The sequence below is a fragment of the Malus domestica genome, chromosome 02 (genome assembly GCF_042453785.1).
Source record: "Malus domestica chromosome 02, GDT2T_hap1".
NCBI classification, from domain to species: Eukaryota; Viridiplantae; Streptophyta; class Magnoliopsida; order Rosales; family Rosaceae; genus Malus; species Malus domestica.
Window position 1 is genome coordinate 24,006,208 of NC_091662.1, and position 72,089 is coordinate 24,078,296.

A 72,089-nucleotide genomic window follows, 5' to 3' on the forward strand; every position below is an offset into this window, starting at 1 on the left:
CCTAAAGGACATGCTAACTTCGGCCCCTATCATAGTTCCACCGGATTGGAGCCTTCCTTTTGAGCTTATGTGCGACGCTTCCGATTATGCATTAGGAGCTGTTTTGGGGCAAAGGAAGGACAAGAGGCCGCATGCTATCTATTATGCCTCTCGGACTTTAAATGATGCACAATTGAATTATTCCACCACTGAAAAAGAACTTCTAGCTGTTGTATTTGCTTTAGATAAATTCCGTTCTTATTTGCTTGGTACTAAAGTTATTATTTATACTGACCATGCAGCATTGAAGTATTTGTTCACCAAGAAGGAGGCCAAACCACGACTCATTCGTTGGATGCTTCTTCTCCAAGAGTTCGATATCGAAATCCGGGACAAGAAGGGAAGTGAAAACGTGGTGGCTGACCACTTGAGTCGTATGGTACATGAGGAGGATGCCGTACCTATCATGGAGACATTCCCAGATGAGCAACTGATGTCCGTCAAGGTAAGTTAACCGTGGTATGCTGATTTGGTGAATTATTTGGTGTCTAAACATGTTCCTAGTGAATTACTTAAACACCAAGGTGATAAATTGAAGAAAGAGGCACGGTTTTATGTGTGGGATGACCCGTATTTATGGAAATATTGCCCTGACCAAGTTATACGTAGGTGTGTGCACGATTCTGAGTTTAGTTCTATTCTAACATTTTGTCACACTTATGCTTGTGGGGGACACTTTGGCACTAATAGAACAGCACTTAAGGTATTAGAATGTGGTTTCTATTGGCCTACCATCTTTAGGGATGCTAGAACATTTTGCATGTCTTGTGATAGATGCCAAAGAACGGGCAATATAGGTCCTAAACAACAAATGCCGCAAACCCCCATTTTTAGTGTTGAAATATTTGATGTTTGGGGTATTGATTTTATGGGTCCCTTTCCTTCGTCACATGGATTTCTTTATATATTACTTGCTGTGGATTATGTGTCGAAGTGGGTGGAAGCAAAAGCCACCCGAACTAATGATTCTCGAGTGGTTGCAGATTTTGTGAAAACTAACATTTTTGCAAGGTTCGGAATGCCACGCGTGCTCATCAGTGATGGAGGTTCCCATTTTTGTAATCGAACCATCGAGGCGTTGCTCAAGAAATACAATGTCACGCATAAGGTGGCCACACCTTATCATCCTCAAACGAGCGGGCAAGCCGAGGTTTCGAATAGGGAAATCAAGCAAATTCTTGAGAAGACCGTGGGGCCTACGAGGAAGGATTGGAGTTTGCATTTAAACGATGCATTGTCGGCGTATCGCACTGCCTACAAAACCCCCATTGGGATGTCACCTTTTCGGCTCATCTATGGGAAGCCATGCCATCTTCCCGTCGAGTTAGAGCATCGTGCACATTGGGCCGTCAAAAGGTTTAATATGGACCTTGATGCCGCAGGTTTACATAGGAAGCTCCAATTGTGTGAGCTTGAGGAAATCCGACATGAAGCTTATGAGAATGCCCGGATTTACAAGGAGAAGACGAAGGCATTCCATGACAAGATGATTCGTGCCAAGACGTTCTATATTGGGCAGAAAGTGTTGTTGTTCAATTCTCGCCTTCGGTTGTTTCCGGGTAAGTTGCGTTCCAAATGGGTTGGTCCTTTTATTGTCACTAATGTTTTCCCTCATGGTGCAGTGCAAATCAAGAGTGCAAGGATGCAACAAGAATTCAAAGTGAATGGGCATCGATTGAAGCCTTATTACGAGATGTTTGAGGAACATGTCGTGGAGGAGGTACCCCTCCATGCCGTGGCACCTAGTCCAGCTTAAACGGAGGTACCGTCCGGCTGGAAGACGTTAACGCAAGCGCTTCGTGGGAGGCAACCCATGCATTCGACAAAGGAAGACCTAGAGAGCATTCCAATTCCAGATTTGCGTTCCTAAACCCTTCTCTTTGTTGCTTATTTAGTTTCTGCCATGTTTAGTTTGTTAGTGTTTGTTTGTTTGTTTATGTGTTTTTGTGTTAGTTTATGCTTTGAAACATTGAGGACAATGTTTGATTTAAGTGTGGGGGGGTAACCAAAGTGTTTTGATGCAAATTCGTAGGGTTTTCTCACTCATACTTCCCAATGTTGTTTCTTGCTGTTTTTAGGTGTTTTTAAGCTGTTTTGGTGTGTTTTAATGTGTTTTGATTCAAAAATCCGAAAATACCATAAAAATTTGAAAACTTGTTTTACAAAACCCAAAAAGAGTCGTTTTTAAGTTGTTTTTGTGTGTTTGTTTGTGTCTTAGGGTACCTTCCAACACAATGATGAGGATTCGGTTTTTAATTGCATGACTGTTAAAGAGAGTTATAAACATGGATGAAAGTTTGATTTACTCTTGGTTTATGCTTGGTTGTGGTTATAACTTATGAATTCACATGTAATCATAAAGAAAAAAAATTAGTTTTTGTAACATGTTTGAAGGAAGGAACTCAAACTAACGCTACAACCTTGTGAGACTTGAGCCTAAACATTATTTGGAGAGTTAAAATCTGTGCATTCTTGTTTTCAAAAGTCGTTGCATGATCTCACTATTCTTTGCTTGGTTATTACTTAGAAGGCGTTTCATCACTTTAGTTCCAAATGCTAGAACTCATGCCAATTTAATTCAAAACATTTCATTGAATTGCATAACACGTATTCAAGATGAAGTTGTTTAGTAGTACCACCATAGCCAAAAAGCCTTCATTCCATACATTTGTTTTGTAGGTTTTAGCCCCGTTGAGCCTTGTTTAGCCTATATTGTTTGTTAACCCACGTTATCCTTACCTAGCCTAGATTAGGACCATCCATACCCTTGTTCTTAAAGCATAGTAAGCATGACTTAAAATGAATTCCTTTTGATCAAGGGTGTGCAGAAAACAAGTGTGGGGGAAAGTGAGCCTTGTGTATTGTGTGCCAAAGTCTTAAATGAGGCATGGGGTAGAAAAGAAAAGAAAAGAAAAAAAAAATTGTGAAAAGTGTGAAAAAGAGTTGAAAGAGCATGAAAATGAGCTCTAAGGTGTTGGTTGTTGAAGAATGGGTCCAAAACAGTGAATTTGACCCTAAGTGTTGCATGAATTTCCCCTTTGAGTTTAAAAGTTGATTTTTGCATTCAAAAGTGAATTCTAAGTGTCAATTTCATTGCTTTGCTTACTATTGTTTTAAGAACGTTTGTTTACCCTTCACCTTTCTTTGTTAGCCAATACCCCAAGCCCGGTTACAACCCTTAACTTCTATCTTGAGTGTTGTGTATTTCAATTTGTGGAGTTTGGGATTGGTATGAGCATATGGTGTCACTGGTTCTCGCGTCTAAGTAGTAGCATTCCTTTCATGAGATCATATACATGCTTATTAAATTCAGAAAAAGCTTTCCTTGTTATAACATATGTGAGCATTCGTTTTCATATTTACATCAATCTTCTCACATATAACTAGTATAGGGTGTGTAGTCAGAAAATCTGTGTGAAAATTGAGTGCATATCTAGTGAGGATTTGAGCAAATTCTCTAAGGCATGTTACTACATTCAAAATCATGTTTTACTTGGTTAAATGCGAACTAGTACGTGGTAACTATAATTAAGTATGTGCTTAAGTGTAAAGATGGCTAAAATCTGTGGGAATGATGATTTTTAATATGTCATGTGCATTGGAAATCCCTGAGGCAAACGTTGGAAGGTTTAGGTTGTTTTTGTTTGTTTTGTTTCGTTTTGTTTTTCTTTTGTTTCTTTGTTTTGCTCGAGGACTAGCAAAAGCTAAGTGTGGGGGAATTTGATAGGAGCATATTTATGCGCCTTAGTTAGCTAGTTCTTATGCATTTTCGTTATGTTTTCTTAGTTAAAGTAGTCTTTTGAGCTACTTTCATGTGTTTTCAGGTTCAAAGGGCATATGACATAAAAGATGGCAAAATGGAGCATTTTAGAGCAAAAGTGAGCTTGGATTGAAAAGTACATGCTTGGAACAAGGAATGGACGAGTTTGAAGGTCGAGGGAGCTTAAGAAATGAAGAAATGAAAGTAAAGAACAAAGAAGTCGGAATTGGCAACTAAAGTTTCTAAAGTTGGAAGTTTCTATTCTTGGAGGTTTCCATTTTCGAAAGTTTCTATTCTTGGCTTTGGGCTTTTGGATGACCCATCTTTGCCTCTTGGACCTATGCCGCACCTAACCCTAACCCTATGATGCGAAATATATTAAGCACACAAATTAAACCCTCTTTTTGTCAAATTGTAGCAAAGATGTAAGTAGGGATCGTTCTAGACCGGGGATTAGGAGGGATTGCTAAACGCTTGGAAACTGACTTAAACACTAAAAAACAAAGTTAAAAACACTAAACTAGACTCAAAGAATGCAAAACTAAAAGTTAAAACACTTAAACAAACCTAAAAACCAAAACAGCAACTAGAAGACTCAAAACTGCCTAAAAACCACTTTCTGGGCAGTTTTGAGCACTTACACTAATCTGGACGAAATTGGTTGAAAACTTGAATCAAAACACTTAGAAACACAAATCAAAACACTTTCTAACTAATCTAAGACTTCAAATTAAAGGGGGATTTGTTTTGGACAGAAATTGAAAACAAAACAGAAACTTTGATTAACACAGATTGTAAAAACGATTTTGGTGAAAAGGATGGATAAAAGGCTAGTTAGGAGGTTCTTCTCCACACATGTCACACTTGCAAACAAAACGATTTTCAGTTGTTCTTCCAATAAACTATGAATACTCAACGCCCCAAGTTAACCGTGAATTGCACTAATTAACCCTCAGTTTTTCCACAAGTTATTAAGTTGGATGATTGCATACGACAACCCAAAACATTCCCTACAAGTTCCCTACATGAATTGCATAATAGAGAAACAAGCAAGAATCATTACGTTCTATGAAAAACATATGCATTGACGAAGCATTTGTTACTATGAATTGCATGAAACTTATGCTAAGAATTCATTCAACGCGATCGTTTTCAAGCGATCTTCACTACTTGTGATTATAAGATTATAACTATTAGGTGAAACTCCCTCATAATCTAGCATCATATTCATGCATGAAAACTAAGCGTGCACTCTCAATCAACATACACAAATAAGTTATCAATCAAATAGATGAACGAATTGAATCCATAACTCATGAAATAACAACTGAATGTAATCGAATCAAATTGCAAGCATGTACATGGTTTCGAATCACCCCCCAACTAAGGGGGTTTAGTTCCTCATACTCACAACACAAAGTTTATTAAATTGAGACATCGAAGACATAAGAAAGATTACACCTAAAATGCCAAAGAAGTCCACTTTGAATTCTGCACAGAAAGCTCCTCTTTCTTCTTCTCCTTGTTGCGGCAGAGTTGGTTTAGGGGGTTTTTGGATGGTTTTGGATGACTTTGGATGAGGGAGAATGGTGGAAAACTATCTAGGATAGGTGTAGGGCACGGCTAGGAAGGTTTGGGGTCAGAGAATATGGATTTGGGTGTAGGTTGGGCTCGGCAAAGGTGAGGGACAGGTTCTGGCGTGAATGGAGTTTGCTGGATGTGTTTTTGGTTTTTAGAAGGGAGTTAGGATGGTAGGGTGGTGCGGCAAGGTGTGGGAAAGAGTTATGGAGGTGTGGAATGGTGTCTAAAGGTGGAGGATGGTGGCTGGAATGAATCAAAGGCTGCGGCAAGATGTGGTTTTGGTGATGGTGGCTGCGGCAAGATGTGGAAAGGGGGAGATGATTTTCTGATTTTATGGAGAGGGCAGAAGATTCTCGGCAAGGTGGTAAAACACAAATATATAAGCACCTAAAACCCTAATGAAATCAGATTAGACAACAATGGGCTAGGGTTAGGTGCAGCACTTAAGTGAACATGGGCTAGGGTTTGTAAAATAGGCTTCTAGGATGGAAAGGTGCGGCTTGGGTTTAGGAGGAATGGACTAGGGTTTAACATGGCAGATTTTAGATGATTAGGCCCTAGGGTTCGGCATGGGTTGAAGGTCCACAAGGAAATTTGGGTTTAGGTCATCTAAAAGCCCAACGCCAAGAATAGAAACTCTCGAAAATGGAAACCTCCAAGAATAGAAACTTCCAACTTTTAGAAACTTTGGTTGCCAATTCCGATTTAGGAAAGATCGACCCAAAATGGAAACTTTTAGGCTTAGCTTTCCTACTTCAAGTAGGAAACCTCAAATCTTCAACTCTTCAATTCCATCCCAACCTTGCGTTCCAAGCATGTCCTTTTCAATTCAAGCTCACTTTTTGCTCCAAAAGCTCCAAATTGCATCATTTCAATTCCATCCCAACCTTGAGTGTTTATTTGCTGTTTTGGTTCCTTTGCCTTGTTTTGGTGTTTTAACTTTTAATTTTACATTCTTTGAGTCTAGTTTAGTGTTTTAACTTTGTTTTTACATTATTGAGTCAGTTTTCAAGTGTTTAGCAATCCCTCCTAATCCCCGGTTTAGAACGATCCCTACTTACATCTTTGCTACAATTTGACAAAAAGAGGGTTTAATTTGTGTGCTTATCTATTTCGCATCACATTCTTCATCTCCACACCTTCCACACAACACCCATACACTACCCCCAAGCCTTGCCGTGCCCCTACACCATCCATAATCCATTCTACATCACACAAACCCCCCAGAAATCATCCTCACCCAATCTGCCGCAAGGAGAAGAGAAGGAGACAGTTCATGAAAATTGTTTGCCTCTTCAATCTGAGTTGTTGAACAATTTTAGGTGTATTCTATCTTATATTTCAATGTCTACTTCTTGTAATCTTTGTTTTTCATTGAGTATGATTGGCTAAATTCGTTTTGGCTAAGGGTGTATTCGAAACCATGTTTATTTATGTGAAATAAGTTGATTACTTCCAGTTATCGTTGCATAAGTCGTGAATACAATTTGCTTAACCGTTTAATTCAAAACTTATTCTTGTATGTTGATAGAGAGTGCACGCTTGATTTGCATGCTGGAATTTGGTGCTAGAATATAAGTTTGTTAGACCTAATCGTTATGAATTTATATTCGCAAGTAGTGAAGATCGCTAGTCACGATCGTGTTAAGTAGATTCATGGCAGGAGTATCATGCTTTTCATAGTTACAATTGCCTTGTCGATGCTTATGATTTCCAAAGAACTTAATGATTCTAACTTGTATCTTTATCATGCTGTTCATATAGAGAACTTGTTAGGAATAATTTGTTTGCGATGCATATTCATCCAATTCAATGATTCTAGGGAAATCTGAAAGTTAATTTAAGCGGACCTAATTAACTTGGAGTGTCGAGGTTCATAACTTATTGAATTGATAACTGGAAATCGATTACGTTGCATAAATTTCATGTGTGGAGAAGAACCCCTTAGCCATTCCATCACCCATTGATTCATCACATTTAGTTTACAATCTGTGCATTTAGTTCAAATTCGTCCAAACACAATTCCCCCATATTTTGTTAAGTTTGAGTCTTCATAATCTGTCCTCTTTGGTGTTTTTAAGTATTTTGAGTCATAAGTTTTGTCAAATTCGTCCAAATCTTGTCTTAGTTGCTGTTTGAGTCAATTAACTTGTTTTAATCAGTTTTGGGCAGATTTGAGTGTTTCAAATCTGTTTTGAATCTTAGTAGTCTAATTAGAGTCTTTAAGTTTAGTTTTTGTGTTTCTAAGTAGATTTGTATTAGATTAGCACCCCTAGTTAATCCCCGGTTAGAACGATCCCTACTTACATCATTACTACAATTGTCACAAATAGGGTTTAATTTGTGTGTCAAGTTAATTTTCACATCATATACCTTGCAAGTCTTAAGGACAAGCCACAAGGTATGGTTTATGTTCTTATCTTCAATTCTAAATGTTAGATCTTCTAAATATTTATATTTGATATAAAGAGCTAATCACTTGTATAATTGTATATAGGTGGAGAAGCCAAGTAGAAGATGAACAAGCAAGGAAAATGTGGTGAAGGGTTCGGCCACTATGTTTTTGCTTACTACTTAGGAAGTTTGTTAGGCATTAAAGATTGTCTTTAAACTTTCTTATTTTGTTAAGAACTTATTATGTGGCTTCATATGATGGAAGACCACTATTAGTGCCTAAATGTATAAAGGTATTTATATTAGTCTCTAAATGTATAGAGCTAATATTTTTGTATTAAACATTATGAATGTTTGAAATATCATATTAATGTTATGTGAAGAATGCCTTTTTAATATACTATTTCCTTAAAGTAGTGTTATGAATTGAAAATTGTCTTGTTGTATCCTAGATGAGATACAAGAGTTATATCATTTATTGTAATGTGATAACCAAACTTTAGATTTATCAATTATGGATAGATCTCACATGTAGGACATAAAAGGATACAATGAATCTATAGATTTGGTTCCATTTGTCTACTTATGAGTTCTATATGAATTGACAAAAATCTAGAGTATCCTTTCTTGAGGAAAAGGAAGATCACATTATAATGATATAAGTAATAAGAAAAACGTTCCTTATATGGTTATCACTTGAAACACAATGATCAAAATCACTCTTGATTCAATTAGTAGTTTTGAACAACTAATTGGGCATTCTTTAAAAGGTTTTAAAATGTCAATTGTGTTAATGATTAAACCAAGAAAGAAGTGTCTAAATCTATAAAATGTTTAAAGACTTTAGTCACTTAATAACAAGACATTAACTTAGTGAAGATTGAAACAAATAAGCTTGAAATGTTTTAAAGCTACTACACAATGTCTTCTTCCAATATACTCCACTTTTATACATTTTGAATGTATGAAATGATTTCTCATTAAAGTCATGAGAAATAGTGGGAGGTGTGAAAATGGATATAAACTTGAATGTGATTGGTTTATAGTTGTCTAAAGAATAATAGTACTTGACTATTATTAAAAGTTTGTAATTTTAATTGTTAAAAGGACTCAAGCTCTTCAAACGTTAAAATTCTATGTTGTGTGACATTCTAAAGAATAGTCTTTGAATGTTGGTTTCGTCAACCTAGCATAAAATGGTTATATGTTGGGAGTTGTCCATCATTCTCTTTTATGAGAACAAGCTAAATAACTAAGCATATGGACATGTTGATAAAACAAAAGGGAAATAGTTTCAAAATGAGTCACAACATATGGTTTAACAACAAGACAATCCAAATTCAACATCTCATGTAACTATAACGCTCTATGTAGTTTTGATAAAGAATTATATCAACCACCTAGAAGGAATGGTTGAGTTTCTATATCCTTAGTAGGAGCCATGCTTCCACTAAAGACTTGGATAATTCTTATATGACTACATTAAAGGTCTTAGTATGACTAAAACTTGAAGTATGGTGTATGACAACATATAATTTAAATGAATAGACTTAATGAAACAAGTCACACATTTCAAATGGAATTACTCGAGAAGGAATTCTTTTGTGTGTGATTCATTTAAGTTAGTGGGAGCAATATGCATTCAAATCAAGAAAATATAATTGTTATTTTTGAATGAATGCTAAGTTACAACAAGGCCAGTGGGAGTGATGTCATAATTTGAGCAACAAGATGTGAATAAAGTCTATTCGATAGACTTGATAAAACATAGATGTTACTCGAAAAATGACAAAACATGACACGGTCAATTTTGAAGTATAGACTTGAAATTGGACTTATTGATATAGCAAGGCTATCTCAATAATGTTATATGGGAATTAAATCTCAAATGTTGTAGATTTAAGAAAGCATTTTCCTATGTGATAGGAAATCACTTTCATAACCCTTATAATGAATGTGTCATAAAATCACAAAAGGGACACATGTATTGACTTGTGAAGTAGATATCCAAAGGTGAAGAACCACAGGGGTTGTCACTTTAAGATATTACTATATCCCAGGATCAGAACCAAAGCAACTGAAAGAGTATTATTGCCTTTAAGAAAGAAACATCAGAGTGGGACTCTGGAAGCGTGCATTCACTTAGGTTGTTAACCAAAGTGAAAATAAGCCATTTTAACAAATGGAACTTCATAATGGATGAAGTACTAATCATATGAATGAATTGTTAGTATTGTACTACAATGGTCTCAAGGTTGGAGCAAAGTTTGTATAAAGTATACAAATGAAATATATGTCGATATATAGTTTTAGAAACTGCTTCAAAAGGTGTTTTGAATGGAAGGGGTTCTTTTAGAACCAATGATTGAATCCAAACCATAAGGTCGTTAGTAGGATACTACGACGTAATGGGGCGATAGCTCAAGCCATGGAATCAAGGTCTCATCAAAGTATTCGAACACAATAAAGAGACATCATCAAATATTTTGGAAACATTTGATAAGAAAATCCCTTTTAAATAATAAAAGGGATTAATACATAACCAAGTTAACCTACGAGCATAAGCTCTCTCAACAAGATGTATAAGATACACTAGTGATTGACTTTAGTGCAAGTGGGAGATTGTTGGAAATATGCCCTGAAAGTCAATCTTTGGAAGAAACCTTTCAGGACAAATGAATGGATGTATAGATGAGTCTTATACATCAAATGGCAAAGACACGAATTAGGACTGTCTCAATAAACGATATATGTCCTAAATAGTGTATCCATGGACAATGGATCGATTGAAGAAGTAATCTAATAATGTTAGACTACAGAGACCTTCTTCACATAACCATTATGTCCAAAAGGTTCCTAGTCATTGGATTGTCGGAGGGAAACTGACAATGCTTAGACCGGTACATACTGTGTCCGCTTCAAATGGAATGATGGAAAGTCTCATCCCATTCGTGTTGTGACACTAAGACAAGTATGTAGGTGCTCATTAAGGGAATGAGTTCACTGAACACAATCGAACGAGAGTACTTGCATGGAGGTCTACTCATATGTCAAGCAAGTAACTCTAATGGTTGGAATAATGTAAGTAGTCCTTTGACCTGAGGCATCGTCGTTGTCTTGTGGCTAAGTACTTAATCTTTGATTATGTCAAAGTCACCCCATTCGCGGATGTCCACGGCATAATTGGGGTTAAGCCACTTAGTCATGAAGGCAAGTGAATGCGCAACAAGGAATCTCTAATCCTCGATTAGAGAGGAAGAATACTCTAAGATATGATTCAGGAATCTTCGGCCGAAGTATCGAGCGTAATAAAGGAAAGCGTTCCTATACGACTCAATTGAATCATATAAGAAGGAATAATCACATTAGGGGTTTGACATAATATATCCATACCCTAGTAATGTGGTTGAGAGTATTGTTTTAGAGAATGATCGAATTACATTGTAATTCCAACTGAATAGGTTCTCCGAACAACTTCTACATTAGCTTGGGTAGCTATGACATATGGTTAGATGTCACTCATAGCTTGTGAGTTCTTCTAGATGATTAAATGTAGTCATCAAAGAAGAAGGTGAATTAAAAGGAAGTTTTAATTCACTAAGTGATTGAATTAAATATAATCAATTGGATTGATGCCAATCACCTCATTGCCTTGCTAATTAGAACCTAAAATGATTGTACACCGATACACTCTTGTAGTGAGTAATTAATGGATGAAGAAAATAATTAATTGGATTAATTAAGTGTTGTGGTTAATTTAGAAAGTCTAAAGAAATCATAAAAGCGATAAAAGATCGTTTTGGGCTTAAAGAAACGTTCTGGTTTAATTGGGCCCATTGGGCCTAGACCCATTGGGCTTTTATTCAAGCACAGGATGACTTGAAATAATAAAAGCCCAAAGCCCAAACCAACACCAATAGGCCGGCCAAAGAGAGGGAGAGAAAGGTCAAATGTTGACTTGTTTCTTTTGTCTATAAAAGGAACTTTATAGCACAAAGTTCATTGGGGTTTTTTGAAGTGTTAAAACAACAAAGAGGCAAAAGAAAAATATCTCTCTAACACTCAAAGGGCCGGCCACCTTAAGGGTGATTTAGCTAATCCTTTTTCACTCTTTTGGTTATTCCTCCATCCATCTCACTACACTAGTGGGTGTGGATCTTTAGAGGTCTTCTCCTTTGGAGACTAAAGGAGAACCTTGGAGCACTCTTACTAACAAAGTGGAGGAGGCAAGGAGGGAGGCTAGGCTCAAGGACTTCAAGGAGCAAAGGACTTGGAGGTGGTCCATCCTTCGCCTAAAATCAAGATCAAGAGGTATAGATCTATACCTTCACTTAGTTCTTAACTTGAATGTTATAGATGCATTATATATAAACCTATGAACCTTGAAGGGGATTTGTATGACTATAGCTTTGATATTATTTGATAAATTGCTTCCGTTGCTCTTGTATATAAATTTTGAATTGTATATGCATGTTAGTCATTTAGAAATCCCATGTGTTAAACTCATATTTTTCCCTTCAATCTAAACATGCTTAATATCTCCAGAAAATGGCTTCCTTTGTTTTACACATATGTGAGTACTAGTTTTCATGTTTACATCAATCTTCTCACATATAACTAGTGTAGGGTGTGTAGTCAGAAAATGTGAATGAAAATAGAGAGTATCTTGTAAGGAATTGAGCAAATTCTCTAAGGCATGTTGCTACATTCAAAACATCATTTTAATTGGTTAAATGTGAACTAGTAAGTGGTGACTGTGATTAAGTATGTGCTTAAGTGTGAAGATGACTAAAATCTGTGGGAAATGATGATCTTCAACATGTCATGTGCAATGGAAATCCCTGAGGTAAATGTTGGAAGGATTAGAGTGTCTTTTGTTTATTTATTTTATTTTTTTTTGTTGTGTTTGTTTCGTTTTGCTCGAGGACTAGCAAAAGCTAAGTGTGGGGGAATTTGATAAGAGCATATTTATGCGACTTAGCTAGCTTGTTCTTGTGCATTTACGTTGTTAGTTCTTAGTTATTTTAGTCTTTTAAGCCATTTTAGTGTGTTTTCAGGTTCTAAGGACAAAGTACGCAAAAAGGTGCATTTTGGAGCCTTTGGAGCAGTTTTGCGCATAAAATGGATATCACATGCTTGGAGCCAAATGGATAGATGAAATTGAAGATCAAAGGAGGCAAGAAATGAAGAAATGAACATGAAGAACAAAGAGTTCAGAATTGGAAGCCAAAGTTTCTAAAGTTGGAGGTTTCCATTCTTGAAAGTTTCTATTCTTGGATTGGAAGTTTCCCAATCCTTTTTCACCTTGGTTCCAACCCTTGTCGCACCTTTCAAGCCTCTTCCCTCTTGGATTTTGATTTGTTAGGCCCTTTCCCTTGTGGATTTGGGTTCTACACATCCTTTTCAGAAACTAAGTGGGCCAAAACCCTTTTCTTTGTTGATTTAAACCCTAAACTGAATCTTTAGGCCCTAAGCCTTAAAATCTGCTAAGTTTAAACCCTAATCTGATTTCCCTAGGGTTGTGCCGCACCTAATGTTCTAGAAGCCTAAAAATCTGCATAAAACCTGAGTTCTTTTCTCCCTTAGATGGGCCAAGCCTTTTATCTCGTAAACCCTAACCTCTTTCCATCAGATTTGTGAAAACCCTAGCTTTGCCATGCCTATATATATGTGTTTTAAAGCCTAAATTTGTCACCATCTCCCTTCCATTCAAAAATACATCCAGCCGCATCCTCTCCACCATTATACACCATTCTACATCCCTTCCCACCACCATACATCCTTGCCACAACCCCCTTTCAACCTAAACCTATTTCTGACTCTTTCATACGTCCATAACCATCCATAGACTCTTGTGCCGCAGCAAGGTGGGGAAGAAGAAGGCCCTTGGCGTTTCATGCTTGTAGATTGGGGCGTTTTAGGTGTACTTCGTTCTTGTTTTCAATGTTTATTTTGTTATTACTTTCTAATTTTGCTGTAATCATGAGTGGCTAAGCCCCTAATTACTTAGGGGGAAGTTTGAAGCCATGAACATGCTTGAGATATGAATTGATTTCTTCCAATTGTGATTCGTTAAGTTGTGATTGCAATTGAATTATCTATTTTATTCATAACTGATTCTTGTATGTTTATTGAGGATGCATACTTAGTTTTCATACATGAATTAGATGCTAGAATATAAATGAGTTTCACCTAATCGTTACAAGTTTATATTCAATAGTAGTGAAGGTTGCTTATCACAATCGCGTTAATTGAATTCTTGGTAAGTGTATCATGCATTCATAGTTACAATTGCCTCGTCAACACTTTTGATTTTCATGAAACGTAATGATCTCTTATTGTATTTCTATTATGCATTCATGTAGGGGACTTTTCGAGAATGATTTGGGTTGTTGCATGCATTCATCCAATCCAATGAGTAAAGGAAAATCTGAGGGTTAATTTGTGCATCACGGTTAATCTGGGGTGTTGAGCATCGTAATCTATTGAAAAGCAATTGGAAATCAATTCATGTCCAAGTGTTTCATGTGTGAATGACTGACCTCTAACTAATCCATCCATCATCTTATTTATCAATTTCGTTTTATAATCTGCTTAATTTTATAACTTGTTTGTTTGTTTCAAATTCGTCCAATTCAAAACCCCCCTTTTACTTTCTTGTTTCAAAGTGTTCAATTTAGGTTTTGTTTGTGTTTTGAGTTTTTGGTTCAAGCCAAAACACTAAATTCGTCCAAAATTGTGTTAAGGTCAGAATCTGCCCAGATTGTGTTTTTAGGCAGTTTTGAGTGTTTTTAAGCAGTTTTGAGTCTTTTGAATCTGTTTTGAGTCCCTTGAATCTATTCAAACGTTTTTAACTTTGTTTTTATGTTTTTGAGTCAGTTTAGAGGTTTTAGCAAGCCCTCATAATCCTTGGTTTAGAACGATCCCTACTTGCATTTATACTACGATTTGACAACAAGAGGGTCTAATTTGTGTGCTTAACTTTTATCACATCAAAAGGTTGCGGCTGAATGTGTTTCTGATGGTTAGGGGATGGTGACGAATTTATGGCTGAAAATATGTATATATAGGCACGGCAAGGCTAGGGTTAATCAGATTAGGGTTATGAATCAGCACATTAAAAGTATTAAGGCCCTAGGGTGTGGCATTGAGTTTAAATCCACCAAGAAAAGGGTTTGGCCCAATTAATCTCTGAAAATGATTTATATAACCCAAATCCACAAGGAATAAGGCTAATAAAATCAGAATCCAAGGGGAATTGGATGAGGAAAGGTGCGGCAGGTATTGGAGGGAAGGGAGAGTGGATTGCAAGGCAAGGCAAGGCATTCTAGAAGGGAATAGGCGCCACCTTTGTAAGGTTTCTAGAAACAATGTTTTTGTGGCTAATTTGGGACATCTAGAAGGGAATGCTTCTAGAAATAGATATTTAGGTCCCCTTGCAACTAGGTTTAAGGCATGATAGGATTAGGATAGGATAATGATAGGATAAGGTTGGATAAGGTTGTGGATAATGTTTCCTCTTTTGAGCTTATTCCTTATTTTCTTTGTCTTGAATATAATTTCTTCATCTCCTTATCAGATTCCTAGCCTTTTGAACTCCAAATTTGTCCATGCACCTTGGCCCATACATGTGCTATCCATTTAGTGCCCAAAACTGCTCTGAAATACTCCAAAATGAACTTTCTTGATACTTTAGCCCTTTGGTCCTACAAACACACGAAAATGACTTGAAATACTAATTTAACTAAGAAATAACCACATAAATGCACAAGAACAAGCTAACTAAGTCGCATAAATATTCCTATCAGCATGTTGTAGGCATGTGCTTGTCACATGTAGGAAACGTGTTTTGAAGTCCTACAATGTGAATGTCCTAACTCAAGGGTAGACGAGACTTGATCTTGAATTAGTTTGCTTCTTCAAGGGTCGTTAAGGCATATTTCTTGGACGAAACATTTCTTCAAGGGCCGTTGAGGCTTGGTCTTGAATGAAATGAAAATTTTCTTCAAAGGCCGTAAATGCTTAATCTTGAATGAAATGAAAATTTTCTTCAAGGTCTGTAAAGGCGTGATCTTGAATAAAAATTATGAAAATGGATAAATTGGCACATACTTATTGTGCATATTGATTTTCCATTATTTTTTTGACAAATTACATTTGGTGTAATTTGAGACTTGGATTTTTTTTCCTTCCTTAGGTAGAAATCTCCTTCAATTTTGGTAATGAAGGTGATTTCCTTCAAAGTGTTTGAAAGCTTTGGTGATTTCCTTCAAGGTTTTGGAAAGATTTAATGCTTGTCCTTAGATAAGTAGGATTTGCATTTTTTTTTTCCCTTTCCTTTCCATTTTTTCAGCCAAGGGAGTGTTTCCCTTTTGGTTTGGGAAACTAGAAGGCTTGTCCTTGCTTTGGAGGGATTGCCTTTTGTATTTTGGCAAGGAAAGGTACTTTCCTTTGATGTTTTGGAAATTTTGAAGCCCCTTCCTTATTTTTTGTTTCCTTTTCTTTTCTTTGCTGATTTTGTTGCAAAAACAGCATGCTTTTTTCCTTTGTGGCTGAAATCACCTTGCCATTTTTTGCTTGGAATTTCCTCCCTTCTTTTGCTAGAAATGTACTTCCTTCTTTTGATTTTCCTTTTACTATTTGGTATGTATTCTCCCTATAGCAATAGGGAGCAATTGATCCTTATTTATAGGACAAATAGGTGTGTGTTTTGGCACAACGAACCTTCCCGTGCTTATTGACTTTGCTTGTGCAAGAAACTGCTTGCGCAATCGTTGTGGGGTTGCTTAGTGTGATTGCGTAGCATTTTGGTTTTCTTTGCTACTATAGCGTGCTTTGAATGACTGTCTTGTAGCTGCCTTCTTTGTTGTGTTGCTCAAGCTTTGCGGCTGATTTCTTTTAATCATTGTGACTTTGTTTGAGCTTCTTGGCGATCACATCCATTGTGGAGCTATGACTTGGAATAGCACCATGTCGACTACTAGAGAAGCCATCTTTGTTGAGTTTTATTGGGAGTGGCTTGAAGATGTCTTGAGCTGATCCAAAGATATGCTTACTAACGTGGGCCTTTATCATGCCGTATTGATGTGAAATATATAAGCACACAAATTAAACCTTCTTATTGACAATTGTAGTAAAGATCTAAGTAGGGATCATTCTAGACCGGTGATAGGAGCATATTTATGTGACTTAGTTAACATGTTTTCTTGCACTTACTTAGTTAGTTATTGCTTATAAGAGTGTTTTAAATCATTTTCGTATGTTTGTAGGTCCTAATAACAAAGTTGGCAAGAAAAGTGCATTTTAGTGCATTTTGGAGCAATTTTGGGCTGAAATGGATTGCATGCACTTGGAGACATGAGGATGGACGTTTTGGGAAGATTAGAATTCAGCATATGTGTGTGCAAATGGGCAAAGGAAACACACACACACATGGACAGCTTGGCATGGACAGCTTGGAGGGTAGAAAATGTGTTTGTTTTGTGGTTGAAATAATGAGGAACATGTGTGTGAAAATGGGCAAAGGAAACACACACACATGGGCAAAGGAAAGGCATGGCATGGGCAGAAAATACACCACTACATTCACTCATCACCACAACACTCACCCTTGTCCCCTTCATTATTTCTGTTTTCATGCACCATTACATTTAATCATTGCACTCAAGTGGTGCACATCCCTGATGCGATGAAAGTTAAGCACTAAAATTAAATCCTCTTATTGTCAAATTGTAGTATAAATGCAAGTAGGGATCATTCTAAACCGGGGATTATGAGGGCTTGCTAAAACCTCTAAACTTACTCAAAAACATAAAAACAAAGTTAAAAACGTTTGAATAGACTCAAGGGACTCAAAACTGCCTAAAAAAAACACAAACTGGGCAGATTTGACTTTAACACAATTTTGGACGAATTTAGTGTTTTGGTTTGAATCAAAACACTCAAAAACACAAACAAAACTGAAATTTAACACTTTGAAACAAGAAAGTAAAATGGGGATTTTGGTTTTGATGAATTTGAAACAAACAAACAAGTTATAAAACTAGGCAGATTGTAAGACAAATTTGAGGAATACGATGATGGATGGATTAGTTAGAGGTCCATTCTTCACACATGACACACTTGTACATGTATCGATTTCCAATTGCTTTTCAATAAACTATTATGCTCAACACCCCAGATTAACCGTGATGCACAAATTAACCCTCAGATTTTCCTTTACTCATTGAATTGGATGAATGCATGCGACAACCCAAATCATTCTCTAAAAGTCCCCTATATGAATGCATAATAGAGATACAATCAGAGATCATTACGTTCAATGAAAATCATAAGTGTTGACAAGGCAATTATAACTATGAATGCATGATACAATTGCCAAGAATTCAATTAACGGGATTGTGATAAACAACCTTCACTACTCATGAATATAAACTTGTAACGATTAGGTGAAACTCATTTATATTCTAGCATCTAATTCATGCATGAAAATTAAGTATGCATCCTTAATAAAGATACAAGAATCAGTTATGAATAAAATAGATAATTGAATTGCAATCACAACTTATCAAATCACGATTGGAAGAAATCAATTCATATCTTGATACGGGCATATTTATGCACCTTAGTTAGCTTGTTCTTGTGCATTTACATTGTTTTTCCTCAGTTAAAGTAGTCTTTTAAGCTAGTTTTATGTGTTTTCAGGCTATAAAGGCAAAGTATGCAAAAGGATGCATTTTGGAGCCTTTTGGAGCAAATTAGAGCTTGGAATGGACATCATATGCTTGGAGCCAAGAGGATGGAAGAAATTGAAGATTTGAAGATGATGTTTCCTACTTGAACAAGGTTTCCTTGTTGAAGTAGGAAAGTCCCTAATTGAAGATGGAATCCTAGTTGAATTAGGATTCCTAGTTGAAATAGGTTTCCTAGTGGAATTGGGATTCCTAGACGATGAAGATTCCTACTCAAATAAGGTTTCCTACTTGAAGTAGGAAAGTTAAATCCAAATGGCATCAAGTTTCAGCAACAAAGAAGTTTTCCAAGTCCAAGAAGGAAAAGGAATCCAAGATGATGAAGGATTGACAAAGACAAACTTTCCTAATCCTAATGTACAAAGATTTCAGCTCCAAAGAGGAGTCCTAAACACTTTAGGACACCTTATCCCTTCACAATCAGCCTTATCCCTTAGTGCCGCACCTATTCCCTTCTAGAAATCTGATTTCCTTGCCTTGCAAGGCTTTTTAGAAGCCTTATCCACCCTATCCCTTACCTGCCGCACCTACGAGGCCTTTTCCCATTCCAAATCTGATTGTTTTAAGCCTTTTCCTGATGGGTTTTAATTATACAAGTCCATATCTGATTCCCCTAGGGTTTTAAGTGCCTATATATACTCATATTAACCCTTTGGCTAAATTACCACCTCTCATACACATCAATTCACGCCAGAAATCATCCCTTGCTCTCTGCCGCACCCTTCCACCACCATATTCCATAATTTCTGCCCAAAATCATCCCTAGCCGCACCACCCATCAACCCTAGACACCACCACACATCCCCCATCCATTCTACACCATTCATAACCCCAAAACCTGTCCAACCTTTGTGCCGCAGCAAGGAGAAAGGAAGGAACTTCGTGGATGCACTTGCTGTCCAAGTTGGAGTATCTAGGTGTTTTCTATCTTTGGATTTCAATGTTTAAACTTATTTATCTTTGCTTTGTGCATATCAGGAACTAAACCCCCCCCTTGGCTAGGGGGGGATTCAAAACCATGTTTATGCTTGCTATATGATTTGATTACTTCTAATTGCGTTTCATAAGTTGTGAATTCAATTTACTTATCTATGAATTAAAACTGGTTTGTGTATGTTGGTTAAGAGGGCCCACTTAGTTTGCATGCATGAATTGAAGGAATATTTTGTGAAAACAAGTTCATTTAAGCAACATCAATAAGCATGCAATTAACAATTAAAGGCGGAATCATGCTTGCATGCACTTAAAAACAAAACTTTAACCATGAAATTCAAAGCCTAGTAGATTGGTGAACCAAAACTCAACTCAAAACAAAGTGAGTTGAAATTGTACCTTTGTAGATTCCTCTTTGCATAAGCAAAGGCTAATCACCCAAAGAGAGGGCCTTCATTCCTTGCATAATAAATCTATGGATTTGGATGGAAGAATAGGTTTCTCCAAGTTCCCAAAATTGAGAACCTCTAAGTCTCTTCACCAAGGAGAGATTGGAGAAGAAATGAGTGACCTTGGAGTAGTGGGATTGCAAGATGCACCCCCCAAGGTGGCTAGCCTATTTAGAGAGAAATGGAGAGACAAGTTCTCACCAATTTTCTCCAAAACAAACCCTTAATGAATTTTGGCTATAAAGTCATATTTATACCTTTATTCATTTGAGTGACAAACTTGTAAATAAGTCCAAGTTCACTACCCTAAACAATATGGCCGGCCATTAGGATATTTTGGACTAATTGGGCCTTTGTGAATCATTATTCATTAAGTTGTCATACAACTCAAGTTAATGGGCTTGACGTTCGAAGCCCATTGGGCCTTAAGGTCCAAAACTATCCCGAGGGCTTTAACGAACTTATTCGTTTGATTAATTAACATATTAATTCATCATTGCCATAAATAAATGATTAAACCATTTAATCATTCTTACTCATCTCCATTGTTTCTTCAATCTCCTCCTTACACGGTGTGCGATCCATTAGGTTCCTTTTAGCGAGGCAGTGGGCGATTTAAAACCATTTTACATCGATTGTGAATTGAAACTTACTTTCAATTCTCCCTTTAGTGATTACACACGTTTAGGGCTTCCACAAACCATGAGTGACACCTTGCAGCATATCATGGTTACCCAAGCTAATCAGAAGAGGTAGAGAAAACCTATTCAGTTTGGGATTACAAATGCAATACGGTCTTTCTCTAATCTAATACTCCTGACCACATTGTTTGGTTTGATAGTTTATTTATTCATGTCTACTATCCAATGTGATTCGTGTGCTTATATGATTTCTTTGAATGTGATTTAGAACTACTTTTCTAAATCTCATTCATACTCTGGCCAGAGATTCTAAATCATATCATAGAGTATTCTCCCTCAAACGGTTTGAAGGTTAGAGATCCCTTGTTGCGCATTCACTTGCCTCCATGACTAAGTGGCTTAACCCCAACGATGCCGTGGACACCCCGATGGGGTGACTTTGACATAATCAAAGATCAAGGACTTAACCACAAGACAACTGTGATGCCTCAGGTCAAATGACTAATTTGCATTATCCCAAACATGAGTTCTCATGTGACATGAGTATGAGAACTCTTCGTTGATCGCGTTCAGTGAACTCATTCTCTACTGAGCACCTACGTACTTGTCTTGATGTCACACACACCAATGACTCGAGACTAGTCACTCTCCCTGAGAGAAGACATAGCACGTACCGATCTTGACGGACTGTCAATGCCCAATTGACAATCCTATGATCAGGAACATTTAGGATGTGTCTACGAAAGAATGGTCTCATGAATCTAACTTCATTAGATTACATTATTCCAATCACATATTCCTTGGACTTTATCGTTTAAGTATATAACATTTATATGAGACGGCTCAAACAATAATCTTTGCCCTTTATAGTTAAACTAGATTAGTTTAACATGTAAAATGTCCGTAAAGTATCATCATATGATTGGCTTTAGGGCACATTTCCAACAATCTCCCACTTGCACTAGAGCCAATCAGCTTAGTCATCAGTGATGATACCTCTTTTGTAGTCATTTCATAAATGGCTAAATAGTAGGCCTAGGCAATGGATATCTATATGTTATCCATAGAAGCAACCTTGAGAATAACGACGTCACCATTATACATGATTCTCAATCATGTGGTTCAGTCTCTCATATGAGTTCGGACCTTGATGAGACCTTGATTCCCTGGCTTGAGCTATCGCCCCATTAGTGTCATAGTGTCGATACACTAGATACACTTTCTGGTTGGAACCGAATAGAGAGTTCATAAATGAACTTTCCCATCCAAACAACATTGTTGTAAGCTTCTATATGGCAATATATTTTGCATTCATAATGGAACACACTAAAGTCATTACTTTAATGTTTCCATCCAAATATCTCTTTAGTCATAATAAAGAGTTATCCGTTTATCTCTTCATTCATAATGAAGAAACATCCAATGATGGATTAGATTCATAATCTAATACATTTACGCTTCCTTTACGTTACTCTAATTCTTCCTCATTCTTTGAGGAATCTATCCTTTAGTATTTCTTAAATACTTAAGGACTCACTTGACAGTTGCCATGGTTCTGATCCTAGGCTTGCACTTATATCGTCTTGTACCGTTCTAGGTACAACTCATATTAATGTTTTTCATACAATATGAAATACATAAATCACCTTTGTGCGTATGCATAAAGGATTCTATTTACGCATTATTTCTTTGGGAGTCAAAGAGTACGTTCTCTTTGAGAAGAGCAACTTCTTAGTCTCACTAGAGTTGTCCTTCTAATTGAAGTTTATCATCATATGAGAAACTTCCTAGCATCCATTGTCTATTATTAGGGATTGGTATAATCTAATTATATCATGAAATATATCATTATAGATTTCCATCCCATGTATATAGACTATATCTCCCATATACATTCTATCTTCATATAATGTTTAAAGTCATAACTTTAACGAAGAAATATTCTTTTTTCATTTCCAAAATTAATATATCATATATACATTCATATATATCACAAATATATTTATATATATTTACATATATATATACAAATTTAGGAATATGATTAACTCCCACTAATCTTTTGTAAACCTAGTAAACAAAAGATTCATTTACATCTTTATGAGAAATCAAATGATTTTACCTTTCTCTCATAAGACGCTTATAGCTCCCACTAGCTTGCTAAGATTCATGATGGATGGATCTCTACAACTTACATGTCTTGTGATTCATAGTTTTAGACATATATTATCAAGACTATCTTAATAATGGTTTCGGAAACCTATATTATGTCCAAACATTGAATCACCATTTAGTTGTAGCTAGCAATCTTCGAATTAATTGAAACTAAGACTACGTCAAAAATGGTTCCTTCAAAGTCAACCATTCTCTTTGATTGTAGTCACCTTAAGCTACCAATTAGCTATGAAGGTTTCATTATTTCGAGTCAAATGGTACTTTACCATTTCCTTGAGTATATATCATATATATACACTCATTGTAGTCATAAGGATTTTCATTCTTAGTTCTTTCGAATTAAGAGGTGCAACTCTATGACTTAGTCATAAAGTTCAAAAAACCATTCAACTGAGACGGTTTATAAATCCTTATCGACTACCTTGGAGCTTGAGGTATAGGAACTAGGTTGTTATATTTGTTGATTACTTTCTTGTCTCTCAAAGAACCATTCTTTGAGTTCTATCCCTCGTTCATTTGCTCTTAGGCAAATCACATTGTAAGATTACAATGAACTACCCAACAAAACAACATTTGTTAGTTGGTTTATAAAAGCGATATCCAAAAGTTAATTTAAGGATATCCTACAAGATTGTTATAAAAAAAATATTGTTTATTAACACACAACCCCAAATCTTAACATGTTTTAAGATTTGTTTTTCTTTCCAACTACATCTTATGGAGTCATGAAAATATTGGAAGATCTTCTCATTGACAATCATATTGTTTTAGAAGTATATATCCTATATATGGGTAATAGATAACATCTAATGAACTAAATCTTATTCGAGTTCGTTCTTCTCCTAATGGAGAAATACATTATCTTATGATGCTATTTTCCTTGATATCTTTCAAGGAAACTCGTCTAAAGTGTTACCTTTCCTTGGATCAAATCTAAGGAGGTAAATACTTTAGATGTCTTACTCATCAACTTACATTTCTTGAATTCTTTGAAACATTTTGCAAAGTATTCGGACTTGTGTTTATTCAAAATAAACTATAGTCCAACCGAGAGTGATCTTCGGTGAATGTTATCCAACATGAGTAGTATTATGTTTGTGGACAAGTGCCACTAACATCTAAGTGAATTAACCTCAACAACTTTGTGATTCTTTCTTCTTTCCAAAAGAATAAAGTTTCGAACATTTCGCCTCTATATAATTTTAACAAGAAGGTATTGGATCCGGATCTAACGATCCAAAGCGTCCATCTATGACCAACTCGTAATTTATGTTTTAGAGGTATCACAACTTTAGTGGGGATTAGTCACTACCTTGCAACCTTTTGGGTTTTAAGCATCATTATTTTCTAAACAGTTAACACTACCATATTATCTCTACTATAGAGATAATTAATTAGATTACCATAATCCAATCATTGATTAATAAAGAACATTATTTTGTCAAACAAAACATTTTTCCATTTCACATAGTGACGGAATTTAGTTCCTTAAAATTGGAATATAAAGACAATCTATGTTTTTCCAATTTCTTTGGTAGTTCATATGAGGAATGGTGTGATAATTATGTTGACACTCAAATTAACCCTCTTTTTATCAATTGTAGCAAAGTATGTAAGTAGGGATCGTTCTAAACCGGGGATTAGGAGGGATTGCAAAATCACTTGAAAACGGACTCAAATACATAAAAACAAGTTTAAAACACTAAACTAAACTCAAAGAATACAAAACTAAACTTTAAAACACCAAAACAAACCAAAAGACTCAAAACAGCCCAAAAACACTCAAAACTGCCTTAAAACCACAATCTGGGCAGTTCTGAACACTAGACTCAATCTTGGACGAAAATTGGTTTTATCTTGACCTAAGACACTTAAAAACATAAACTAAAGTGATTTCTAACTACTATGACTCAACTAAGTAAATGGGGATTGATTTTGGACGAATTTAACTTTTAAAACAAAAACTTTAAAAACAAACTTTAATGAAAACGATTTTGATGAAATAGAATGGGGAAAGGCTAGTTAGAAGGTTCCTTCTCCACACATGAAACATATGCATACGACTCGATCTCCAATTACTCTTTCAACAAACCATGAATGACAATGCCCCAAATTAACTAGATTGACCAATTAACTCTCAGATTTCCCTAGATTCATTGAATTGAATGGGATACGCATTACAACCAAATTATTCTTATCAAGGACCCTAACTATGGAATACGCATGATAGAGACACATATCAAAGATCATTAAGTTCAATGGAAATCATAAGCATTGACGAGGCATTCATAACTATGGGATACGCATGTTACTCTTGCCTAGGATTTACTTAACACAATCGTGACTAGCGACTTTTACCACTTATGAATATAAGTTAATAACGATTAGGTGAAATTCCCTTATACTCTAGCATCAAATTCATGCATGCAAACTAAGTGTCGACCCTCAATCAACATACATAAACATGTTATCAATCAAATAGATAAGTAAACCACATTCGCGATTCATGAAATCATAATTGGAAGAAATCAAGTCATATAAAACATATGATCATGGCTTTGAATTCCCCTCTAACTATAAAGAAATTAGTTCCTCATGTTCGCAAATACACAAAGACAAATAAATTTAAACATTGACATAAAGATAGAAAACACCTAGAAACGCTCCACAATCCAAGCTCCTTGAATGGCATGCACGGCTCCAAGTTGTCTTCCTTCTTCTCCTTGCAAACTCACGGCACAAGAGGTATGAATGGTGAATGGTGTAGTGAAAATCTGGTAGAGGGTGGTGAATGAATAGGTGCGGCAAGGCCTTGTATTTATAGGCTGAAAATTCACATTCCTAGGTAGCAAAGGACAAGGTTTTAAAGGCCTAAATTGCATAGGATAATAACATCCAATCCTATAAGTGATGTGAAAATTAACTTGACACACAAATTAAACCCTATGGATGACAATTGTAGTATATGAGCAAATAGGGATCGTTCTAACCGGGGATTAACTAGGGATGCTAATCAATGTAAAACTGACTCAAGAACATAAAAATATAATGTAGAACACTAAACTAGACTCAATTAATGCAAAACTAGGGTTTAAAACACCTAAACAAACTAAAAACTCAAAACAGCAACTAGAAGGCTCAAAACTGCCTAAAAACCACTTTCTGGGCAGTTTTGAGCACCTACACTACTTTGGACGAATTTGGACTATGACTTGACTCAAAACACTTAGAAACACAACTAAATGGATTTCTAACTAATCTAACACTTTAAAATAGATGGGGGAATGATTTTGACGAAATTAAAACTTTAAAACTCAAACTTTAAAAACAAATGTAAAGCAAAACAGATTGTGATTAAATAGAATGGTGAGAAGCTAGTTAGAGGATTCCTTATCCACACATGAACATATGCATACAACTCGATCTCCAATTACTCTTTCAACAAACCATGAATGACAATGCCCCAAATTAACTAGATTGCACCAATTAATTCTCAGATTTCCCTAGGTTCATTGAATTGAATGGAATACGCATTACAACCAAATTATTCTTATCAAGGACCCTAACTATGGAATACGCATGATAGAGACACATATCAAAGATCATTAAGTTCAATGGACATCATAAGCATTGACGAGGCATTCATAACTATGGGATACGCATGTTACTCTTGCCTAGGATTTACTTAACGCAATCGTGACTAGCGACTTTCACTACTTATGAATATAAGTTAATAACGATTAGGTGAAATTCCCTTATATCCTAGCATCAAGTTTAGGCATGCAAATTAAGTGTCGACCCTCAACCCACATACATAAACAAGTTATCAATCAAATAGGTAAGTAAATCACATTCACAATTTCTGAAATCATAATTGGAAGAAATCAAATCATATAACACATATGTCCATGGCTTCAAATTCACCTCTAACTAAAAAGAAATTAGTTCCACATGTCTAACATAATTGAAAGGCAAGTTAAATTAAACATGAAAACAGAAACAAAGAAAGAAAGAACTCCAAACACTCCACTAATGGCAGATTGCATGTGCAAGGCTTCTCCTTCCTTTGGACTGCACGGCACTCCTTCTTTCTCCTCCTTTAGTGGCTGCACAAGGTGGATGAATGGTTATGGAAGGATGTAGGAATGGTTTGGGGAAGAGGATGGTGCGGCAAGGTTGAATTTGGGCAGAAAGTTGGGAGTTTGGGGATGGAAGGCTGCGGCAAGGTGGGAAATAGGGTTTTGGACGAATTTCTGAATATGGAGAGGGTGGTCTCCGGCCAAGGGAGGTAAAACACATATATATAGGCAGCCAAACCCTAAAGAAATCAGGTTAGACAAATGGGCTAGGGTTTAGGTGCGGCTAGGGTTAAGAAATCCACCAAAAACTAGGGTTTCTAGAACATTAGGTGCGGCATGGGCTTAGGGTAAGTAATCAGATTTTTTTCATGTGAACAAGGCCTAGGTGCGGCTGATTAAGTGGGCTAGGGTTAGGGTTAGGTGCGGCATAGGTCCAAGAGGCAAAGATGGGTCATCCAAAAGCCCAAAGCCAAGAATAGAAACTCTCGAAAATGGAAACCTCCAAGAATAGAAACTTCCAACTTTAGAAACTTTAGTTGCCAATTCCGACTTCTTTGTTCTTTACTTTCATTTCTTCATTTCTTAAGCTCCCTAGACCTTCAAACTCGTCCATTCCTTGTTCCAAGCATGTACTTTTCAATCCAAGCTCACTTTTGCTCTAAAATGCTCCATTTTGCCATCTTTTATGTCATATGCCCTTTGAACCTGAAAACACATGAAAGTAGCTCAAAAGACTACTTTAACTAAGAAAACATAACGAAAATGCATAAGAACTAGCTAACTAAGGCGCAAAATTATGCTCCTATCAATAAGGAAAACAAGTCAAAAACCCAAAGGGATTGGGAGATAATGTGCAGCAGAAAGAGTGTGAAAAGATAAGGCTTCTAGACACCAAAAATCCCAAGGGAAATAGGAATTAGGTGCGGCAAGGATCTAGGGTTCTAGAAGGATAATGCAAGGCAGATTTTTAGGCTTCTAGAAAGGTTCTTAGGTGTCATCTTGATAGGATAAGATAAGGTCATCTAGAAATCCCATTTTAAGCATCCTAATCTAATTAGAAACCCTCCTAAGTGGCTGGAATGTGGATAGTTTAGGATAAGGATAAGATAGGATAAGATAAGGTTTGATTGGATAAGATAAGCTAAGATAAAGTTATGGATGAGGTTTTGGATAATACTCCTTATCTTGAGCTGATTCTTTGGCTTTAATTCTTCTTCTTCATGTAGGAAACCTTGCTTGAGTAGGAAACTTCATATATCTAGGAATCCATCTTCAATTAGGACTCCTTTAGTGATTAGGAATCCCAATTCATTTAGGAATCCTTCATTCAAGTCATTTCCTTCTTCAACTAGGAAACTTTGTATCTTCAATTCTTCAACTTTGAAACGCCTTCCTAGCTTCACCAATTCCTCAAATTCGTCCATCCCTTGTGCTTCATGTGCATGAACTCCATTTTAGCCCAATTTTGCTCCAAAATGCTCCAAATTGCATCCTTTTGCTCACTTTGTCTCTAAAACCTGAAAACACATGAAAATAGCTTAAAAGACTAACTTAACTAAGAAAACACAACATAAATGCATAAGAACTAACTAATTAAGGCGCATAAATATGCTCCTATCAAATTCCCCCACACTTAGCTTTTGCTAGTCCTCGAGCAAAACAACGAAACAAAACATAACCTAAACCTTCCAACAATCGTCTCAGGGATTTCCAATGGTACATGACACAACAAAGATTACTACTCACATAGATTTTAGCCATCTTTACACTTAAGCACATACTTAATCATAGTCATCACTTACTAGCTCACATTTAATCAATTACAACAATGTTTTGAATGTAGTAACATGCCTTAGAGAATCCCTCAATTTCTTACTAGATATGCACTCATTTTTCACTTAGATTTTCTGACTACACACCCTACACTAGTTATATGTGAGAAGATTGATGTAAATATGAAAACTAATGCTCACATATGTTATGACAATAAAAGCATTTTCTGGAATTATGAATGTATGTATACGATCTCATGAATGGAATGCTACTACTTAGATGCGAGATCCAGGGATATCATATGCTCATACCAACTCCAAACTCCACATATTGAAACACATAACAATCAAGATAGAAGCAAAGGGTTGTAACGGGGCTAAGGTATTGGCTAACAAAGAAAGGTAAGGATAAACAAATATTCTTAAAGAATAATAAGCAAAGTAATGAAATTGATACTTAGAATTCACTTTTGCATGCGAAAATCAATGTTTAAACTCAAGGGGAAGATTCATGCAACGCTTAGGGTCTAATTCAACTTTTTGGACCCTTGCTTCAACAACCAACAACTTAGAGCTCATTTTATGCTCTTTCAACTCCTTTTCATACTCTTCACACTTTTTTTCTTTTTTTCTTTCTTTTTCTACGAATTTTCTTTCTTTTTTTTCTTTTCTTTTGTTTTTCTTTGTCTAACCCGTGCCCTCCTTACTTCTTTTGGCACACAAACTTTCCCTTCCCCCACACTTAGTTTTCTGCACACATTGATCAAAAGGAATTCCCTCTAAGTCATGCTTTATTATCCTTTAAGAACAAGGGTATGGATAGTCCTACTCTAGGCTAGGTACGGATAATGTGGCTAACAACAAAAATAGGCTAAATAAGGCTCAAAGGGGTTAATCCTACAAAAACAAATGCATGGGTTGAAGGCTTTTTGGCTCTGGTGATAACTACTAAACACTTCATCTTGTTATATGTTATGCACTCAATTTTAAGTTTTGAATGAAATGGGTATGAGTTCTAATATTTGGATCTATAATGATAACACGCCTTCTAAGTAGCAACCAAGCAAAGAATGATGAGATCATGCAACGACTTTAGAAAACAACAAATTCAAAGATTATTAACTCTTCAAATAAACGTTTAGGCTCAAGTCTCACAAGGTTGTAGCGTTAGTTTGAGTTACTTCCTTCAAGCATGTTACAAAAACTGATTTTTTCTTTCTTTGTGATTATATGTGAATTCGTAAACAACAACGATGACCAAGCATAAACAAAAGAGCATATCAAACTTCCATCCATGTTTGTAACTTTCTTTAACGGTCATGCAATTAAAAACCAAATCCTCATCATTGTGTTGGAAGGTACTCTACGACACAAACAAACAAAAACAACTGTAAAACGACTCTTTTTTGGGTTTTTTCAAAACTTTTTTCAATTTTTTCTTGAATTTTCGTATTTTCTGGTAAAGCCACATAAAAACACATCAAAACTTTCTAAAAACACTTAAAAACAATGAAAAACAACCTTTGAAATGTTAGGTGATAAAATCCTACGAATTTGACAAAAAAAACACTTTGTTTACCCCCCCACACTTAAACCAAACATTGTCCTCAATGTTTCAAACATAGACACACACAAAAGCACGCAAATAACACAACTAGCAAACATGACAAATATGGCAAAGTAAAAGCAATAAAGAGTAGGGTTTAGGACCGCAAATCTGGTTGTGATGTCGGAGCTTTCTAGGTCCTCTTTATTTGCATGGGTTGCCTCCCAAGAAGCGCTTGCTTTAACGTCTTCCAGCCGGACGATGCTTCCAATCAAGCTTGAATAGGGCCCACGGGTTGGAGGTTGACTTCCTCCACGGTCTCCTTCTCAAAAGGTGTGAAATATGGCTTCAAACGATGTCCATTGACTTTGAACTCTTGTTGCGTCTTCAAACTTTGAATTTGAACTTCACCATGCGAAAAAACATTAGTAACAATAAAAGGTCCAATCCATTTAGAACGCAACTTACCTGGAAATAACCGAAGGCGAGAATTGAAAAGTAGCACTTTCTGCCCGATAGAGAACGTCTTGCTCCGAATCATCCTGTCATGGAAGGCCTTCGTTTTCTCCTTGTAAATACGAGAGTTCTCGTAAGCTTCATTCCTAACTTCTTCAAGCTCGTTCAATTGAAGTTTCCTATGAAGACCTGCGGCATCAATGTCCATATTAAAGGTTTTGATGGCCCAATGTGCTTTATGCTCCAATTCAACCGGAAGATGGCATGGTTTCCCATAAATGAGCCGAAATGGGGACATTCCAATTGGTGTTTTGTAGGCCGTGCGATACGCCCATAATGCATCATTCAAGCGCAAGCTCTAATCTTTCCGGTTTGGCCCTACGGTCTTCTCCAAAATCTGCTTGATTTCTCTATTTGACACCTCCGCTTGCCCACTTGTTTGAGGATGATAAGGTGTTGCCACCTTATGCGTGACACCATATTTCTTGAGTAGCGCTTCAATGGTGCGATTGCAGAAATGAGAGCCCCCATCACTTATAAGTACCCGCGGCATTCCAAACCTTGCAAAAACGTTAGTCTTAACAAAATCTGCAACCACTTTAGAATCATTAGTACGGGTGGCTCTTGCTTCCACCCATTTCGAAACATAATCAACCGCAAGTAGAATATAAACAAAACCATGAGATGAAGGAAAGGGACCCATGAAATCTATGCCCCACACATCAAAAATTTCAACATTAAAGATGGGACTTTGCGGCATTTGGTCTTTTGGTCCTATATTTCCAGTTCGTTGACAACGATCACATGCAATGCAAAAAGTTCTAGCATCCTTAAAAATAGTAGGCCAATAAAAACCACATTCAAGTACTTTACGTGCAGTCCTTTGAGTGCCAAAGTGACCTCCACATGCATAAGTGTGACAAAAGTTTAAAATAGACTGAATTTCAGAATCATGCACACACCTACGAATGATTTGATCAGAGCAATATTTCCATAAATAAGGATCATCCCACACATAATTTCGTGCATCATACTTAAGTTTATCACGTTGGTTTTTATTGAACTCACTTGGAATGACTTTAGATGCTAAATAATTAACTAAACCCGCATACCATGGCATACTAACCTCAATGGACATCAATTGCTCGTCCGGGAATGTCTCTGGGATCGGCACAACCTCCTCTTCATGCACCAAACGGCTCAGGTGATCAGCCACAACGTTCTCACTTCCTTTCTTGTCTCGGATTTCGATATCGAACTCTTGGAGGAGAAGCATCCATCGAATAAGCCTTGGTTTAGCCTCCTTCTTCGTCAGCAAGTACTTCAACGCTGCATGATCAATGTAAATTATTACTTTAGTGCCAAGTAAATAAGAACGAAACTTATCTAAAGCAAAAACAACGGCAAGAAGTTCTTTTTCCGTTGTGGAATAGTTCAATTGAGCATCGTTCAAGGTCCGAGAGGCATAATATATGACGTGTGGCTGTTTGTCCTTCCTTTGTCCCAAAACAGCGCCTAGAGCATAATCGAACGCATCGCACATAAGCTCGAAGGGAATGCTCCAATCTGGTGGCCGAATGATGGGGGCCGAAGTTAGCATCTCTTTGAGGTGTTTGAACGCCTTTTCACACTCCTCGTTGAATTCGAAGGACACATCCTTTTGGAGAAGTCGGCATAGGGGTGTGGAAATTTTTGAAAAGTCCTTGATGAATCGCCTATAAAATCCTGCGTGGCCAAGAAAAGAACGTACCTCTCTAACCGAAGTTGGAGAGGGTAAGTAGCGTACAAGATCTATTTTCGATTTATCAACTTCAATTCCCCTTTCAGAAACGATGTGCCCTAAAACGATGCCTTGTTTTACCATAAAGTGACACTTTTCCCAATTTAAAACAAGGTTCGTTTCCACGCATCGTTTTAAGATTAATGTGAGATTTTCCAAGCAGCCATCAAACGAATCGCCAAAGACACTAAAATCATCCATGAATACCTCAATAATCTTCTCAATAAAATTGGAAAAGATACTTACCATGCATCTTTGGAACGTGGCCGGTGCATTGCATAATCCGAATGGCATGCGCCGGTAAGCAAAAGTACCAAATGGGCACGTGAAGGTGGTCTTTTCTTGGTCGTCCGGAGCTATGACAATTTGATTGTATCCCGAATAACCGTCAAGAAAACAATAAAAAGAATGACCGGCTAACCTTTCTAACATTTGATCGATGAATGGTAGTGGAAAATGATCCTTCCTTGTGGTGTTGTTGAGCTTCCTATAGTCAATGCACACTCTTCAACCTGTTTGAATACGGGTTGGCACAAGCTCATCCTCGGCATTCTTCACCACAGTAACTCCGGACTTCTTCGGGACAACTTGAACCGGTGAGACCCAACGGCTATCCGAAATTGGATAAATCACTCCACAATCGAGAAGCTTTATAATCTCCTTTTTCACAACTTCCATCATCGGAGGGTTGAGCCGGCGTTGAGCCTCTCGAGTTGGTTTAGCCCCCTCCTCTAGAAATATGCGATGCATGCATGTTGTAGGGCTAATTCCCTTAATATCGGCCAATGTCCATCCAATGGCTGTTTTGTGCTCTTTCAACACCCGAATCAACTTTTCTTCCTCTAATGCCGTGAGTGATGAAGAGACAATGACGGGCAACGTCTCTTCATCTCCCAAGAATACATACTTTAAATGATCCGGCAACGGTTTAAGCTCAAGAACGGGGGCCTGAATCACAGAAGGTAACAACGTATTAGTGGAAACGGGAATTGGAATTGGGTTAGAAGGCTTACCACGATGTTGGGGCAATGATTCCAAGGCAGCCACAAGCTCGGCATGCTCCTCCTTAGGTACGGCCAGATTGGGCTTCATGCCAAGTCCTTGTGCAATCGTCGTTTCAAGGGGATCGTCTTCCAACATATCAAGATAATCCTGCGCCAATTCATCCAATATATCAATAGAAAAACAAGAATGATCATCTTTAGGAAATTTCATAGCTTCAGAAATGTTAAAGTTAATAATCTCCCCATCAAATTCCATTATCAACGTCCCTTTGAACACATCGATCTTGGTGCGTGCTGTTTTCATGAAAGGCCTCCCAAGTAGAATCGGCAATGGGGTGACATTTGGTGAATCCTCCATCTCTAAGACATAGAAATCCGCTGGAAATATCAAGTTATCCACCTGCACCAACACATCTTCCAAAACTCCTTTCAGATATGCATTAGAACGATCGGCTAATTGAATTATAACACCATCATTTTTAAGTTCTCCTAAGTTCATGGATGCATATATTGAGTATGGTATGACGTTAATTGAAGCTCCTAGATCTAACATAGCATGTTCAAATTTAGTATTGCCTATAACGCATGGAATTGTAAAACTTCCCGGATCTTTGCATTTAGGGGGTAGTTTTCTTTGCAAAACAGCGGAAACATTCTCACTTACCTGGACCACCTCTTTGTTCGAAATTCTCCTTCTTGTTGTGCATAGTTCCTTTAAAAACTTGGCGTACCTAGGTACTTGCTTAATTGCGTCAAGAAGAGGTATATTGACTTGCACTTTCCAAAACGTCTCCAAAATGTCTTTCTCGTTCTCCTCCTTCTTGGATTGCTTCAACCTGCCAGGAAAAGGCACGTTTAGTGGAATAGAACTAGGAGAAGTTGGAATTGAACTTACCTTGGCCGAATTATATGGATTGGAAGTGCAACATGGCTGCGGCAAAGGTGGTCCCCTCCTTGCCGTGGGTGTTGCTTGTGTGTTCTCTTCAAACTGCAACTTTTCATCCTCTTCATGACTTGTTTTGGATGCTTGGGGTTCGGTTCCAACTTGTTTGCCACTCCTCAATGTAATTGCTTTGGCGGTTTCGAATCCCCCTTTTGGATTTGCAACGATTGAACTAGGGAGTCTTCCTTGGTCTCGAAATTGTCCCATAAACTCGGCAATTTGCCCCACTTGCTTCTCCAACTCGTCCACCTTCTTGTCCCTAGTCTGCATGCCCTGCGCCATAGAAGTTAGTAAATTAAAAATTTGATCATTATCAATAGAAGAACCTGATTTTTGGGCGGGTTGTGCTTGGGTTTGATTTGGTGCAAACGGCTTTTGATAGAAACCCGGGGGTTGTTGCCTAAACGTGCTTTGTTGTTGGCCTTGTTGGGGTTCTCACCATTTGAAATTTGGATGATCACGCCAACCGGGATTGTAGGTGTTAGAAAAGGGATCATTCCTTTGTTGGTATTGTTGCCCAAAGCCCACGGCATTGAGGGTCTCCCACCCTCCATTCTCAATCAATTGTGGGCACTTGTCCGTAGGATGTCCTTGCATGGAACATACGCCACATGCACTTACATTTTGAACTTTTGGCCCTTCCACAACCTGAGAAAGCAAAGTAGTAAGGTTAGCCATTTGATTTTGAAGTTCGGTTATGGCACTTACCTCATTCACTTGGTGTTGCCGTGGGGTGCCTCTTTGTCCAACACCTTCGTATTGTTGAGCGTTCAACGCTCAATTGGCAATCAAAGTCTTTGCTGCCGTGGGGGTCTTGTCCACCAAGGCTCCTCCCGCCGAAGCATCTAGCATTTGTCGTTCGATTGGTAGAAGTCCCTCGTAGAAGTATTGTAGAAGAAGCTCCTCCTTCATTTGATGCTGTGGACAAGAAGCAACAAGAGATTTAAAACGTTCATAATATGTAGGAAAAGACTCACCTTCTTCTTGTTGAATTCCACTTATCCTTTTTCGTAAGAGGATGACTCGAGAAGTTGGGAAAAACTTCTCCAAGAAAGCTCGCTTCATGCTCTCCCAAGATGTGACCGTTCCGGGAGCTAATTCATATAACCAATCTTTCGCCTTATCCATAAGAGAAAAGGGAAAGGCTTTCATCTTCAATATACTCCCGTCGACATTGATTGGAGTCATGCTTGAACACACCACCTCGAATTCTTTCAAGTGCTTGTTAGGATCCTCCATGGACAACCCATGGTACTTCGGAATATGGTGGAGCAAACTCGACTTTAACTCGAATTCCTCGGTCTTTCCTTGGGCAGCCGCCGGATATTGAATACATAGAGGTGCGGCATTGTCCAATCCCGAAGCCGAGAGCTCCTTGATTGTACGATTGTCTTGTGCCATGACTGTCTCAACTTCACCCACTTGGGCCGTGGGTTCCTCTTCCTCAATCTCAACTTCGGCTTCCGAATTTGAACTTGATTCACTAGGTTCTGGATTCTTCCTCTTTCGTCTCAACTCTCGTTCAAAATCGTCGTCAAAGTCCAAGATGTGTTCACGAACCGGATGAGAGCTCCGAGTCATAAACTAGTACCTAAAAACAAGAAACAAAAACAAAGTAAAAATCTGGACTCAATTAAAACAAATTGAAATAAAACAATCCAAGGGATTAGCAACTTTGCTAATCCCCGGCAACGGCGCCAAAATTTGGTGTGATAATTATGTTGACACTCAAATTAACCCTCTTTTTATCAATTGTAGCAAAGTATGTAAGTAGGGATCGTTCTAAACCGGGGATTAGGAGGGATTGCAAAATCACTTGAAAACGGACTCAAATACGTAAAAACAAGTTTAAAACACTAAACTAAACTCAAAGAATACAAAACTAAACTTTTGATAGGAGCATATTTATGCGCCTTAGTTAGCTAGTTCTTATGCATTTCCATGGTGTTTTCTTAGTTAAAGTAGTCTTTTAAGCTAGTTTTATGTGTTTTCAGGTTTTAAGGCCAAAGGATGCAAGAAGATGCATTTTGGAGCTTTTTGGAGCAAAATTGGGCTTGGAATGATTATCACATAATTGGAGCCAAGGTTTGGACGAATTTGAAGACTTGAAGATGATGATTCCTACTTGAACAAGGTTTCCTAGTTGAAGTAGGAAAGTGCTTACATGAAGGAGGATTCCTAATCGACGAAGGATTCCTAATCAACGAAGGATTCCTAATTGAAGATGGATTCCTAATTGAAGATGGATTCCTAATCACATGAGGATTCCTAGAAGAACAAGGATTCCTCCTCCAACAAGGATTCCTACTTGAAGTAGGAAAGTTAAGCCAAGGTTTCCTACTTTGGTTTGATTTTTCCTAATTGTCCCTAAAAGTTCCAGCAATTATGAAGACTTTCTAAGCATTCTAGGACACAAAACAAAAGCCTAGAACCCTTTTGAACCCTTGCCGCACCCCCCTTTGCATTTCCTCTTCCTTATTTCCTGTTTTTATGCTTTAAAACACCTTCCTTTTGTGTTTTAAACCCTAGCCGAATTTCCCTTGCCCTTTCCTTTAATTTTCTGATTTATTTCCTAATTCTAGAATCCTTAGACTTAATTTCTGATTACCTAATTAGCCTAGGGTTTTTAATTTCCTAATCCCTTTAAATAAACATGTTTGTGCAGCCACAAACATAGCCATTCATCCAGAAAATAATCCTTCACGCCAGAAACCATTCTCCATCTTCAACAGCACCATTCACCCAAATTTCTGCCACAAAACCACCCTAGCCGCACCACCCATTCTACATCATTCAAATACCCAAGAATCTGCCCATTCAGTCCCATTCACGCCAGAAACATCACCACTCTCTCTGCCGCACCTATCCTTCACCATTCACCAAATTTTCTGACCAAAAACCACCCTAGCCGTCCCATACACCTATCCCAGTCATAAACCCATCGTTCTACACCATTCATAACCCCCAAAACTCACCCATTCGTGTGCAGCAGCAAGGAGAAAGAAGGAAGGACTCTTGGATGCTTAAGCTTCATCGTTGGTGCATTCTAGGTGTAATTCGTTTTATGCTTTCAATGTTTAATTTCTTTTCCTTTCGTTTTGCTACGAACATGAGTGGCTAAACCCCTATTGGTTAGGGGTAATTTCGAAGCCATGACTATGTATGCAAGTTGATTTAATAAATTCCAGTTATGAGTTCTTGAATCGTGAATGCAATTGGCTTAACTGTGCGAGTAATAACTTATTTGTGTTTGTTAATTAGGGGTCGACACTTAATTGGCTTGCATGAATATGTTGCTAGAATATAAGGTTGTTTCACATAATCGTCACACACTTATATTCATATGTAGTGAAGGTCGCTAGTCACGATCGCGTTAAGTTCAATTCCTAACATGAGTGACATGATGTCATAGTTGCAAGTGCTTTGTCAATGCTTATAGTTTTCATTGAACGTAATGATCTTTGATTGTATCTTTATTATGATGTCATGTAGGGAACTTTTGAGGAATGCTTTGGGTTGTCGAATGATGTCATCCAATCCAATAACACAAGGAAAACTTGAGAATTAACTAGTGATGTCACGGTTAATTTGGGGCATTGTCATTCATAATTCAACGAAGGAATAACTGGAAATTGAGTCGTTTGCATACTTGTCATGTGTGGAGAAAGAGCCCCTAACTAGCCTTCTACCCATCTATTTCACAAAAATCGTTTTTACAATCTGCCCTATTTCCAATCTGTTTTCTTTATTTTAATTTTCGTCAAAACAAAATCCCCCTTTATTTTAGAGTCTTAGATTAGTTAGAAAGTGTGTTAGTTTATGTTTTCTAGTGTTTTGAGTCAAGTTATAACATAAATTCGTCCAAATTTGTGTTAGTACTCAAAACTGCCCAGATTGTGCTTCTAAGGCAGTTTTGAGTGTTTATTTGCTGTTTTGGTTCCTTTGCCTTGTTTTGGTGTTTTAACTTTTAATTTTACATTCTTTGAGTCTAGTTTAGTGTTTTAACTTTGTTTTTACATCATTGAGTCAGTTTTCAAGTGTTTAGCAATCCCTCCTAATCCCCGGTTTAGAACGATCCCTACTTACATACTTTGCTACAATTGATAAAAAGAGGGTTTAATTTGTGTGCTTATATATTTCGCATCACCAATCCACTTAGAACGTAACTTACTGGGGAATAACCGAAGGCGAGAATCAAAGAGGAGAACTTTCTGCCCCATGGAGAATGTCTTGGTACGGAGCATCTTGTCATGATAGGCCTTGGTCTTATCTTTGTAAATTCGAGCATTCTCGTAAGCTTCATTCCTAATCTCCTCGAGTTCATTCAATTGGAGCTTTCTATGAATGCCGGCGGCATCTAGATCCATGTTGAAGGTCTTCACAGCCCAATGTGCCTTGTGCTCCAACTCGACGGGCAAATGACATGGCTTACGATAGATGAGCCGAAAAGGTGACATACCAAGGGGAGTTTTGTAGGCCATACGATAAGCCCACAATGCATTGTCTAAGCGCAAGCTCCAATCCCTCTTTGTTGGCCCCACGGTTTTCTCTAGGACTTGCTTGATCTCCCTATTTGAAACCTCGGCTTGCCCATTGGTTTAAGGATGATAAGGTGTTGAAACCTTATGCGTAACATTTTATTTCTTGAGCAATGCCTCGATGGTTCGATTACAAAAATGGGAGCCTCCATCACTGATTAGAACTCTAAGCATTCCAAACCTAGCAAAAATGTTAGTTTTCACGAAATCTGCAACCACCTTAGAATCGTTAGTATGGGTGGCTTTTGCTTCCACCCATTTCGAAACATAATCAACCGCTAGCAAGATATAAGTGAAACCATAAGATGGAGGGAAAGGACCCATGAAATCAATACCCCAAACATCAAAAATTTCAACAAAGGATAGGGGTTGTTGCGGCATTTGATCCTTGGTACCTATATTTCCCGTTCTTTGGCACCGATCACACGTTAGACAATAAGTTCTAGCGTCTTTAAACAAAGTGGGCCAATAAAATCCACATTCAAGAACCTTTAATGCTGTTCTTTGAGTGCCAAAATGTCCACCACAAGCATAAGTATGACAAAATCTTAGAATCGAAAGAAATTCACAATCATGCACACATCTACGCAAAATCTGATCATGGCAATACTTCCACAAATAGGGATCATCCCAAACATAAAATCGTGCATCTTTTCGAAGTTTATCACATTGGTGCTTGGTGACAGTGCTTGGGAGTTGTTTGGACACTAAGTAATTCACTAGATCGACATACCAAGGTTCATTTACCTCAATGGACATCGGCTGCTCATCGGGGAAAGTTTCAGGGATAGGCATGGCATTGTCTTGCTCATCATGGACCATTCGGCTTAGGTTGTCAGCCACCACATTCTCGCTTCCTTTCTTGTCTCGGATTTCGATGTCAAATTCTTGAAGAAGAAGCATCCAACGAATGAGCCTAGGTTTTGCTTCCTTCTTCGTTAGTAAGTACTTTAAAGCTGCATGATCAGTATAAACAATCACTTTAGTTCCAATTAAATAAGGCCGAAACTTATCTAAAGCAAAGACAACAGCCAGAAGTTCTTTTTCTGTTATGGAGTAGTTTAATTGGGCATCATTGAGGGTCCGAGAAGCATAGTTTATAACATGCGGCTACTTGTCTCTTCTTTGCCCTAAAACAGCTCCTAATGCATAGTTGGATGCATCGCACATAAGCTCGAAAGGAAAACTCCAATCGGGAGGAGTAATGATGGGGGCCGAAGTGAGCTTCTCCTTGAGTTGGTTGAATGCCGATTCACACTCTTCATCAAACTTGAAGGGCACATCTTTTTGAAGCAATTGGCAAAAGGGGTTAGAAATTTTGGAAAAATCCTTGATGAAACGCCTATAGAACCCTGCATGGCCAAGAAACGAACGAACCTCTCTAACCGAAGTAGGAGAGGGTAAGTGACGTACAAGGTCTATTTTTTATTTATCTACTTCAATTCCTTTTTCTGAAACTATATGGCCTAAAACTATACCTTGTTTAACCATAAAATGACATTTTTCCTAATTCAACACAAGATTAGTTTCAACACATCGTTTCAAGATCAAGGTCAGATTATCCAAACAATTAGCGAAAGAATCCCCAAACACACTGAAATCATCCATAAATACCTTAATGATCTTCTTAACATAATCGGAGAATATACTTACCATACACCTTTGGAAAGTGGCAGGTGCGTTGCATAGGCCGAATGACATGCGACGATAAGCAAACGTTCCAAAGGGACACGTGAATGTGGTCTTCTCTTGATCATCCGGGGCTATCACAATTTGGTTATATCCAGAATATCCATCAAGAAAGCAATAAAAAGCACGACCGGCTAACCTTTCAAGCATTTGGTCGATGAATGGCAAAGGAAAGTGATCTTTCCTTGTTGTGGCATTTAGCTTCCTATAGTCAATACAAACACGCCATCCAGTTTGAATTCATGTAGGCACCAAGTCGTTCTCTTCATTCTTGACAACAGGAACTCCAGACTTCTTGGGAACGACTTGAATTGGTGAAACCCAACGGCTATCGGAGATAGGATAGATCACGCCACAATCTAAGAGCTTGATTATTTCCTTCTTCACAAGTTCCATCATTGGAGGGTTGAGACGGCGTTGAGCCTCTCGGGATGGTTTAGTCCCCTCCTCAAGAAGTATACGGTGCATGCAAGTGGTGGGGCTAATTCCCTTAATGTCGGCCAAGGTCCACCCTATGGCTGTTTTGTATTCTCGTAGCACCCTTACAAGCTTTTCTTCCTCATGTGCTGTGAGACTTGAAGAAACAATTACGGGCAATGTTTCGTCATTTCCCAAAAACACATACTTCAAATGGTCCGGCAACGGCTTAAGTTCAAGAGTAGGTGCCTGAACAAGAGAAGGTAACATCTTAGTAGAAACTGAACTTGAAATTGAGAGTGGAACCTTACCATATTGTTGTGGAAGTGACTCAAGGGCAGCCACAACTTCCACAACCTCCTCATTAAAGGGCACAGCGTTGGGGTCCTCAATCTGGCCGTGGGTTTGTATGGTTCCAATGTTTTGGTTTTTCAGTTCTATGCCCTTCGTAATGGCTATTTCAAGGGCATCCTCGTTCAATTCCTCAAGATATTCCTGCGCCAAAGAATCAATGATATCAATAGAAAAACATGAATGGTCATCAACGGGATATCTCATAGTTTCAGAAATATTAAAATTGATAACTTCCCCATCGAATTCCATCGTCAAAGTGCCCTTGAACACATCAATCTTTGTACGGGCTGTCTTCATGAATGGCCTACCAAGGAGAATCGACAGAGAGGTGGAATGGGCTGAATCCTCCATGTCTAAAACGTAAAAATCAGCCAGGAAGATCAAATGGTTCACCTGCACTAAAACATCCTCCAATACTCCCTTTGGATAAGCGTTAGAACGATTAACCAATTGTATGATCACACCATCCTTTTTCAATTCACCCAAATTCATAGATTCGTAAATAGAATAAGGCATGACATTTATGGATGCTCCTAAGTCAAGCATTGCATGTTCAAACCGAGTAGTGCCAATTATACAAGGAATCGTAAAACTACCGGGATCTTTGCATTTAGTAGGTAGTTTACATTGCAATACGGCTGAAACATTTTCACTTACCTTAACTACCTCTTTGTTCGACTTTCTTGTCTTGTTTGTGCACAGCTCCTTGAGAAATTTGGCATATTTTGGGACTTGTTTAATTGCCTCAAGGAGTGGAATGTTTACTTGCACTTTCCGGAATGTTTCTAGAATGTCCTTCTCATTCTCATCCTTCTTCGATTGCATGAACCTATGAGGTAAAGGAACATTGGTCAGATTAGTATTAAGTGAATTTGAACTTAACTTACCTTGTTTGGTCGAATTAGGAAGGATAGGGGCTTGCGACAAGGTTTGTTTCACCCTTGTCGTGGGTGTGCTAATGCTTCCCTCCTTTTCTTGCAGCATGTCATCCTCTTCTTGGGCAGATTTGGGAGTGTCGGACTCACTTCCAACTTCTTTTCCACTACGCAACATGATGGCTTTGACAGATTTGAATCCTCCCTTCGGATTCACATTTGTTGAACTAGGTAACTTACCTTGTTCTCTACTAAACTGCCCTATGAATTCAGCCATTTGTCCCATTTGTTTCTTCAAATCTTCCACCTCCTTGGCTTGATTTTGCATGCCCCGCGCCACATTGGTTAGCAATTGAACAATTTGATCATTATCCATAGGCGTACCTGTTCTAGATTGGGCCGGAAGTGGTTGATTTTGTTGATATGGCCGTGGGAACCCAAGGGGGTTTTTCCGAAATCCCCCTTGTTGTGCAGGTTGTTGGGGCTCTCTCCACTTCATGTTAGGGTGATCTCTCCATCCGGGGTTGTATGTGTTCGAGTATGGATCGTATTTGGTTTGATTTTGGCCTTGGAATCCAATAGCATTGGCAGATTCCCATTCACCATTCTCGATTAACTGAGGGCACTTCTCGGATGGATGCCCTTAAATGGAGGACATGGTGCAAACTTGATTTTCTTGTGGTTTTGACCCAATTACAACCTGAGACACAAGAAAGGTAAGATTAGCTAATTGTGATTGAATTTCAGAGATAGCACTTACCTCATTCACACTATGTTGCCGTGGGCTTTCTCTTTGTCCAACACCCTCATATTGTTGTGCATTATGTGCTCGGTTTGCAATTAGAGTCTTCGCAGCCACCGAAGTCATGTCAACCAATGCACCACCCACCGAGGCATTGATAGGAGCATATTTATGCGCCTTAGTTTAGCTTGTTCTTGTGCATTTATAGTGTTTTTCCTTAGTAAAGTAGTCTTTTAAGCTAGTTTTATGTGTTTTCAGGTTCTAAGGGCAAAGTATGCAAAAGGATGCATTTTGGAGCCTTTTGGAGCAATTTAGAGCTTGGAATGGACATCATATGCTTGGAGCCAAGAGGATGGACGAAATTGAAGATTTGAAGATGATGTTTCCTACTTGAAAAAAGGTTTCCTAGTCGAAGTAGGAAAGCGCCTAATTAAAAGATGAAATCCTAATCAACAAAGGATTCCTAATTAAAGAAGGATTCCTAATCTACGAGGGATTCCTAGTTGAAGATGGATTCCTAGAAGAATGAAGATTCCTACTCAAACAAGGTTTCTTACTTGATGTAGGAAAGTCAAAATCCAAATGGTCTCAAGTGAAGCAACAAAGAAGTTTTCCAAGTCCAAGAAGGAAAAGGAGTCCAAGATGAAGAAGGAATGACAAAGACAAGGTTTCCTAATCCAAATAGGCAAAGTTTCCAAGTGCCATGAGGAATCCTTATCCATTTAGGGCACCTTATCCATTTAGGATACCTTATCCTTGTTCTAGAAACCTTATCCATCCTTGCCGTGAGTTTTCCTTGCATTAGAGGGTTTCTAGAAGCCCTAATCTGCCCTATCCTTTAGTGCCGCACCTCTCCCTTCTAGAAAGCTGATTTTCCTTGCCTTGCAAGGCATTCTAGAAGCCTTATCACCTCATCTCCTTACCTGCCGCACCTAGGAAGCATTATCCCTTTTTATTTCAGATTTCTAAGCCCTTTCCTGATGGGATTTAATCCTCCAAGTCCTAATCTGATTTGCTAGACTTTTAGGACCCTATAAATACATGATGCCGCACCCATTCATTCACACCACTCACCACAATTCACAATTCACTCCAGAAATTCGTCCAACCCTCTCCACACTCTTGCCGCAGCCACCAAACACCATTCCCCCTAGTTCTAAGTTCTTGCCGCACCATTCCCATCCCCTAAACACTACTACATTCCTCCATAACCATGCATCCCTACACCTAAGGTCCTAAACCTGTCCCTAGACCCTTTGCTGCACCAAGGAGGAGGAGAAGGAAGCTTGGAAGTTCATGCAATTCAAGTTCGTGTCGCTGGAATTTCTAGGTGTTTCTTTTCCTTTGATTTCAATGTTTAAATTCAATTCTCTTTGTTTTGTGCGTATGAGGAACTAAACCCCCCTTGGCTAGGGGGGATTCGAAATACATGTTTATGTGATAGGAGCATATTTATGCGCCTTAGTTAGCTAGTTCTTATGCATCTTTGTTATGTTTTCTTCGTTAAAGTAGTCTTTTAAGCTACTTTCATGTGTTTTCAGGTTTAAAGGACATATTACATGAAATGATGCAATTTGGAGCTTTTGGAGCAAAAAGTGAGCTTGGAATGAAAAGGACATGCTTGGAACACAAGGTTGGGTTGAAATTGAAGAGTTCGAGATTTGAGGTTTCCTACTTGAAGTAGGAAAGCTAAGCCTAAAAGTTTCCATTTTGGGTTGATCTTTCCTAAATCAGAATTGGCAACCAAAGTTTCTAAAGTTGGAAGTTTCTATTCTTGGAGGTTTCCAATTTCGAGAGTTTCTATTCTCGGCTTTGGGCTTTTGGATGACCCATCTTTGCCTCTTGGACCTATGCCGCACCTAACCCTAACCCTAGCCCACTTAATCAGCCGCACCTAGGCCTTGTTCACATGAAAAAAATCTGATTACTTACCCTAAGCCCATGCCGCACCTAATGTTCTAGAAACCCTAGTTTTTGGTGGATTTCCTAACCCTAGCCGCACCTAAACCCTAGCCCATTTGTCTAATCTGATTTCTTTAGGGTTTGGCTGCCTATATATATATGTTTTACCTCCCTTGGCCGAATCACCACCCTCTCCATAATCCAGAAATTAATCCTTCACGCCATAAACCATTCCCCATCTTCAACAGCACCTATCCTTCATCATTCACCATATTTTCTGACCCAAAACCACCCTAGCCGTCCCATACACCTATCCTACACACTTTTCCACCATTCTACACCATCCATAACCCCCAAAAACCATCACAAACCCCTGTGCCGCAACCAAGGAAGAGGAGGAAGGTTCTTAGATGTTCCTGCTGTGCAATTTAGATTGCTGGAATTTTTAGGTGTGATCTTTCTTATGTTTTAAATGTTTCAATTCAATAAACTTTGTGTTGTGAGTATGAGGAACTAAACCCCCTTAGTTGGGGGGTAATTCGAAACCATGTACATGCTTGCAATATGATTTGATTACATTCAGTTGTTATTTCATAAGTTGTGGATTCAATTCGTTCATCTATTTGATTGATAACTTATTTGTGTATGTTGATTGAGAGTGCACGCTTAGTTTTCATGCATGAATATGAGGCTAGATTATGAGGGAGTTTCACCTAATAGTTACAATCTTATAATCACAAGTAGTGAAGATCGCTTGAAAACGATCGCGTTGAATGAATTCTTAGCATAAGTTTCATGCAATTCATAGTAACAAATGCTTCGTCAATGCTTATGTTTTTCATAGAACGTAATGATTCTTGCTTGTATCTCTATTATGCAATTCATGTAGGGAACTTGTAGGGAATGTTTTGGGTTGTCGTATGCAATCATCCAACTTAATAACTTGTGGAAAAACTGAGGGTTAATTAGTGCAATTCACGGTTAATCTGGGGCGTTGAGTATTTATAATTTATTGGAAGAACAATTGAAAATCGTTTTGTTTGCAAGTGTGACATGTGTGGAGAAGAACCTCCTAACTAGCCTTTTATCCATCTATTTCACCAAAATCGTTTTTACAATCTGTGCTAGTTAAAGTTTCTGTTTTGTGTTAAATTTTCGTCCAAAACAAATCCCCCTTTAATTTGAAGTCTTAGATTAGTTAGAAAGTGTTTTGATTTGTGTTTCTAAGTATTTTGATTCAAGATTTCATCAAATTTCGTCCAAATTAGTGTAGGTGCTCAAAACTGCCCAGAAAGTGGTTTTTAGGCAGTTTTGAGCCTTCTAGTTGCTGTTTTGAGTTTTAGGTTTGTTTAAGTGTTTTAACCTTTACTTTTGCATTCTTTGAGTCTAAGTTAGTGTTTTTAAACTTTGTTTTTGAGTTTTAAGTCAGTTTCCAAGTGTTTAGCAATCCCTCCTAATCCCCGGTCTAGAACGATCCCTACTTACATCTTTACTACAATTTGACAAAAAGAGGGTTTAATTTGTGTGCTTATCTATTTCGCATCATTATGTTTGCGTTATGATTGGATTACTTCTAATTGCGTTTCATAAGTTGTGAATTCAATTTACTTATCTATGTGAATTACATTGATTTGTGTGTGTTGGTTGAGAGTGCACGCTTAATTATCATGCATAAATTGAATGCTAGGATATAAGGAAATTTCACCTAATCGTTATGGACTTATATTCACAAGTAGTAAAGGTTGATGATCTCAATCGCGTTAAGTAAATTCTTGGCATAAGTTTCATGCAATCATAGTAACAAGTGCTTCGTCAATGCTTATGGTTTTCATAGAACTTAATGATTCTTGCTTGTATCTCTATTATGCAATCATGTAGGGGACTTGTGGGGAATGTTTTGGGTTGTCGTATGCAATCATCCAATTCAATAACGTTAGGAAAATCTGAAGGTTAATTTAAGCGGACCTAATTAACTTGGGGCATTGAGAATTCATGGTTTATTGAAAAGCAATTGGAAATCGTTTTGTATGCAAGTATAACATGTGTGGAGATGAACCCCTTAGCTAGCCTTCCATTCACCCATTTAAATCAAATTCGTTTTTACAATCTGTTCTAATTTACAAAGTTTGTTTTGTTTTTAAATTCGTCCAAAACCAATCCTCCTTTGTTTTAAAGTGTCAAATTAGTTAGTAAGTGTTTTAGTTTGTGTTTTTAAGTGTCTTAGGTCAAGTTAAAACCAATTTTCGTCCAATTTTGTGTCTAGTGTTCAAAACTGTCCAGATTGTGTTTTTAAGGCAGTTTTGAGTGTTTTGGGGCTGTTTTGAGTCTTTTGGTTTGTTTTGGTGTTTTAGAGTTTAGTTTTGCATTCTTTGAGTCTAGTTTAGTATTTTAAACTTGTTTTTACGTATTTGAGTCAATTCCAAGTGATTTTGCAATCCCTCCTAATCCCCGGTCTAGAACGATCCCTACTTACATACATTGCTACAATTGATAAAAAGAGGGTTAATTTGAGTGCTAGTTAATATCATATCAGGCATCTAACATTTGACGCTCAATGGGGAGGAGTCCTTCGTAGAAGTATTGAATGAGCAGCTCCTCCTTCATTTGGTGCTGTGGACATGAAGCAACAAGAGTTTTAAAACGTTCATAATAAGTGGGAAACGATTCACCTTGATTTTGTTGGATCCCGTTAATCCATTTCCTTAAGAGAATGACTCTTGAAGTTGGGAAAAACTTCTCCAAAAACGCTTGTTTCATACTCACCCAAGATGTAACCGTCCCGGGTGCTAGTTCGTACAACCAATCTTTAGCTTTGTCCATTAGAGAGAATGGAAAAGCCTTCATCTTCAAGATGCTACCATTTACATTCACCGGGGTCATGCTCGAACAAACTACTTCAAACTCCTTCAAGTGCTTGTTCGGATCCTCCATGGACAGCCCATGGTACTTCAGAATGTGATGCCACAAGCTTGACTTTAATTCGAATTCTTCCGTCTTTCCTTGGGCTGCCGCGGGGTATTGGATGCATAGAGGTGCGGCATTGTCCACACCCGAGGCAGAAAGTTCTTTGATCGTTCGATTGTCCACTGCCATGTTTGGCTCTTTCTCTACAACCTATGCCGTGAGGGTTTCTTCTTCCTCTTCTACTCGTTCTTCAAACTCGGGTTCAAGGTTAGGTGGATTAGATGCTTGTTGATTCCTCTTCCTTCTCAACGTTTTCTCAAAATCTGATAGGAGCATATTTATGCGACTTAATTGGCTTGTTCTCGTGCATTTACGTTGTGTTTCCTTAGTTATTTTGGTGTTTAAAGTCACTTTTGTGTGTTTTCAGATTCTAAGGGCAAAGGATGCAATTTGGTACCTTTTGGAGAAAATTAGGCTTGGAATGATTATCACAAGCAAAAGGAATGAACGAAATTGAAGATTTGAAGATAGATTCCTAATCAAATAAGGATTCCTAGAAGAATGAGGATTCCTACTCCAAGAAGGATTCCTACTTGAAATAGGAAAGTTAAGCCAAGGTTTCCTACCTTGGTTTGACCTTTCCTAAGTGTCCCTAAGTTTTATCAACTTTGAAGGCCTCCTAAGTATTCTAGGACATCAAGCACACATTTCTTGCATGGTCTAAGTCAATGCCGCACCTCACATGCCCTTTCCACAATCCCCTATTCCTTGCCGTGCAAGGGAACCCTTTCCCTTCAGTTTTAGGACATTTAAACCTTTCCTACATCACAGCCGCACCCCCTTAACCTTTTCTCTTCCTTGCCGTGCAAGGGAGAGGGTTCTTTCCTATTTCCTTGCATTAAAACACATTCCTTTTGTGTTTTATACCCTTGCCGCATATCCCTTGCACTTTCCTTTAGTTTTCTGATTTGATTTCCTATTTCTAAAAGCTTTTGACCTAATTTCTATTTACCTAAATAACCTAGGGTTTTAATTCCTGAAATCCTTTAAATAAACTTCCTTTGAGCAGCCAAAAAGGATCCACTCACTCACCATTCACGCCAGAAAGCTATCCCCACTCTCTACCATATCCATACTTCACCATTCATCATATTTTCTGCCCAGAAAGTGTTTTTAAGGCAGTTTTGAGTGTTTTTGTGCTGTTTTGAGTCTTTTGGTTTGTTTTAGTGTTTTAGAGTTTAGTTTTGCATTCTTTGAGTCTAGTTTAGTGTTTTAAACTTTGTTTTACGTATTTGAGTCAGTTTAGAGTGTTTAGCAATCCCTCCTAATCCCCGGTTTAAGAACAATCCCTACTTATCCATACTACAATTGTCAACAAGAGGGTTTAATTTGTGTGTTTAGTTATTTTACGCATCAAATTTTGGCGCCATTGCCGGGGATTAGCAACTTTGCTAATCCTTCGTTGTTTCTTTTTATTTTATTTTCGTGTGTTTTGTACTTTTGTTGCTGACTTGTTTGGTTTCTTTGTTTTTAGGTACTAGTGCATGACTCGAAGTTCCCAACTTGTTCGTGAGCATATTTTGGACTTTGACGACGATTTTGAGAGAACGTTGAGAAGAAAGAGGAACCAACAAGAGTCTAACCCACCTAGCCCTGAACCTGACCTTGAAGAACAAGTTTTAGAAGAAGAAGAGAGGGGCACGGCTGGGATTTTTGAGGAAGCACCAATCATGGCAGCCGACAACCGAACAATCAATGAGCTTTCGGCTTCGGGATTGGACAATGCCGCACCTTTATGCATCCAATATCCTATGGTAGCTCAAGGCAAGACCAAGGAGTTCGAATTGAAGTCTAGTTTGCTGCACCACATCCCAAAGTTCCATGGGCTGTCTATAGAAGACCCTAACAAGCACTTGAAGGAATTTGAAGTGGTTTGTTCAAGTATGACTCCGGTTAACGTTGATGGCAGCATCTTGAAGATGAAGGCTTTTCCATTCTCTCTAATGGATAAAGCTAAAGATTGGTTATATGAGCTTGCACCTGGGACAGTCACATCGTGGGAAAGTATGAAACGAGCGTTGTTGGAGAAATTTTTCCCTACTTCAAGAGTCATTCTCTTGAGGAAAAGGATAAGTGGCATCCAACAAAACCAAGGTGAGTCTTTTCCATCTTATTATGAACGTTTTAAAACACTTGTTGCTTCTTGCCCGCAGCATCAAATGAAGGAAGAGTTGCTACTCCAATACTTCTATGAAGGCCTTCTACCAATCGAACGTCAAATGCTAGATGCCTCGGCGGGAGGAGCTTTAGTAGATAAGACACCCATGGCAGCAAAAACACTCATTGCAAACCGTGCATTGAATGCACAACAATACGAAGGCATTGGGCAACGGGATACCCCACGGCAACAAGTTCATGAGGTAAGTTCCACATCCGACATTCAATCTCAATAGCTAATCTTACTTCCATTGTTTCTCAGATGGCCGAAGGAATGAAAATTCAAGGACCAATGGTGTGTGGCGTGTGTTCTATCCAAGGACATGCCTCTGAAAAGTGTCCTCAGCACATTGAGAATGGTGGATGGGAGAGCGCTAATGCAATTGGATTTCAAAGCCAAAATCAACCAAGGAACGATCCATATTCCAATACCTACAATCCCGGTTGGAGAGACCTCCCAAATTTCAAGTGGAGGGAGCCACAACCACCCCAACCACAAGGGGGCTTTAGGCAACAACCCCCAAGCTTCTACACCACGCCATACGCACCTACACAAGCTCATCCACAATCTGCTCCAAACACTTCAGGTAACACTTTGGATAATGACACACCTTAAGTTACTAACCAATTTGTCTCAAGGGCAAGAAAATCAAACCAAAGCAATGCAAAGCCAAGACAAGAGGGTGGATCAACTAGAGAAACAAATTGGGCAGATTGCTGAATTTGTAGGGCAGTTTCGAGACCAAGGAAGACTCCCTAATTCCACCATTGCAAATCCAAAAGGAGGGTTTGAATCAGCCAAAGCAATCACCCTAAGAAGTGGCAAGGAGGTTGGGGCAGGTTCTTCATCAAAAACAGGTCACAAAGAGGATGAAATGTTGCAAAGGAAGAGGAGGAATTAAGTCAACCCACGGCAAGGATAGAAGCATCCTTGCCGCAAGTACCAATAGCCCTAACACCACCCAATCTGTCCAACAAAGGTAAGAATGTGTCCAATTCGGTTTCTACTAATGTTATTCCTTCGAATATACCTTTTCCTCGTAGGTTCATGCAAACAAAGAAGGAGGAAGCTGAAAAGGATATTCTAGATATATTTAGGAAAGTCCAAGTCAACATTCCACTCCTTGATGCAATCAAGCAAGTGCCAAGGTATGCCAAGTTTTTAAAAGAACTTTGCACAACTAGGAAAAGAATTTCGAGCAAGGAAGTGGTGAAGGTAAGTGAAAATGTCTCAGCCATCTTACAACGTAAGTTGCCTCCTAAATGCAAGGATCCGGGTAGTTTTACAATTCCTTGTGTCATTGGTAATACCCGTTTTAAATCTGCCATGCTAGACTTAGGAGCATCTATAAATGTTATGCCATATTCAATTTATGTATCTATGAACTTAGGTGAGTTGAAACATGATGGTGTAATCATACCGATAGATTTAATGCTTATCCAAAGGGAGTTTTGGAAGATGTTTTAGTGCAGGTTGATCATTTAATCTTTCCGGCGGATTTCTATATCCTCGAAATGGATGAATCGGACCATGCCCCTTCGTTGCCCATCCTCCTTGGAAGGTCATTCATGAAAACTGCGCGTACTAAGATTGATGTGTTTAATGGAACTTTGTGGTGTGAAAATTATATTGACACACAAATTAAACCCTATTGATGACAATTGTAGTATTTAAGCAAGTAGGGATCGTTCTAGACCGGAGATTAACTAGGGATGCTAATCAACACAAATAAGACTCAAAAACACTAAACTAGACTCTATAGACTCAAAACTAACTTTAAAACACTAAAAACAGCAAGAAACAATAAAAAAGACTCAATTCTAGACCTAACAAGTGATTTGGACGAAAATAGAACTTCAAAGACTCAAAAGACTTAAAAGAAACAAGTTTTGACTCTAAAAACAAGATTTAAAAGCAAGGGGTTTGGTTTTGACGAATTTAACTTTTAAAACAGAAACTTTGAAAACAAACTTGACAAAAACGATTTGATGGAAATTAAGATGTTGAAAGGCTAGTTAGAGGGTTCCTTCTCCACACATGAAACATATGCATACGACTCGATTTCCAATTACTCTTTCAATAAACCTTAAATGACAATGCCCCAAATTAACTAGATTGACCAATTAATTCTCAGATTTCCCTAGATTCATTGAATTGAATGGGATACGCATTACAACCAAATTATTCTTATCAAGGACCCTAACTATGGAATACGCATGATAGAGACACATATCAAAGATCATTAAGTTCAATGGAAATCATAAGTATTGACGAGGCATTCATAACTATGGGATACGCATGTTACTCTTGCCTAGGATTTACTTAACACAATCGTGACTAGCGACTTTTACTACTTATGAATATAAGTTAATAACGATTAGGTGAAATTCCCTTATACTCTAGCATCAAATTCATGCATGCAAACTAAGTGTCGACCCTCAATCAACATACATAAACATGTTATCAATCAAATAGATAAGTAAACCACATTCACGATTCATGAAATCATAATTGGAAGAAATCAAGTCATATAAAACATATGATCATGGCTTTGAATTCCCCTCTAACTATAAAGAAATTAGTTCCTCATGTTCGCAAACAAACAAAGATAAATAAATTTAAACATTGAAACAAAGATAGAAAACACCTAGAAACGCTCCGACAATCCAACGTCTTGAATGGCATGCACGGCTCCAAGTTGTCTTCCTTCTTCTCCTTGCAAACTCACGGCACAATGAGGGATGATTGGTGAATGGTGTAGTGAAAATATGGTAGAGGGTGGTGAATGATTTGTGCAGCAAGGGATGGAACAAAGGAAAAGGATTTAAAGGCCTAATTTGTATAGGATAATAACACACAATCCTTGAAGGAAAAGGCTAAGGCTTTTAGAAACCAAGGGGGAAAGGAATAATCAGGTTTCTAGAAGTTCTAGAAAGGTTTGGGGCGTCACTTTTGTAGGACAAGGGATAAGGCCTTCTAGAAAGGTTGTTTTGTGGCTGATTTCTAGAACAAACAAGGGATAAGGTGTGGCACCTTTGTAGGAAGGGATAAGGCTTCTAGAAATCAGGTTTTAAGTCTCCAAATAGGAAAAGAAATCCCTTTTGTAGCTGAAATATAGGTAGATTAGGATTAGGATAAGATAGGATAGGATAAGGTTTGATTGGATAAGATAAGCTAAGATAAGGTTATGGATGAGGTTTTGGATAATACTCCTTATCTTGAGCTGATTCTTTGGCTTTAATTCTTCTTCTTCATGTAGGAAACCCTGCTTGAGTAGGAAACTTCATATATCTAGGAATCCACCTTCAATTAGGACTCCTTTAGTGATTAGGAATCCCAATTCATTTAGGAATCCTTCATTCAAGTCATTTCCTTCTTCAACTAGGAAACTTTGTATCTTCAATTCTTCAACTTTGAAACGCCTTCCTAGCTTCACCAATTCCTCAAATTCGTCCATCCCTTGTGCTTCATGTGCATGAACTCCATTTTAGCCCAATTTTCCTCCAAAATGCTCCAAATTGCATTCTTTTGCTCACTTTGTCTCTAAAACCTGAAAACACATGAAAATAGCTTAAAAGACTAACTTAACTAAGAAAACACAACATAAATGCATAAGAACTAACTAACTAAGGCGCATAAATATGCTCCTATCACTTTGTCCATGGAATTTGATGGGGAAGTTGTTAATTTCAATCTTTCTGATTCTATTAAGTATCCTAGTGAGGATCATTCATGTTTCTCTTTGGCGTAGGGATACCTTGAAGATTTGAATAACGATGCACTTGAAAAGGTCATTACAAGAGGCATGGAACTCAAAACCAAGGGGGCAGAACCTATGCTAACCCACGGCATACATGAACCACTCCATGCCGTGCCTCCTAGTGAGGAATTCATTGAGTTGGTTGCTGCCCTTGAGTCATTACCTAAGCATGGTGGTAAGTCTCATAACTTCGATTCAATTCCCATTTCGACTAACAAGTTGCTTCCATCCATAATTCAGGCACCCATCCTTGATCTCAAGCCCTTACCAAGCCATTCGAAGTACATTTTCTTAGGGGAAAACGAGACCTTACCTGCCATTATTTCCTCATCCCTCACGGCACAAGAAGAAGAGAAACTAGTGCGTGTTTTGAAGGAGTTCGAATCTGCCCTAGGTTGGACCTTGGCCGATATCAAGGGTATAAGCCCTACAACGTGTATGCATCACATATTTCTTGAGGAGGGGGCCAAACCAACTAGAGAGGCTCAACGCCGTCTCAACCCTCCGATGATGGAAGTTGTGAAAAAGGAAATAATCAAGCTCCTTGATTGTGGAGTGATTTATCCCATCTCCGATAGTCGTTGGGTTTAACCTATCCAATGTGTGGCCAAGAAATTTGGAGTGACAGTTGTAGAAAATGTAGAGAATGAGCTTGTGCCCACCCGAATTCAAACTGGTTGGCGAGTGTGCATTGATTATAGGAAGCTCAACGCCACCACAAGGAAGGATCACTTCCCATTGCCGTTCCTAGATCAAATGCTTGAGAGGTTAGCAGGTCATTCCTTCTATTGTTTTCTTGATGGTTATTCTGGTTATAATCAAATTGTCATTGCCCCAGATGATCAAGAAAAGACACTTTTACTTGTCCCTTTGGAACGTTTGCATATCGACGCATGCCATTCGGCTTGTGCAATGCTCCTGCCACGTTTCAAAGGTGTATGGTTAGCATATTTTCTGACTATGTTGAAAGGATTATTGAGATATTCATGGATGATTTTAGTGTGTTTGGTAATTCATTTGATAATTGCTTGGATAATCTCACTTTAATCTTGAAACGTTGTGTTGAAACAAACCTTGTTCTAAATTGGGAGAAATGCCATTTTATGGTTAAACAAGGTATTGTTTTGGGTCATATAATCTCTGAAAAAGGAATTAAGGTTGATAAGTCTAAAATAGATCTTGTACGCTACTTACCCTCTCCTACTTCGGTGAGAGAGGTTCATTCTTTTCTTGGTCATGCAGGATTCTATCGACGATTTATCAAGGACTTTTCCAAGATTGCACAGCCCCTATGCCGTCTCCTACAAAAGGAAGTGTCTTTTGAGTTCAACGAGGCGTGTGAGCAAGCATTTAACCATCTCAAGGACTTACTCACCACGGCACCAATCCTCACTCCACTAGATTGGTCCATTCCCTTTGAGCTAATGTGTGATGCATCAGTTTAGGCACTTGGAGCTGTTTTGGGTCAAAGGAAAAATAAGCTGCCACATGTTATTTATTATGTTTCTTGTACCTTAAATGATGCACAATTAAATTATTCCACAACCGAGAAAGAGCTCTTGGCTGTTGTCTTTGCATTAGATAAGTTTAGATCATATTTAATTGGCACTAAAGTCATTGTTTTCACTGACCATGCAGCCTTGAAGTACTTGTTCACAAAGAAAGAAGCTAAACCTAGACTCATTCGTTGGATGCTTCTACTTCAAGAGTTTGATATCGAAATTAAGGACAAAAAGGGGAGTGACAATGTAGTTGTCGACCATCCAAGCAGGTTGGTGCGTGAAGAGGAGGTTCTTCCCATCTCTGAAACGTTTCCGGATGAACAACTCTTGTCCATTAAGGTAAGTGAGCCTTGGTACGCAGATTTGGTGAATTATTTGGTGACTAAACAAGTTCCTAGCACCCTAAACAAATTCCAACGTGATAAACTTAAGAAGGATGCTAGATTTTATGTTTGGGATGACTCATACTTGTGGAAATATTGCTCAGATCAGATTATAAGAAGATGTGTGCATGAATCAGATTTTCACTCAATTTTAAGTTTTTGTCACACATATGCATGTGGGGGTCATTTTGGCACCCAAAGGACAACTTTTAAGGTTCTTGAATGTGGTTTTTATTGGCCTACTTTGTTTAAAGATGCTAGAACCTTTTGTTTAACGTGTGATCGCTGCCAAAGGACAGGTAATATAGGCCAAAAAGATCAAATGTCGTAGGTACCCATCTTTGTTGTTGAAATTTTTGATGTTTGGGGTATTGATTTTATGGGTCCTTTTCCTTCATCTTTTGGTTTCAATTACATATTACTTGCAGTTGATTATGTTTAAAAGTGGGTGGAAGCGAAAGCCCCTCGAACTAACGATTCTAAAGTTGTGGCAGATTTTGTGAAAACTAATATCTTTTCTAGATTTGGGATGCCTAGGGTGCTAATAAGTGATGGGGGATCTCATTTTTGCAATCGTACCATTGAGGCATTACTCAAGAAGTATCATGTGACACATAAGGTTTCCACACCTTATCACCCCCTAACCAATGGCCAAGCCGAGGTGTCTAATCGAGAGATCAAACAGATTTTGGAGAAGACCGTTGGGCCAAATAGAAAAGATTGGAGCTTACGGTTGGATGGTGCACTATGGGCGTATCGAACGGCTTACAAAACCCCCCATTGGTATGTCTCCTTTTCAGCTTGTGTATGGCAAACCATGCCATCTCCCCGTGGAATTAGAACAGAGAGCTCATTGGGCTATCAAGACCTTCAATTTGAATGTGGACCAAGCTGGAATTCATCGAAAGCTTCAATTGAGTGAACTTGATGAGATAAGGCATGAAGCTTATGAGAATGCTAGAATTTACAAAGAGAAGACCACGACATTCCTTAGTTGGGGTGTAATTCGAAACCATGTACATGCTTGCAATATGATTTGATTACATTCAGTTGTTATTTCATAAGTTGTGGATTTAATTCGTTCATCTATTTGATTGATAATTTATTTGTGTATGTTGATTGAGAGTGCACGCTTAGTTTTCATGCATGAATATGATGCTAGATTATGAGGGAGTTTCACCTAATAGTTACAATCTTATAATCACAAGTAGTGAAGGTCGCTTGAAAACGATCGCGTTGAATGAATTCTTAGCATAAGTTTCATGCAATTCATAGTAACAAATGCTTCGTCAATGCTTATGTTTTTCATAGAACGTAATGATTCGTGCTTGTATCTCTATTATGCAATTCATGTAGGGAACTTGTAGGGAATGTTTTGGGTTGTCGTATGCAATCATCCAACCTAATAACTTGTGGAAAAACTGAGGGTTAATTAGTGCAATTCACGGTTAATTTGGGGCGTTGAGTATTCATAATTTATTGGAAGAACAACTGATAATCGTTTTGTTTGCAAGTGTGACATGTGTGGAGAAGAACCTCCTAACTAGCCTTTTATCCATCCTTTTCATCCAAAAACGTTTGACAATCTGTTTAGTTTTAAGTTTCTGTTTTGTTTTCAATTTTCGTCCAAAACAAATCCCCCTTTATTTTGAAGTCTTAGATTAGTTAGAAAGTGTTTTGATTTGTGTTTCTAAGTGTTTTGATTCAAGTTTTCACTCAAATTCGTCCAAGTTCTTGTTAGGTTCTCAAAACTGCCCAGAAAGTGGTTTTTAGGCAGTTTTGAGTCATTAGGTTGCTGTTTTGAGTTTTAGGTTTGTTTAAGTGTTTTAACCTTTAGTTTTGCATTCTTTGAGTCTAGTTTAGTGGTTTAAACTTTGTTTTTGAGTTTTTAAGTCAGTTTCCAAGTGTTTAGCAATCCCTCCTAATCCCCGGTCTAGAACGATCCCTACTTACATCTCTACTACAATTTGACAAAAGAGGGTTTAATTTGTGTGCTTATATATTTCGCATCAAATTTTTGGCGCTGTTGCCGGGGATTAGCAATTTTGCTAATCCCTTGGATTGTTTTTGTTTCTTTTATTTCACCTTGTTTCTGACTTTGTTTAAGTTTTTGACCTAATTTTGTTTCTTGTTTCTTAGGTACTAATGTATGACTAGAAGCTCTCAACCGATTCGTGCAAACATCTTGGATTTTGACGACGATTTTGAGAGGAAGTTGAGAAGAGTTAGAAACCAGCAAGAACATCATCCACCCAATTCCGAATCTGACCTTGAAGAAAACGTACAAGAAGAGGAGGAAGAAGCCACGGCAGGGATATTTGAAGAAGTCCAAGGCATGGCCATGGACAATCGTACACTCAAGGAGCTTTCCGCCTCAAGTTTGGATAATGCCGCACCCTTGTGCATTCAATACCCCATGGCTGCCCAAGGTAAGACGGACGAGTTTGAATTAAAGTCAAGTTTGCTTCATCATATTCCTAAATACCATGGCTTGTCCATGGAAGATCCTAACAAACATTTGAAAGAATTTGAAGTAGTTTGCTCTAGTATGACTCCCGTCAATGTTGACGGAAATATCTTGAAGATGAAGGCTTTTCCATTCTCTTTGATGGATAAAGCCAAGGATTGGTTATACGAGTTAGCTCCCGGCACTGTCACTTCTTGGGAGAGTATGAAGAGAGCGTACTTGGAGAAGTTCTTTCCAACTTCTTGCATCATCCTCCGACGCAAAAAGATAAGCGGAATTCAGCAAGAAGAAGGTGAGTCTTTTCCTACATATTATGAACGATTTAAATCACTTGTTGCTTCTTGTCCACAGCATCAGATGAAGGAGGAGTTGCTCTTGCAATATTTCTACGAGGGCCTACTACCTCTAGAACGTCAAATGCTTGATGCTTCGGCGGGGGGAGCATTGGTGGATAAAACACCCATGGCTGCCAAGGTCTTGATTGCTAATAGAGCGTTGAACGCTCAACAGTACGAGGGAGTAGGCCAAAGAGGACCCTCACGGCACCAAGTACATGAGGTAAGTGCGACTTCCGATCTTCATTCACAATTGGCTAATCTTACTTCTATTGTTTCACAGATGGCCGAGGGAATGAAGATGCAAGGACCTGTGGTATGTGGCGTATGTTCTATCCAAGGACATGTCTCCGAAAAATGTCCTCAACTCATCGAGAATGGCGGATGGGAGAGTGCGAATGCCATTGGGTTTCAAAGCCAAAATCAGTCAAGACATGATCCATACTCCAACACGTATAATCCGGGGTGGCGAGACCACCCAAATTTCAAGTGGAGGGATCCCCAACAACCTCAAAACCAAGGAGGCTTTAGGCAACAACCCCGGGGGTTCTTTCCCAAAACCTACGGCCCACCCCAAAATCAAGCCCAATCCGGCCCAAGTGCCTCAGGTACGTCTCTTGACAATGATGCACTTCTTAAGATACTAACTAAGTTGTCTAATGGGCAGGAAGATCAAGCTAAGGCTATGCAAAACCAAGATAAAAGGGTGGATCAACTTGAGAAACAAATTGGGCAGATTGCCGAGTTTGTAGGTAAGTTTTGAGATCCCGGACAACTTCCTAGTTCCACCATTCCAAATCCGAAGGGAGGTTTCGAAAGTGCAAAAGCAATCACCCTAAGAAGTGGTAAGGAAGTTGGGGCAGGTCCTACATCAAAAACAGGTCATAATGAGGATGAAATTTTGCAAATGGAAGAGGAGGAATCAAGGTTGCCCACGGCAAAGGTGGTTCCACCTTTGCCTCAAGTCCCTAAGGCCCCAAATCTGCCCAATTTGTCCCACAAAGGTAAGAATGTGTCAAATTCGGTTCATACTAATGTTTTCCCTTCAATTGTGCCTTTTCCTAGTAGGTTCATGCAAACGAAGAAAGAAGAGGCAGAAAAGGATATCCTTGAAACCTTTCGGAAAGTTCAAGTTAACATACCTTTGTTAGATGCAATCAAGCAAGTTCCAAGGTATGCTAAGTTCTTGAAAGAGTTGTGTACCACTAGGAAGAGGATGTCGACTAAGGAAGTGGTAAAGGTAGGTGAGAATGTGTCCGCCATCTTGCAACGCAAACTACCTCCCAAATGCAAAGATGCAGGTAGCTTTACCATTCCTTGTGTCATTGGGAACACTAGATTTGAATCTGCCATGCTTGATTTAGGTGCTTCTATAAATGTTATGCCATATTCCATTTATGCATCTATGAACCTAGGAGCGTTGAAAAATGATGGGGTAATAATACAATTGGCCGATAGATCTAACGCCTATCCAAAGGGAGTTTTGGAAGATGTTCTTGTGCAGGTTAATCATTTAGTTTTCCCGGCGGATTTCTATGTCCTTGAAATGGATGAATCGGACCATGCTCCTTCGCTGCCCATTCTACTTGGAAGGCCATTCATGAAGACGGCCCGGACAAAGATTGACGTGTATAGTGGAACTTTGTCTATGGAATTCGATGGGGAAGTTGTTAATTTTAATCTTTCTGATTCCATTAAATACCCTAGTGAGGACCATTCATGTTTCTCTATTGATATAATTGACTTTTTGGCGCAGGGATATCTCGACGATTTGAATGACGATGCGCTTGAAAAAGTCATTACACGAGGCATGGAAATTACAACCAAGGGGGCAGATTCTAGTGTAACCCACGGCATACATGGACTAGGCCATGTCGTGCACCCTAATGAGGAAATAATTGAAGTTGTGGCTGCCCTTGAGTCCTCACCTAAGCTTGATGGTAAGTATACTACCCGTGAGTCCATTCCCATTTCGACTAACAAATTGCTTCCATCCATAATTCAGGCACCTATCCTTGAACTCAAGCCTTTGCCAAGCCATTTGAAGTACATTTTCTTGGGAGAAAATGAAACACTACCTGCCATTATTTCCTCCTCCCTCACGGCACAAGAGGAGGAGAAATTGCTTCGAGTTTTGAAGGAGTTCAAATCTGCCCTAGGTTGGACATTGGCCGATATTAAAGGTATAAGCCCTACAACTTGTATGCATCACATATTTCTTGAGGAGGGGGCCAAACCAACTAGAGAGGCTCAACGCCGTCTTAACGCTCCGATGATGGAAGTAGTGAAAAAGGAGATCATAAAGCTTCTAGATTGTGGGGTTATCTATCCAATCTCGGATAGTAAGTGGGTTTCGCCCGTTCAATGCGTGCCAAAGAAATCCGGAGTGACGGTAGTAGCTAATGCCGAGAATGAGCTTGTCCCTCAACGTATTCAAACACGTTGGAGGGTGTGCATTGACTATAGGAAGCTAAACACCACCACGAGGAAGGACCACTTCCCATTGCCGTTCATTGACCAAATGCTTGAGAGGTTAGTGGGTTATGCTTTTTATTGTTTTCTTGATGGTTATTCTGGTTATAATCAAATTGTCATTTCACCAGAGGACCAAGAAAAAACCACTTTTACATGCCCGTTTGGTACCTTTGCATATCGTCGCATGCCTTTTGGTTTATGCAATGCACCTGCTACATTTCAAAGATGCATGATGAGCATATTTTCTGATTACGTAGAAAAGATAATTGAAGTGTTTATGGATGATTTTAGTGTATTTGGTGATTCGTTTGATAGTTGCTTGCATAATCTAAGTTCGATCCTAAAATGTTGTGTTGAAACTAACCTTGTACTTAATTGGGAAAAGTGTCATTTTATGGTTAAACAAGGTATCGTTTTAGGTCATATAATCTCTGAAAAGGGTATTGAGGTTGATAAGTCGAAAATAGATCTCGTACGTCACTTACCCTCTCCGACTTCGGTTAGAGAGGTTCGTTCGTTTCTTGGCCATGCAGGATTTTATCGTAGGTTTATCAAAGATTTCTCGAAGATAGCACAACCTCTTTGCCGACTCCTACAAAAAGAAGTGACGTTTGAATTCACCAAGGAGTGCTCGGAATCATTCAAACAACTCAAGGAGTTGTTGACCACGGCACCCATCATTGTTCCACCGGATTGGAGTCTACCTTTCGAGCTCATGTGTGATGCGTCCGACTATGCTTTAGGAGCTGTTTTAGGACAAAGAAAGGACAAGAAGCCGCATGTCATTTACTACGCCTCACGGACGTTGAACGATGCACAATTGAACTACTCCACTACGGAAAAAGAACTCCTTGCCGTTGTCTTTGCTTTAGATAAATTTCGATCATATCTAATTGGAACTAAAGTAATTGTTTTCACTGATCATGCAGCTCTGAAGTACTTGCTCACAAAAAAGGAGGCTAAGCCACGGCTAATTCGATGGATATTGCTACTTCAAGAGTTCGATATAGAGATTCGGGACAAGAAGGGAAGTGAAAACGTGGTGGCTGACCACCTAAGCCGAATGGTGCATAATGAGGAGTCTTTGCCGATTTTGGAGACATTCCCCGATGAACAATTGCTGTCCATTAAGGTTAGTGCACCTTGGTATGCCGATATTGTTAATTATTTGGTGTCAAAACGTATTCCAAGTGAGTTCACTAGGCACCAACGTGATAAACTTAGGCATGATGCACGGTTTTATGTGTGGGATGATCCGTACGTATGGAAATTTTGCCCCGATCAGATTATACGTCGTTGTGTGCACGATTCTGAATGTTATTCAATTTTGAGCTTTTGTCACACGTATGCATGTGGAGGGCACTTTGGCACACAACGCACAGCCCTTAAGGTGTTACAATGTGGATTTTATTGGCCTAGTATTTTCAAAGATGCTAAAACTTTTTGCTTAACATGTGATAAATGCCAACGAATGGGTGGTATTAGTGCTAGGGACCAAATGCCGCAGGTTTCTGTCCTAAATGTTGAAATTTTTGATGTTTGGGGTATTGATTTTATGGGTCCTTTTCCTTCTTCGTATGGTTTTACATATATTTTGCTTGCGGTTGATTATGTGTCGAAGTGGGTGGAAGCAAAGGCCACCCGAACTAATGATTCTAAAGTGGTTGCAGATTTTATTAGAACTAACATCTTTGCGAGGTTCGGAATGCCACGAGTGATCATTAGTGACGGAGGGTCACACTTTTGCAATCGGACCATTGAAGCGTTATTGAGGAAATACAGTGTCACCCATAAGGTTTCTACACCTTACCATCCTCAAACGAATGGCCAAGCCGAGGTTTCCAACCGTGAGATCAAGCAAGTCTTAGAGAAGACCGTTGGGCCAACGAGGAAGGATTGGAGCTGATGGTTAAATGATGCACTTTGGGCGTATCGTACGGCGTACAAAACCCCCATTGGGATGTCCTCCTTCCGACTTGTCTATGGCAAGGCGTGCCATCTTCCTGTTGAATTGGGGCACAAAGCACTTTGGGCCATCAAGAAGTTTAACATGAACCTCGAGGAAGCAGGAAGTCAAAGGAGATTGCAATTGAATGAGCTTGATGAGATACGGCACGAGGCGTACGATAATGCAAGCATTTACAAGCAAAAGACCAAAGCTTTCCATGACAACATGATCCGTGGGAAATCATTCTCAATTGGGCAGAAAGTGCTATTGTTCAATTCCCGTTTACGTTTGTTTCCCGGTAAGTTACGTTCTAAGTGGATTGGACCGTTTGTTATTACTAACATATCTTCTTATGGTGCCATCCAGATTCAAAGTCTCAAAACAGGTCATGAATTCCAAGTGAACGGACACCGTTTGAAGCCATATTATGAGAATTTTGTTGAACAAACCGTGGAGGATATTTCTTTGGGTGCCGTGGGCACAAATGGAGAATGAATGGGCTTTTCGTCCGGCTGTACGACGTAAAAGAAAGCGCTACTTGGGAGTCAACCCATGCAATTCAACAAAGGAAGACCAAGGAATCACTCCAATTCCAGATTTGCGTTCCTAAACTCTTCACTTTGTTGTTTATTTCGAATCTGCCTATTTAGTTGTTTTAGTTGCTGTTTGTGTGTTTCTTTTTGTTTAGTGTGATTTTATGCTTGAAACATTGAGGACAATGTTGGATTTAAGTGTGGGGGGGTAACTAAGTGTTTTAGATGCAAATTCGTGGGATTTTATCACCCTTAACTTGGATACTTGTTCCTTGCTGTTTTTAAGTGTTTTTGAGCAGTTTTGATGTGTTTTAGTGTGTTTTGATGCAAAAATCCGAAAATCACATAAAAATTTGAAAAATTTGTTTTAAAAAACCCAAAAAGAGTTATTTTTGTGTGTTTGTTTGTGTCTTAGGGTACCTTCCAACACAATGATGATGATTTGGTTTTTAATTGCATGACTGTTAAAGAGAGTGATTAACATGGATGAAAGTTTGATGTACTCTTTGTTTATGCTTAGTTGTGGTTATAACTCGTGAATTTGATAGGAGCATATTTATGCGCCTTAGTTAGCTAGTTCTTATGCATTTTCGTTATGTTTTCGTCGTTAAAGTAGTCTGTTGAGCTACTTTCATGTGTTTTCAGGCTTAAAGGGCATATGACATAAAAGGATGCAAATTGGAGCCTTTTGGAGCAAAATGGAGCTTAGATTGGAAAGTACATGCGTGGAGCACAAGGAATGGACGAGTTTGAAGGGCAAAGGAGCTTAAGAAATGAAGAAATGAATGTGAAGAACAAAGAATTCAGAATTAGAAACCAAAGTTTCTAAAGTTGGAAGTTTCTATTCTTGGAGGTTTCCATTTTCGAGAGTTTCTATTCTTGGTTTTGGGCTTTCTAGAAGCCCTATCTACAAACCCTAACCCTAGCCCACTAATTTGCCGCACCTAGGCCTTTAAAATTTCTGATTTCCTTGCCTTGCAAGGCATTCTAGAAGCCTAAACCCTAGCCCACTAAACCAGCCGAACCCTAGGCCTTTTCCCTTGCAAATTCTGATTGTTTTAACCTATTTTCTGGTGGATTTGGGTTTCTAGAAACCCTAATCTGATTGCTAGGGTTTTTAAGTGCCTATATATACTCTCTTAAACCTCTTGGCCGAATATATCACCTCCCATATTCATTCTACACGCCAAAACCCTAGTTCTAGTTCTTGCCGCAGCCTTCCATCCCCAAACTCCCAACTTTCTGCCCAAATTCAACCTTGCCGCAACCTTCCATTCAAATAACCATTCATCCACCATAGCCGCGCCTTCCCACCACCATCACCACCTTGTGCAGCCACTAAAGGAGGAGAAAGAAGGAGTGCCGTGCAGTCCAAAGGAAGGAGAAGCCTTGCACATGCAATCTGCCATTAGTGGAGTGTTTGGAGTTCTTTCTTTCTTTGTTTCTGTTTTCATGTTTAATTTAACTTGCCTTTCAATTATGTTAGACATGTGGAACTAATTTCTTTTTAGTTAGAGGTGAATTTGAAGCCATGGACATATGTGTTATATGATTTGATTTCTTCCAATTATGATTTCAGAAATTGTGAATGTGATTTACTTATCTATTTGATTGATAACTTGTTTATGTATGTGGGTTGAGGGTCGACACTTAATTTGCATGCCTAAACTTGATGCTAGGATATAAGGGAATTTCACCTAATCGTTATTAACTTGTATTCATAAGTAGTGAAAGTCGCTAGTCACGATTGTGTTAAGTAAATCCTAGGCAAGAGTAACATGCGTATCCCATAGTTATGAATGCCTCGTCAATGCTTATGATTTCCATTAAACTTAATGATCTTTGATATGTGTCTCTATCATGCGTATTCCATAGTTAGGGTCCTTGATAAGAATAATTTCGTTGTAATGCGTATTCCATTCAATTCAATGAATCTAGGGAAATCTGAGAATTAATTGGTGCAATCTAGTTAATTTGGGGCATTGTCATTCATGGTTTGTTGAAAGAGTAATTGGAGATCGAATTGTATACATATGTTCATGTGTGGATAAGGAACCCTCTAACTAGCTTCTCACCATTCTATTTAATCACAATCTGTTTTGCTTTACCTTTGTTTTTAAAGTTTGAGTTTTAAAGTTTTAATTTCGTCAAAATCATTCCCCCATTTATTTTAAAGTGTTAGATTAGTTAGAAATCCATTTAGTTGTGTTTTTAAGTGTTTTGAGTCAAGTCATAGTCCAAATTCGTCCAAACTAGTGTTAGGTACTCAAAACTGCCCAGAAAGTGGTTTTAAGGCAGTTTTGAGCCTTTTAGTTGCTGTTTTGAGTTTTTAGTTTGTTTAGGTGTTTTAAACCCTAGTTTTGCATTAATTGAGTCTAGTTTAGTGTTCTACATTATATTTTTATGTTCTTGAGTCAGTTTTACATTGATTAGCATCCCTACTTAATCCCCGGTTAGAACGATCCCTATTTGCTCATATACTACAATTGTCATCCATAGGGTTTAATTTGTGTGTCAAGTTAATTTTCACATCAGAATTCACATGCAATCATAAAAGGGAAAATCAGTTTTTGTAACATGCTTGAAGGAAGGAACTCAAACTAACGCTACAACCTTGTTAGACTTGAGCCTAAATGTTTATTTGGAGAGTTAAAATCTGTGCATTCTTTGTTTTCTAAGTCGTTGCATGATCTCATTATTCCTTGCTTGGTTGCTACTTAGAAGGCGTTTCATCATTTAGTTCCAAATGCTAGAACTCATGCCCATTTCATTCAAAGCATGTCATTGAATTGCATAACACATATTCAAGATGAAGTTGTGTAGGGACCACCACCTTAGCCAAAAAGCCGTGTGCCCTACTCCATTATATGTTTAAGTTTAACCCCGTTGAGCCTTGTTTAGCCTTTTCTTTGTTAACCCACATTACCCTCACCTAGCCTAGATTAGGACTATCCATACCCTTGTTCTTGAAGCATAGTAAAGCATGATTCAAATTGAATTCCTTTTGATTTATGTTGGCAGAAAACAAGTGTGGGGGAAGTATTTCTTTTGTGATTTTGTGTGCCATAGGCACGTGTGGAAAGAAAAGAAAAGAAAAAAAAGTCGTGGAAAAAGAAAAAAAATGAAGAAAAAAGTGTGAAAAGTATGAAAAAAAAAAAGTTGAAAAGATGTGAAAAAGAGTTTCAAAGTATTGATTGTTGAAGTAAGGGTCCAAAACAATGAATTCGGCCCTAAAGAGTTCTCTAAATCTTTCCCTTGTGTTTTAAAGTTAATTTCTGCAATCTAAGTGAATTCTAAGTCTCAATTTCACTGCCTTGCTTACTATTGCTTGAAGAACGTTTGTTTTCCCTATCCTTTCCTTGTTAACCAACAACCCAAGCCCCATTACAACCCTTAACTTCTATCTTGAGTGTTATGTGTTTCAATTTGTGGAGTTTGAATTTGGTATGAGCATATGGTGTCACTGGTTCTCGCATCTAAGTAGTAGCATTCCATTCATGAGATCGTATTTAAACATGCTTCTTAACTCTAGAAATTGCGTTCTTTGTGATACATATATGTGAGCATTCGTTTTCATATCTACATCAATCTTCTCACATATGACTAGTGTAGGGTGTGTAGTTAGAAAATCTGAGTGAAAATAGAGTGTATATCTTGTAAGGAATTGAGGGAATTCTCTAAGGCATGTTACTACATTCAAAGCATTGTTTTAATTGATTACTTGTGAACTAGTGAGTTGTGGCTTTAATTAAGTATGTGCTTGTGTAAAGATGACTCAAATCTGTGGGGATAGCAATCTTTAACATGTCATGTGCATTGGAAATCCCTGAGGCAAACGTTGGAAGGTTTAGGTTTTGTTTTGGTTAGTTTGTTTCGTTTTGTTTTCTTTCTTTTGTTTGTTTTGCTCGAGGACTAGCAAAAGCTAAGTGTGGGGGAATTTGATAGGAGCATATTTATGCGCCTTAGTTAGCTAGTTCTTATGCATCTTTGTTATGTTTTCTTCGTTAAAGTAGTCTTTTAAGCTACTTTCATGTGTTTTCAGGTTTAAAGGACATATTACATGAAATGATGCAAGTTGGAGCTTTTGGAGCAAAATATGAGCTTGGATTGAAAAGGACATGCTTGGAACACAAGGTTGGGATGGAATTGAAGAGTTGAAGATTTGAGGTTTCCTACTTGAAGTAGGAAAGCTAAGCCTAAAAGTTTCCATTTTGGGTTGATCTTTCCTAAATCGGAATTGGCAACCAAAGTTTCTAAAGTTGGAAGTTTCTATTCTTGGAGGTTTCCATTTTCGTGAGTTTCTATTCTCGGCTTTGGGCTTTTGGATGACCCATCCTTACTTCTTGGACCTATGTCGCACCTAAACCCTAACCCTAGCCACTTAATCAGCCGCACCTAGGCCTTGTTCACATGCAAAAATCTGATTATTTACCCTAAGCCCATGCCGTACCTTTCCATCCTAGAAGCCCTATTTTACAAACCTTAACCCTAGCCCATTGTTTCAATCTGATTTCATTAGGGTTTTAGGTGCCTATATATATGTGTTTTACTCCTTTGGCCGAAAATCTCCCATTCTACAAATCAGAAATCGTCTAAACCCTATTCCCACACCTTGCCGCAGCCTTCATCCATTCCAGCCACACCCATACACCTTGCCGCAGCCTTCATCCATTCCAGCCACACCCATACACCTTGCCGCAGCCATCCCTCTACTCCAGCCACCATTCTCCATCTCCATACACCATCCACACCTCTTGCCGCACCACCATACCATCCTAATTCCCTTCCTAAACCAAAATCACATCCAAAAGTCCCCTTAACCATCTCTGCCGCAGCAAGGAGAAGAAGAAGAGGAGCTTGACGTGCAGAAATTCAAAGTGGAATTCTTGGGCGTTTTAGGTGTAATCTTTCTTATGTCTTCGATGTTTCAATTCAATAAATTTTGTGTTGTGAGTATGAGAAACTAAACCCCCTTAGTTGGGGGGTAATTCGAAACCATGTACATGCTTGCAATATGATTTGATTACATTCAGTTGTTATTTCATAAGTTGTGGATTTAATTCGTTCATCTATTTGATTGATAATTTATTTGTGTATGTTGATTGAGAGTGCACGCTTAGTTTTCATGCATGAATATGATGCTAGATTATGAGGGAGTTTCACCTAATAGTTACAATCTTATAATCACAAGTAGTGAAGGTCGCTTGAAAACGATCGCGTTGAATGAATTCTTAGCATAAGTTTCATGCAATTCATAGTAACAAATGCTTCGTCAATGCTTATGTTTTTCATAGAACGTAATGATTTGTGCTTGTATCTCTATTATGCAATTCATGTAGGGAACTTGTAGGGAATGTTTTGGGTTGTCGTATGCAATCATCCAACCTAATAACTTGTGGAAAAATTGAGGGTTAATTAGTGCAATTCACGGTTAATTTGGGACGTTGAGTATTCATAATTTATTGGAAGAACAACTGAAAATCGTTTTGTTTGCAAGTGTGACATGTGTGGAGAAGAACCTCCTAACTAGCCTTTTATCCATCCTTTTCATCCAAAAACGTTTTACAATCTGTTTAGTTTTAAGTTTCTGTTTTGTTTTCAATTTTCGTCCAAAACAAATCCCCCTTTATTTTGAAGTCTTAGATTAGTTAGAAAGTGTTTTGATTTGTGTTTCTAAGTGTTTTGATTCAAGTTTTCACTCAAATTCGTCCAAGTTCTTGTTAGGTTCTCAAAACTGCCCAGAAAGTGGTTTTTAGGCAGTTTTGAGTCATTAGGTTGCTGTTTTGAGTTTTAGGTTTGTTTAAGTGTTTTAACCTTTAGTTTTGCATTCTTTGAGTCTAGTTTAGTGGTTTAAACTTTGTTTTTGAGTTTTTAAGTCAGTTTCCAAGTGTTTAGCAATCCCTCCTAATCCCCGGTCTAGAACGATCCCTACTTACATCTCTACTACAATTTGACAAAAGAGGGTTTAATTTGTGTGCTTATATATTTCGCATCAGCAAACAACAAAGGAAGCCCTAGGAATCACTCCAATTCCAGATTTGCGTTCCTAAAACCCTTCTCTTTGTTGTTGTTTCTATTCTGCCATGTTTCTTTGTTTAGTTGCTGTTTGTGTGTTTACTTGTGTTTTGTGTGAATTTATGCTTGAAACATTGAGGACAATGTTTGATTTAAGTGTGGGGGGGGGGGTAATTAAGTGTTTTTGATGCAAATTGATAGGAGCATATTTATGCGACTTAGTTGGCTTGTTCTTGTGCATTTATGTCATGTCTCTTTAGTTATTTTAGTGTTTAAAGTCATTTTCGTGTGTTTTCAGATTTTAAGGACAAAGTAGGCAAGAAGATGCATTTTGGAGCATTTTGGAGCAAAATGGAGCTTGGAATGCATGTCACATATTTGGAACCAAGGTTTGGACGAAATTGAAGAATTAAAGAGGCTAAGAATGTGAAGAATTAATGTACAAAGGATCAAGAATTCAGCCACAAAAGAACACCCACTCCTTGCCGTGTAACCACATAGCATTCCCTTTGGATTCCCATGCATGCTTAATCATCCTTGTCCCCTAAAATATTTCTGATTTCATGCCTCAATTCACTCAATTATCACACTCAATTGCTGCATACCTCTTGTTCCCTTCACCCATCAGATTTCACACAACTTTCACAACCATTCCATGCACCAATTGATGCTCCATCATCCACATTTGGGATCCAATGCTGTGTGCAACACATGTTGCTGCACCTTTGACTAATTTCTGAAACATTTCACCTCCCCTTTTCATTTCCATGCAATGAACACAATCATTCATGCTCCCTAGCTGAAATACCACTTCATTTTACCCTCCATACTTTGCATCATTGCTCCATTTTCATCCTTGGACCATTGGACACCACAAATTCACCCTCCTTGCTGTGCATTTTCCCCACTGCCCAATCTGATTCTCTAGGGTTTTTGGGGCCTATATATACATGTTTACACCCCTTGGCAAAGGGTTCACACTCTCATATTCACCATTCATCACAGAAATTAGTCCATACTCACCCTAGGCAGCAAAACACCCCAAAAATACCATTCTAGTGCCCAGAAAATATCACAGCCACTCCACCTTCTTCGACCCTCTTTGCCGAAGTTCTCCACCACCCTTCCACCATCAAACACTCCTCTACACTCACCATAAACCTTTCTGCACCATAGAACTACCCAAAACCTGTCCACAAACCAATCTGCCACAAGCAAGGGAAAGGAGGAATCTTGGATGCACTTGCTGCCAAGTTGGAGCATTCTAGGTGTTTTCTTTCTTTGGATTTTAATGTCTAATTCATGTAATCTTTGTTTTGTTTTGCTTCATGTAATCTTTGATTACTTTCAGTTATCGTTGTATAAGTCGTGAATACAATTTGCTTAACCGTTTGATTTAGAACTTATTCTTGTATGTTGGTTGAGAGTGCACGCTTAATTTGCATGCTTGAATCTGATGCTAGGATATAAGTTTGTTTCACCTAATCGTTATGAATTTATATTCGTAAGTAGTGAAGGTCGCTAGTCACGATCGTGTTAAGTAGATTCCTGGCAAGAGTATCATGCTTTTCATAGTTACGAATGCCTTGTCGATGCTTATGACTTCCAAAGAACGTAATGATTCTAACTTGTGTCTTTATCATGTTGTTCATATAAAGAACTTGTTGGGAATAATTTGTTTGCGATGCATATTCATCCAATTCAATGATTCTAGGGAAATCTGAAGGTTAATTTAAGCGGACCTAATTAACTTGGAGTGTCGAGATTCATAACTTATTAAATTGATAACTTAAAATTGATTTAGGTTGCATATATTTCATGTGTGGAGAAGAACCCCTTAGCCATTCCATCATCCATTGATTATTCATAACTTTGTGTTACAATCTGTTTCTATTACAATCTGTTTTCCTTGCAATCTGTCCATTTAGTTCATTTTCGTCCAAATCAATTCCCCATTTATTTTGAAGTCCTAGATTAGTTAGAAAGTGTGTTGGTTTATGTTTTTAAGTGTTTTGGTACAAGTTAAAACCCAAATTCGTCCAAATTGGTGCTTTGTGTTCAAAACTGCCCAGAAAGTGTTTTTAAGGCAGTTTTGAGTCTTTTAGTTGCTGTTTTGAGTTATTTGTTTATTTTAGTATTTTAAACGTGAGTTTTGCATTCTTTGAGTCTAATCTAGTGTTTTAAACTTTGTTTTTACATTTCTAAGTCAGTTTTCAAGTGTTTAGCAATCCCTCCTAATCCCCGGTTTAGAACGATCCCTACTTACATACTTTGCTACAATTGATAAAAAGAGGGTTTAATTTTGTGTGTTAACTTATTTTTGACATCACAAATTCGTGGGATTTTATCACCCATAACTTCAAGTATTCTTCCTTGCTGTTTTGGTGTGTTTTAGTGTGTTTTGTTTTAAAAATCCGAAAATCCCAGAAAAAATTTGAAAAATTGTTTTGAAAAAAACAAAAAGAGTTGTTTTTTATTTGTTTTTGTGTGTTTGTTTGTGTCTTAGGGTACCTTCCAACACAATGATGAGGATTTGATTTGTAATTGCATGGCTGTTAAAGAGAGTGATTAACATGGATGAAAGTTTGATTTACTCTTTGTTTATGCTTGGTTATGGTTATAATTTATGAATTCACATGCAATCAAAAGGAAAAAAAATTAGTTTTTGTAACATGCTTGAAGGAAGGAACTCAAACAAACGCTACAACCTTGTGAGACTTGAGCCTAAA

At 38.2% G+C, this 72,089-nt stretch overlaps 2 protein-coding genes across 2 annotated transcripts; both read right to left on the reverse strand.

Moving 5' to 3' along the window:
* Positions 1-30,391: 30,391 nt before the first annotated feature.
* On the reverse strand, positions 30,392-30,784 carry LOC139191524 (uncharacterized). The gene is made up of 2 exons (XM_070812409.1): positions 30,589-30,784; positions 30,392-30,525 (listed from the first exon to the last, which is right to left on the reverse strand). Exons 1-2 carry the CDS (start codon positions 30,782-30,784, stop codon positions 30,392-30,394), a joined length of 330 nt encoding a protein of 109 aa, XP_070668510.1.
* Positions 30,785-40,770: 9,986 nt separating this feature from the next.
* LOC139191525 (uncharacterized) lies at positions 40,771-42,552 on the reverse strand. Its single transcript, XM_070812410.1, has one exon. The coding sequence runs from the start codon at positions 42,550-42,552 to the stop codon at positions 40,771-40,773; it is 1,782 nt and encodes a 593-aa protein (XP_070668511.1).
* Between the last annotated feature and the right edge of the window lie 29,537 nt (positions 42,553-72,089).

Coding starts and splice junctions, on each gene's coding strand:
- LOC139191524 (XM_070812409.1), bottom strand. CDS start 30,784: ATGGACATTGATGCCGCAGGTCTTCATAGGAAACTTCAATTGAACGAG. Junction 30,526..30,588: donor TCGCCTTCGGTTATTTCCAG/GTAAGTTGCGTT, acceptor CGCATGGTGAAG/TTCAAATTCAAAGTTTGAAG.
- LOC139191525 (XM_070812410.1), bottom strand. CDS start 42,552: ATGGATAATGATCAAATTGTTCAATTGCTAACCAATGTGGCGCGGGGC.